This window comes from Tasmannia lanceolata, unplaced genomic scaffold (genome assembly GCF_043159265.1).
Source record: "Tasmannia lanceolata isolate RefF3 unplaced genomic scaffold, GAP_Taslan_0.1 ptg000002l, whole genome shotgun sequence".
NCBI classification, from domain to species: domain Eukaryota; kingdom Viridiplantae; phylum Streptophyta; class Magnoliopsida; order Canellales; family Winteraceae; genus Tasmannia; species Tasmannia lanceolata.
The window spans coordinates 37561161-37633249 of NW_027518679.1; the positions used below are offsets into that span (position 1 = coordinate 37561161).

At 40.1% G+C, this 72089-nt stretch overlaps 4 protein-coding genes across 7 annotated transcripts in view; 3 read left to right on the top strand and 1 right to left on the bottom strand.

Moving 5' to 3' along the window:
- The first annotated feature begins 8767 nt into the window (after positions 1–8767).
- LOC143884489 (pathogenesis-related genes transcriptional activator PTI6-like) lies at positions 8768–10195 on the top strand. Its single transcript, XM_077388110.1, has one exon. It carries the CDS (start codon positions 9196–9198, stop codon positions 10027–10029), a length of 834 nt encoding a protein of 277 aa, XP_077244225.1. The 5' UTR covers positions 8768–9195; the 3' UTR covers positions 10030–10195.
- A 4065-nt stretch (positions 10196–14260) lies between these two features.
- LOC143871737 (glucose-6-phosphate isomerase, cytosolic 1) lies at positions 14261–42558 on the top strand. 3 transcript variants are annotated; one of them, XM_077376695.1, is made up of 24 exons: positions 14261–14401; positions 18450–18506; positions 18603–18679; positions 18833–18914; positions 18991–19038; positions 19238–19393; positions 19474–19570; positions 19749–19791; positions 20748–20815; positions 20911–20995; positions 21090–21138; positions 26629–26701; positions 26820–26880; positions 28137–28203; positions 28287–28343; positions 28465–28518; positions 28609–28737; positions 29860–29923; positions 30043–30116; positions 30242–30295; positions 30380–30448; positions 40275–40364; positions 40640–40747; positions 42267–42558. In XM_077376695.1, the coding sequence occupies exons 2-24, from the start codon at positions 18456–18458 to the stop codon at positions 42315–42317; spliced, it is 1707 nt and encodes a 568-aa protein (XP_077232810.1). In that variant the 5' UTR covers positions 14261–14401; positions 18450–18455; the 3' UTR covers positions 42318–42558. The 3 variants fall into 3 exon arrangements, with proteins under 3 accessions (XP_077232810.1, XP_077232809.1, XP_077232811.1); XM_077376694.1 differs by lacking the exon at positions 14261–14401 and adding an exon at positions 17419–17554; XM_077376696.1 differs by lacking the exons at positions 14261–14401; positions 18450–18506 and having other exon boundaries at positions 18624–18679; positions 18977–19038.
- Positions 42559–52828: 10270 nt separating this feature from the next.
- LOC143871773 (thioredoxin H4-1-like) lies at positions 52829–67255 on the top strand. Its single transcript, XM_077376697.1, has 5 exons — positions 52829–52988; positions 55415–55484; positions 56201–56317; positions 65341–65463; positions 66851–67255. Exons 2-5 carry the CDS (start codon positions 55464–55466, stop codon positions 67001–67003), a joined length of 414 nt encoding a protein of 137 aa, XP_077232812.1. The 5' UTR covers positions 52829–52988; positions 55415–55463; the 3' UTR covers positions 67004–67255.
- A 4650-nt stretch (positions 67256–71905) lies between these two features.
- Positions 71906–72089, bottom strand: part of LOC143871789 (receptor-like protein kinase FERONIA) — a 3946-nt gene continuing 3762 nt past the window's right edge. Inside the window, exon 2 of one of the 2 annotated variants that reach the window (XM_077376699.1) lies at positions 71906–72089. This exon is cut by the window's right edge and continues 224 nt beyond it. The gene's annotated coding sequence lies outside the window, so the exon portion shown is untranslated. The other variant, XM_077376698.1, reaches the window with a different exon arrangement.

Genomic DNA, 72089 nt, shown 5'->3' on the forward strand with positions numbered 1-72089 from the left:
GCGGTCCTTCAATATTACGGGCTGGCTCCGGCTCAGGTCGCGCCGAACTCATGGAGGACGCTGATCAGGTTTATATACCTTGTCCAGGGCCGGCTACAAAAAAGTTTGTCTGTGCTGTTGTTCCGCATGTGTGCGCACCTGAAGAGGCATAAGGACGGGGGTTGGATTTACATTAACCAGGGCCCTGAGGTGAAAATGATCACTGGTATTCCATCCTCCATACATCTATGGAAGAACAGGTTCTTCTATGTCGAGGACAGGGAGCCCACTGAGCCCTGGCCGGTTCCTCTAAAATGGGACACCCCAGATACACTTGCGCTGAGCCGCAAGCCGCTCCTTGAGGGCGAGGATATGGGAACATTCGCCCTAGTCTGTGAGGAGCTGCACCGGGAGGGCCTCATTCATTGTGCGGAATTCTCTGGGGAAGAGGTTCTGGTCGAGCTTGGCATTAGTACTACGACGCCGGCACGTATGTTGCTAGTCTTGCTTTTAAACTCTTTTTCCTCCTTTTTGCTCCTGACCGGTTTTGTTCATCCATGTTGACTTTCAGAGATGCAAACGCAGTCCAAGCTGGAGAAGGTGAGGCAATGAGCTTTTGTCAGGGCCCAGCAGGGCGAAAAAAGGAAAGCCCCAGAGATCTCGAGTCCTGCTCCGACCCAGGACGCACCGCCCCCCAGGGGCAAGCCTTCAGTGAAGCTGATCGGTACTTATGGCCGAGGAGCAGGGTCTTATAAGTCGGGGGGAGCATCCACCGGAGTCCACCCCCCAGGCGAAGTCTGGGGATAATGTTTTTCGGCCCAACTGGGCCGTTCAGAAGAGCGACACCGGCCTGGGTGAGAGCCGGGTAGCCATGGAGATCGTCACCAAGGGTCTCCTGAATAGGGACAAGCTCCAGGTTCTAAACGAACCTCCAGCTGCGGCCGACGAGGCCATCTTCTCTTCACTCTATCAGGTGTGTATATATATATATATATATATATATATATATATATATATATATATATTATTTTTTTTTTAACGCTCGGTGATCATTTATTTGCGCTCGCCTGCAGATCGGACTGTATTATAATGACTTTCGGGAGAAGAGCTTGAAGTTTTTTGAGGCAATCGCTAAGTTCGAGAAGGAGAGCGGCCAACTGATGCAGGAGGCAGCCGAGCTCCAAAGGTCCATCGGGGAGAGGGACGCGGAGGTACAGCGGTTCAAAGATGATATGGCCGCCTAGAAGCAGAAGGCCGCCGAAGCCCTTAATGCACAGAGGGAAAGAGCCCGGGAGAGGCAGACAGCGGCCGTCGAAGAGGCCGTGTAGAAGAAAGAGGACGAACTTATTAGTTTGTCCACTGAATCCTACAAGCTGGGATTCATGGATTGCCTTGAGCAGGTCAAGGGATCCAACCCGGCTGTCACCTTGACGAGCCTTGTCCTCCCTGATCCGCTGGTGGTTGGCGACGACGAGCAGGGCACTACCGCTGCTGTAGAGGTCCCGGGGGCACATCCATCACGGGGTCCAGGTCACTGGGTGTCTTGAGCACCCCATTTTCCCTTTTGGGCATGGCTTCCTAATTCTTTTTGTAATGGCCCTTGGAGGCCCTACTTTTTGTAATGGCCATTCGAGGCCCTACTTTTTCATGAATAGAAGTTACATTTCGCTGTCCACTGTCCACTTATGTCTGCCTCTGGCTAATACTGCTTGATTCTAACACTGTAGGCCAAAAGTACTCCGGGCAAACATTTAAGTTTTAATTGACCCGGGTCTTCGTAGAGGCGAACCGAGGTGAACTAAGCAGTTATTACCCAAGTTTTAGGGAACTGGGTTTCCGGGTAGATTTGGTTTTTTCTGCCCGGGCCCGTTCCTGACCAGAAGTGCGCTCCCGGTCTTTGCGGAGACGAGCCGAGGCGAACCAAGCAACGAGTACCCAAGTTTTAGTGAACTGGGTTTCCAAGTAGGTTTGGTTTTTCTGTCCGGGCCCGTTCCTGACCAGGAGTGCGCTCCCGGTCTTCGTGGAGGCGGCCTGAGGCGAACCAAGCAGCGAGTACCGGAGTTTTAGTGAACTGGGTTTCCAAGTAGGTTTGGTTTTCTGTCCAGGCCCATTCCTGACCAGGAGTGCGCTCCCGGTCTTTGTGGAGACGAGCCGAGGCGAACCAAGCAGCGAGTACCCAAGTTTTAGTGAACTGGGTTTCCAAGTAGGTTTGGTTTTTCTGTCCGGGCCCGTTCCTGACCAGGAGTGCGCTCCCGGTCTTCGTGGAGGCGGGCTGGGGCGAACCAAGCAGCGAGTACCCAAGTTTTAGTGAACTGGGTTTCCAAGTAGGTTTGGTTTTTTTGTCCTGGCCCGTTCCTGACCAAGAGTGTGCTTCCGGTCTTCGTGGAGGCGGGCTGGGTCGAACCAAGCAGCGAGTACCCAAGTTTTAGTGAACTGGGTTTCCAAGATGGTTTGCTCGGAGATTTACAAAGAAACAATATCCTCTTTATCATTCATATTCGAGCGCTTACAACGGCATTCGCTTTTGTGCCAAGTGGCCGTCTATTGATAGTATTTTCGGAGGTTCTTTGAATTCCAAGCATGGGGTAGTAGGTGCTCCTCAAGAGTTTCCAGCTTATAACTCCCCAGGCGAATCACCTCTCTCACTCGGTACGGCCCCTCCCAGGTCGGGGAGAGTTTTCCGACCTTCTTCGGTTGGGAGATAGTAGCTTTCCTGAGGACTAGATCCCCTGGTCGGAATTCTCTGGGGCGTATCTTCAAATCATGATAGTTGGACACCTTCTGCTTGTAGGCGGTGACCCTGATTCAGGATTCTTCCCGGGCTTCTTCCAGTAAGTCGAGATTTGCGCGGAGCCCATCTCCATTGAGCTGTTCATTGAAGTTGGTGACCCTGGGAGACGGGGCGCCCACATCGACGAGTATTACGGCCTCCGTTCCAAAGGACAAGTTGAATGGTGATTCCCCCGTTGATGTGCGCGGGGTGGTACGATACGCCCATAGGACATGATAAAGTTCATCTGCCCATCGGCCAGCCTTTTCGTCCAGCCTCTTTTTGATCCCCTAAAGCAGGATTTTGTTCGTTACTTCTGTCTGCCCATTCGTCTAAGGGTGCGCCACTGAAGTAAATCTCTGTTCGATCTTTAAGTTAGAGCAGAATTTTCAAAAGTTTCGGCAGTCGAACTGTCTGTCGTTGTCCGTTATCAAGACGCGGGGTATCCCGAATCTGCAAACGATCGACTTCCAGAAGAAGGTCTGTACATTTTGCTCTGTGATCTGAGCTAGAGGTTCGGCCTCCACCCACTTGGTAAAATAGTCAATGGCCACTACGACGAACTCGCATCTTCCGGAGGCTGGTGGAAAGGGGCCTAAGATGTCCATCCCCCATACTGCGAAGGGGAGTGGGCTGATGATCGGGGCCATAGATACAGCAGGTTGGTGGATGGTGGGAGAGAACTTTTGGCATCTCTCGCACTTCTTGACCAAGTCCAGAGCGTCTTGCCTTAAGGTTGGCCAGTACAGGCCTTTCAGCAGCACTTTGATTGCCAGGGCCTTGCCCCCTAGGTGTTCCCCATAAATCCCTTCGTGCGTCTCTTGTAGGGCGTATGCGGCGTTGCCTGGCCGGAGGCACTTTAGGTATGGGAGGGTGTATGACCTTTTGTACAGGCTCTCACCATCGAGGGAAAATCGGGCTGCTCTCTGTACCACTTTGCGGGCTTCCTTCTTTACCTCGGGAAGCTTCCCGCTACGTAGGTACTCGATGATTTCGTCCATCCAGCACGGCTCGCGCTCGACCTGCATTACCTCGACGACCTCATTCTCAATACTAGATTTCTGCAGAAATTCCATACATATACTTCCGAGAGTGGTGTAACCGGATGCTGCCAGCTTAGATAGCACATCCGCCTTTTCATTTTCCATTCTAGGGATCCTGACGACCTCGAAGTCTTACTAGCCAACTGGCGAACCTTGGAGAGATATTTAATCATGCACTCGTCGCGGGCTTCATAGATTCCTTGGATCTGGTTCGCAACCAGCTGGGAGTCACAGTACTCCTTCAATCTTTGGGCACTGGTCTGGACTGCTAGGTTCATTCCGGCGAGGAGGGCCTCATATTTTGCCTCATTGTTGGACGCACGGAATCCGAACCTTAGGGCGTAATCCAGAGCGAAGTTGTCAGGCCCGGTGAGAATCAAACCGGCTCCACAGCCACCCTTGTTCGAAGATCCATCCACGTACACTTCCCAGAGCGGTTCGATGGTCGACGGATCCTGTTCTGCCGGTATGGGGACAATTTCTGTTCTCACTGGTTCAGTCTCGGCTTCTGTTCGTTCCCTAGTTGTAGTTACCTTCTCCACAACCGGGGTTTGGACAGTTTCGGATTTGGTGCTCTGCTGGGGATGGTGCATTCAGCCACGAAGTCTGCCAGCACTTGAGCTTTTATGGCTGGCCTAGGCAGGTACTGGATATCAAATTCGCTCAGCTCCATGGCCCAGTTTACAAGACGCCCAGGGGTGTCGGGTCTGTTGAGAACTTGCCTGAGCGGTTGATCGGTCAGGACCTTTATTATGTGGGCTTGAAAATATGGCCTCAGTTTTCTGGCCGCCATGATCAGGGCGTATGCTAGTTTCTCAACCCGTTGTTACCTGGTCTCCGCATCGTGCAGGACCTTGCTGACATAGTAGATCGATTTCTGTTGGTTGTGCTCTTCTCGAACTAGTACGACTGCCAATGCCATGGGGCTTACGGACAGGTACAGGAGCAGCTCCTCCCCCGGCTCTGGCTTTGTCAACAGTGGTGGGGAGGACAAGTACTGCTTCAACTCATCGAACGCGATCTGGCACTCCTCTGTCCAAGGTGTTGCCTTGATCCCTTTGACGGCGTTGAAGAAAGGCAGGCATCTCTCTGCAGACTTTGAGATGAAGCGCCCCAGCGCGGCCACCATCCCGGTTAGCCGTTGTACTTCTCTGATGGTTTTCGGTGGAGTGAGCTCCACCATGGCCTTGATCTTCTCTGGATTGGCCTCTATCCCTCTTTGGCTTACCATAAACCCCAAGAACTTTCCCGAGCTGACGCCGAAAGTGCACTTGGTGGGGTTGAGCTTCATGTTATGCTCTCTTAGGACTTGGAATGTTTCTCTCAGGTCGGAGACATGATCTTGCGCACTTCGGCTTTTGACCAGCATATCATCCACATAGACTTCCATGTTACGGCCGATCTGTTTCTGGAAGAGCTTATTGACGAGCCTTTGATAGGTGGCCCCGGCATTCTTTAGGCCGAAGGGCATGACGCGGTAACAGTATCTTTACTGATCTATTATGAAGGAGGTCTTTGGTATATCCGATTCATACATTCTGATTTGATTGTATCCGGAGAAGGCGTCCATAAAGCTTAGCAGTTCGTGACCTGCGGTGGCATCTATCAGCTGGTCGATTTTTGGGAGCGGGTGGTTGTCCTTGGGACAAGCTTTGTTCAAGTCGGTGAAATCAACGCAGGTCCTCCACTTCCCATTGGCTTTCTTTACCAAGACATCGTTCGCCAGCCAGTCAGGATATTGAATTTCTTGAATTAAGTCAGCTCTCAAGAGCTTCTCCACTTCTTTTATCGCCTGCCGCCTTTCCAGGGCAAAATGTCTTCTTTTCTGTTTTACCGGCCTGCAGGTCGGATCAACACCGAGTCTGTGCGTGCTGACCTCCGGGTCTATGCCTGGTATGTCTATGGGAGCCCATGCAAAGACGTCTGCATTGTCTTGAAGAAACTGGGTGAGGCTATGCCGGGTGCTACTGCTTAGAGAGGAGCCGATCTGAACGACCTTCTCATTATCGCCTTTGCACAGAGGGATGGAGATGAGGCCTTTGGCGGGCTGAGTCCCCTGGGCTTCGTCTCTCAGATCGAGTAGCTCAATCGGCAGCGATTCCAACGCATTTTTGCCCTTGAGTGCCATGGCATAGCACTCCCTGGACTGTGGTTGATCTCCCCTGACTTCTCCCACGCCGTTCGGCGTTATAAACTTCATTTTTTGGTGATACGCTGAAGCGACGGTGCGGATTAGATTCTGGCCGGGTCGTCCCAAGATAGCGTTATAGACCGAAGTGGCCTTCACTACCAGGAAGTTGACAATCACGAAGGCTTGACAGGGCGGCTCTCCGACGAGGATTGGGAGTTCAATCTGTCCTTCCACTTTAACGACCTCCCCTGAGAAACCGAGCAGATCAGAGTTCGCCGGCCTTAAGAGGTCGTCTCCGATCATCATTTTCTTGAAAGCATGATAGTACAGGATATCGGCCGAACTCCCGTTGTCGACAAGAATTTTCTTCAATTCTCGGTTCGCGACGAGCATTGTTATGACCAGGGCGTCGTCGTGATGCAGTATCAAGTTGTCGAGATCCGCATCTGAAAAGGAGATTTCATTCTTCGTCTTTCATCTTTTTGCTGCATGTGTGCACGGCATTGACTCGGCGTGCGTATGCTTTTCGAGCAGCAGATGATGTGCCCCCGGCTGCTGGCCTGCCCATAATTGTGTTGATGATCCCCTTGGGCTGGGATCGGTGCGCCTCTAGCTGTGGACTGGATGGCGGGGGAGATTGATTCCGCGCATGGGGTGGCTGTGACCGTCGGGGGCTCTGGCCCTGGAGACTCCTCTCCCTACGCTCTCTTCTGTGGCCGTCATCTTTGACATACTTTTTCAAGTATCCTCGACCAATCAGCAGCTCGATTTCTTCCTGAGCTGCCAGCACTCGTCTGTGTCGTGCCCGTGGTCCCTGTGGAACCGACAATACTTCGACTTGTCTCTCTTATTCCCCTTGGAGATCATTCTGGTCGGCCACCTTATGAATTCTTCTCCTCTGATTGCGGCCAGTATGTGTCTCCGGGAAGTGTTGAGAGGGGTAAAGTTTTCTTCCCTCCTCTGGGGGGACCTCTCTCTTCTGGGGGCCTTATCATCCCTACGCTGCTTGGTAGGGTTCTTTTCTTCAGAGGTTCTCCTCCGGTTTGAGTCTAAGGCCGCTAGAGTCTCCTCCACGGCTATATATTCCTCGGCCCCTGCCATCAGATCCGCCAGTGAGTCCTGGTTCTGGCGAGCAACTGATCGCGGAAATCGTTGGATTTGGCGCCTGTGGCGCATTCATGGCGGCTGATGGATCCAAATTTAGCACTTGAAGAGCCTCTCTGTTGAAACGGTTGACGAATGTTTTTAGAGGTTCATTATCCTCCTGACACAAGGCCATCAAGGATGCTGTTGTTTTCCTTGGCCTCCGGCTGCTCATAAAATGGCGGACCAGGTCGTCCCCAAAGTCCTCAAAGTTGCTAATGGAGTTCAGCTTGATCCTCGAGTACCAGTCCCGGGCTGCACCGGTCAGTGTGGTCGGGAATGCTCTACAGATGAATCCGTCAGATGCGCCGTGGAGGAGCATCATAGTCCTGAACGTTTCCAGGTGGTCCATAGGGTCGGTGGTTCCGTCGTATTGCGGAACCGTCGGCATTTTGAACCCTCTGAGCACTGCCGCGTTCATAACATTATCTGTGAACGGAGTTCTGCTTGAATACGTCTTCGCAGCGGGCTGGCCCTGATCTTTTGCCAGCTCTTCTATACGGTGATCTATTTCTTCTATTCTCTGTAGCATTGTGTCAGCCCTCCGGTCTGCTCGGTCCAACGACTTGTTTCTCTCCACCGATGGGCTCGCAGCAGAGCCAGACTGACTTTCCAGACTCCTTCCACGAGGCCGGGATTTTTCCTGCGGTGCGCGGTCTTCCTAGGCTCGGTGCTTTCGCGCGGAGCGGGACCGTGACCTCCGACGTTTGTGAGGCTCTGTATGGGCATGCCTGGATCTGGAGTGATGGACTCGCCTTGTGGAGTGATGGGTCCGGTCTCCACTGGGGCGCGCTGGCTCTCCCCTGTGGACATTCTACCTTTCCTGTACAGGTCATGGAGCTTCTGGAGGATGTTGGGGAGGCTCTTGGATCAGGTGTTGGTATTGACCGACAAGAGCCGTCATCTGTTGAAAGAGAGCTTAGACTTGATCCGGAGTGGGCGTGGGGTTGAGGTGTTCCGAATGAGCTGGGCTCTGCTTTGCTGTAGCAGAGGGAGCCACCACCTGCGAGGCGATTTGCTCGCTTCGGGTCCTGCGGGGTATTACGGCTCGGGTAGTTCGTGAGTTGGTACCCGAGCACTCTTCCGCCCTGCCATTTTGTATAGGGGATTCGAACAGCTTTTAGTACGGGGTCCCACGGATGGCGCCAATCTGTTAGGCCTAAAATCGGTAACAGATACGGCAGTGACGTAAGAGCTGAGCTGGAGAACCCGAGGAACCGAAGTGAAGGAGATGAGTCATGCACAAGAGCACACGAGGTCAGAAGACCAACCCGGAGTCATTGCTCCGGACGGGCCCTTCGACACTCAAGTCAGTATGAGCAGGAGTGCAGAGCCAATAATTTAGGATTGGTAGCTTAGAAGTTATTACCCTTTACTCTGAGCCTTGAGAGGCCTTTTATAGAGGGAGACCTGGGGTGGTTGGATTACCTACCCCAGGACAGGTGTCGGCTCTTTTGTGGGTTTAGGTTTACCTACTCTTAGGTAATTACCGGATTGCCTCTGGGCCGATGCTGGATTTGTGGGGGGCCCTTCTGGGGCCACGTGTCGAAAGGTAATTAGTTGTTGTTTTTCATACCCCATCATTTAACAATCTTAATCTATTTTTTAACAAGGTCGTGCTAATATCAGTAACGTGAAGCTTTTTACCCGTGCACTATAAATACCCAACCTTCATTTGTCACTCTGTTTCTGTCTCTGAAATTTCTTTGAACATCCCTCTCAGCTTTCCTCATCTTCTCTTCTACCCTTAAAAACTTCAACAAAACCCTAGATCTGATCTTTGCAAGGTCTCTTTTTTCCTCTCTGAAAATTGATATTCGCACGTCTTATCCCTCTGTTCTAGTTCTTGAAGGATCTTTAGAAATAGGAAATCTTTAGCTTCGGAAGACAGTGATTCGCATCAGCCTTCATAATCGATTACTCCAAAAATCTTAAATCCTCTGTTTTGTTTTGCTTCTTCTATAATCGGAATTTCTTTTAAAAGCTCGAATCTTCACTAAAATCTATCCTCTTATATTTCTCTCTACAGATTTTCTCTTCTTATTTATTACTTTCTCTCACTCGCTATATTATCCATCAATGAGCGTTTTGATGCTTCGAACCAGATTCGTTTCCCGCCGTTCGATGCCATGAATCCAACGGTCGGTAGCAATCCGATCCTTCTCGAAAACAGATCCACCGGCACGTGCGTGAAGTTCTCCCAGCACGTGCTCACCACGAGAAAATGGATCTCCGTTGAGAATACCGCCAGTAATTCTCTCCGATCCGAAGACTCGCCGGGAATCGTTCGGCGAAAGGTCGTGCGGATCATCTTCACTGACTCGGATGCCACCGACTCGGACGCCACAGACGACGAGTCGTCCGAGTTCGCCCGTCACGTGAAGCGTCACGTGCACGAAATCAACATCGAGCCATTCGCTAACGTGCGCCGTGAGGGAGTTATGCACGGAATAGACATTGCGCCATCCGCTAACGTGCGCCGGGAGGGAGTTATGAAGAAGAGGCGGAAATTGCATTCGCCGGAATCCGACGAACGTCGCCGGAAAAGGTTCGTTGGAGTCCGGCAACGGCCGTGGGGCCGATGGGCTGCGGAGATCCGAGATCCGACCCGGAGGAAACGACTTTGGCTTGGAACGTATGATACTCCTGAAGAAGCGGCTACCGTTTATGATAACGCTGCCGTTAGGCTTAAAGGACCTAACGCTGTTAGGAATTTCCCCGCCGTTAAAACGGACAGTGACGGAGACTTACGGAATGTCTCGTCTCCGACATCGGTACTCGAGTATGGTGATTTAACGACGTTAGATTGTTTCGGTTTTGGAGACTTACTCGGTTTTGACGGCGTTGAGCTGCCGTTAAGTTTGCCTGATTTTAAGTGGACTAAAAAGTATGGGTGGGGAGAGGAAGAAGAGTTGGGCGAGTTTGACTCGGACGATTTTTCTCTTGGAATCGGTACTCTCTAGTGAGACGAAGTTACGGAAATGCCCTTTTGGGAACTTTTATTAGCAATAAAAACAAGAATCGGATTTTTGTTTTATAAGCTTGTGAGAGATTTTCTGTTTTTTTATTTAATTATATATATTTTTTCTCATCGTGATAAGTCTAATAAAATATTAGTTTTTATTTTTATTTTTTGGGGCTTCCTGACTTTTTTTAACTGATTCAGTGAGTGATCCACACGTGGCAGTTTTCTGAAGCGGGTCCCGCTTGCGTCAGGTGACGAGGTTGAGAATGACTGGGGAGCTAATTCGAGCATTGTATCCTGGTGTGGCGGCCAACTGAAGTAGATAAGGCTCTCTTTTCCCGCGCGTGTTTAATAGTTAGTATAGACTATAGAGGCTGTGCTATAGGTTGTGAATTGACTACAACACCCTCGGAGTGAAAATAGAATAAGGAGATGACCTATGTCTTTAATTATTTAATAACTAGGGAATTTGCTAGGGTCCATCGCAAAAGGCAGCTCGCGGCCGCGTCATAGGATGATCTAAACCGTCCAAGTCACTGTAAGTAGGTCACCCATCAAAAGTAATTTCCATAGGATGATCCTAGCCCTCCGATCTATGGTGGTTTCCATAAATAATAATATGCAATTCCTCCATAGATTAGAAGGCTAGGATCATCCTATGGAAATGATTTTTTGGGCACAACCTATTTACATGTTGGACGATTTGCATCATCCTATTATAGTGTGGTAAAAAAAACAGGTGAACTGCGGGTCCACCCGGCCTATATGGGTGGGAATACCACTCTTGACATTTGATCCAACAGCAGCTAATCAAAAAGTGAGCTGCTGTTGGATCAAATATCAAGGGCTGTACCCCTACCGTATTGTTGTAAGCCCTTGCACCATATAAAATCTCTATTTTGTAAAGGACAATATTCTAAACTCATTTTCTTCTGTTTCCGGTTTTTTTTTTTTAATACGTTTTTTCTGGATCAGTACCATATTGAACTTGAATTTTTGCCGTCCCGTTTTTTTGCCGAATCACGTTTGCTAACTATAGTTGATAGACAGAGTACGACCAAGATTGAACGGCTGAGATGGTTCTGCCAATACACGTGTCGAAAAAAATCTAATTCTCTGATATGCCGTATCAGGTGGCTCCCAGTTCCATAACTAATAAAGACATGTTAACAGCAGAACGAAATGTTCCTATTTTATGGAATGATATATTCGCACTCTTATGGGCTATGGCTACAATTTTACACAAGAGGGGCTGTCCTAAGTAAGAAAAAGAGTCAAATATGTCGAGAAAATCCGCACGACAAATCAATCAGATCGTGCACAAATTAAATGAAAAAGTAATATAAACAAACAAGCCACAAGCTGAACACCAAGATTTTACGTGGTTCGGCCAAGCCTACTCCACAGGCAACAAACATGATCTTCCACTATGAGAAAAACAAAATACAAGGATTATAATGGATTAATATCAAACCCACAAACCCGCAACCATTTCCTTGCTTCTCAACCAAGGCCGTACACAAGAGGTAACCCAAGATTCTTCCGTAGCTTTGGGACATATGCCACACCACCCAAAGTACGAACCACTCCATCGAATATCTTGATCTTCACCGTCCCAACTCTTGTGACGTCACAAGTAGACTCGTCACCCAATGACACTACACCCGCCCTTATCTCCTGAAACGTATCAAAATATTCTCTCCTGGAGCATACATGAACAGAGCACCCTGAATCTAAAATCCATTCATCATGAGGAGAAGTGTGATTACATGAGAAGACTGTGAGAACTTCTCCAAACACTTCGCTCTGTTCATCCGTTACCGCCGCCACAGTATTCATAGCACCATTGTCCGCTTGGTCAGCTCGCTTTGGACAATCCCGTTTAATGTGGCCATATTACTTGCAATGGTAATATCGCACACCCTTTCCGCCGACCCTGGATCTTGACCTGCCTTTTTCTGATCCCCTGTCAGACGACCTTCCTCTTTGGTTCCATCATGAACAACCAACCCATGCTCTTCACTTCCACATTTCTTCCGCATCTCATTCGATAAGAGCGACACCGTGACTTCTTCCAACTTTATCGTATCCTTACCATACAATAAAGTCGTCACCAGGTTGTCATACGAATCAGGAAGCGAAGTAAGAAGCAAAAGGGCATTGTCTTCTTCCTTCAACTTTTCATCAACCTTGTGGAGCTAATCCACAAGCCGTTGAACATCGTGATGTGTTCCAGAAGTTCTCTACCTTCCTGCATCTTCAGCCCGTACAATTGCCGCTTCAGATACAGCCGGTTGGCCAAACTTTTTGACATATAAAGCTTTTCCAACTTCTTCCATAATTTAGGCGCATCTTCTTCTTTCATAACGTTAAACATAATGCTATCTGCCAGACTTAGTCGAATCGTGCTGACCGCATTCGACTCAATATCTTCCCACTCGGCACCCGTCATCTTCTCAGGCTTCCCATCATTTCCCTTCAATGCCTTAGCCAAGCCCTGATGAACTAGGATGTCCTTCACCCTCTTCTGCTATAGGGTGAAATTGCCTTTTCCAACAAATCTGCCGATGTTGAACTGAGTAGAACTGGATTTTACAAATCTGCACTTCTCGGTGTAGTGCTCCACCTCGAACACGAATTTTTCTTGGACAATCTTTCTACCCCAAAAATCGCTCTAACCGCGATCCAACCACAACAACCACGATCACTCAACCCGGCTTCGACGATCACCTCAACCACAGCTCTGATACCACTTGTTGAGAAAATCCACCGGACAAATCAATCCGATCGTGCACAAATTAAATAGAAAAAGCAAAATAAACAAACAAGCCACAAGATGAAAACCCATATTTTACGTGGTTCGGCCAAGCCTACTCCACGGGCAAGAAACATTATCTTCCACTATGAGAAAAACAAAATACAAGGATTACAATAGATTAATCGCAAACCCACAAACCCGCAACCCTTTTCTTGCTTCTCAACCAAGACCGTACACAAGCGATAAGCTGAAAAGAGACCCGAGAAAAACCCAAGAGGATACCCGAGAGAACCTCGAGGAAGAAGCCCAAGAAGAAACTTACTTTCTCTCTCTTTCTATTTCTTTCTTTCTCCCTCTTTCTCCTTATCTCGAGGCAGCCACACAACGCAAGAACTCTTGTCGCAAGCCCAAAGAGAACCGTTTCTCTCTCTTTATTTTTTACACAACGCAAGAACTCTTGTCGCAAGCCCAAAGAGAACCGATTCTCTCTCTTTATTTTTTTATACATAGGTCTATTTCTAAAACCTAATAAAAATAAATAAAAAGACTTTCTATTTTCTTTTCTGACCTTCCCACTAGAGAGGTGGGAAACAAGGCAACATTCCCAACAAAAAATACCATTTCCTTTATTTTAATGACCTCTTTTATACCCCTCGATAAAGATGGTGCAGACAATCGAATCAAGGCCACAAACCTAAGTCCAATGCAGCCGAATTTGAACAAATAGATGGGACCCACCAATTGTCTGCACATAAAGACAACTGATTGATGGGCGATGATATTTTCACCAAGCAAAACTCTTTAAGCCATTCCGGCTTTTATGCGACCACAGTGATATTATGGCTAACATTATAAGAGTAAGTACCACACCTAAGGTTAAAAAATACACAGCATGAGTTATATAGCTCTAGTTTCATATAGTTTAAAAATTGCTCACAACTTGAAAGGAAGACTGAGCAATCTTATTCGGGCATTGTTGTTGCAAGTTATTTGTGGTGGATAAAATTTGGGGTCAAGCAGATTAATTCAACAAAACAAGTGATATACCATGTAATTGAAATGTAAAGTACATAATTACCGGGTTGATCTTGTAAATAAACCACTAATACGTAAGCACGAATCAGACTAAATATGTAAGATATTGAAAGAAGGATGAGTTGTAGAGGCACGTTATGGATTAACGCTACCCTTAAGATATATTATCGCCCCACACCACCACAAGCGGTATGAAAACTTTTACAAGAATCGGATTTTTGTTTTGTAAGCGAGTGACCGACACGTGGCAGTTTTCTGAGGAGGGTCACGCTTGTGTCAAGTGATGAGGTTGAGAATGACTGGGGAGCTAATTCGAGCATTGTATTGTATCCTGGTCTGAAGTGGGGCCCGCAGGAGATAAGGCTCTCTTTTTTACGCGCGTGTTTAATACGTAGTATAGACTATAGAGGCTGTGCTCAGGCTTAACTGCCTATAGCTTTTCTCGCCAAAACCAAAACAAATCACTTTTCTTTCTTTCGCAAGAAAAGCCATCGCCCTCCTCTCCTCTCCTCTCCTCTCCTCGCAACTCCAAACCCAAAACCCTACGCTTCCTCACTTGATCATCTTCTCTTTTCCAGTGGGTCTTCTTTCATTTTTTTTTTAATCTTCTGATTTGTTTGTTTAATTACTGTTTCAGTTATGCTCTTCTCTCAAGTTGCTTAACAATTTCAATTTTTTAATTATTTCATCCCATCTTTTCAAATAATATGGCTGCTGGTAAGATTTTCCTTCTTGCTCATGAAATTGCCACACTGGGACTGTTGGATTCTGTGTAAGATTAGGGGTTTTATTTCTTAAATTGTGTTATATCCTCTACTTCTTTTGCCTGTTCTGCTTTCAGTGAAGAAGATTTCTTAATCAAAAAATTGATTGTATTATCTGAGGTTTCTCTTGATTAAGTTGACATGTTATTTCTATGTGCAGCATATTTGGGTTCAATTTAGGTGGATTTATTCTTATAATCCTATGCATCTTCATATTGTCTTTTGTTTCAAAATGTACAAGTTGATCGGTTATGTTTATTGCTATGTTTATCATTTTTAAGTCAACCCATGAGTGTGATGTTGATTGTTTACTGGACTTTGGTGGTTGGGTGTTGATGATATAATGCCTTATTTTGTCAACCTATGCATCTTTTTTTGCTGCAAGTGAACAGTCGCATGATTCCTTTTCGTCCATCGCGGAAGGCATTTTGCAAATGGCCTCTTGCATGTGAAACTCAGCAGCTACATCATGAATGAAGACAAAATCTGCTGAAAAGTGAGCCTTCTGCGATGGACCGCTAGCAAATCCCTTATTATATTATTTTACAAAAATACTCTATAATCTTTTTATACCTTTAAGCGTTATTTTAGTGGTATTATAGTAAAATTAAGCTACGGCATTGTGACCATGTATTATAGAGGACGAGCCTTGGGGCAACAGTAAGGTTGCTCCATTGTGACCTGGTGGTCATGGGTTCGAGTCAGGGAAACAGCCTCTCTGCAAAGCAGGGGTAAGACCACATACATCTAGCCCTCTCCAGACCCCGCAATGGCGGGAGCCTCATGCACTGGGCCGCCTTTATAGTAAAAATAAGCTACGGCATTATTTGAACTATTCCTACTTTTAGTATTTTCACATTCATATCCCTAAATTTTCGTCACCCTCTTATCTTCCTTCTCGAACCACAAATCCTAAGTCGCTACCCCATTATTTACACCCATCTTGGAATTCTTCAAGAGATTTACGGCTGTGATCATTTCCACACACGATGACTTTTTAAAAGGGAGGTTGCGGTAGTTGTTTTTTCAAAATGAAGTGGCTCTTGGAAGTTGCACGTAGTGTTGTGAAGGTTGCAAGTATATTTCTCCCTGGCGGAGAACGATCGCTCATTATAGAGAATCAATATCTCTTCCTTTCCCGCGTTCTAATGAAACGGTGGTATCCTCTCTCTCTCTCATTCTAATTTGTGATGGATTTTTTTCCTCTACTATCTGAATTTATTTCCACAGTTGGATCTTTTAGCATGATAAGATAGCAAGTACGAATGATACATTGTTAAAAATAATGAGCTCTAAGTGCTATACATCGATATTTTCTTTTTCGTCAAGATTCATCGGAGATTCCAGTTCGAATTTTCAAAATTTTTTGAATGGCCGTAAGTAGGAACTTCCAGGTTTGCGGATGTAGTTTTTTCTACTTTCCATGCCTAAATCACCTTTTTTGTTATGGTTTGAGTTAAATAGCTGTAATTAGAAGCCGATCGAAGCTTTTCGGTCTTTGTATATTAACACGTAGTGTCAGAGTTGGGAGACAGGAAAAGGGAATTTCTACAGCATGATTCGATTTAGTATACTATTTTTGTGGAGTGATAGATGCAAGGGCGCCCTTGCATAAAGAGACGGAAATTGACCCTTGATAGGATCCACATCATTGTGCAACCGAATTTACTTTCTCAACCGATTTCAAAAGGTTTCCGAAAATGACGTGGAGCCAATCAAGAGCCATTTTCATGCTCTTTTTGCAAGGGCGCCCCTGCATCTATCATTCCTCTTACAAAAATATCTTCTATTTTTTTATATAAATTTAAGCATGATTTTGTTGGTATTATAGTAAAAATCAGCAACTTGCATTATTCCATCGATTCCTATTTTAATACTTTTTCCAAGGCATCCAGAGTGGGAATCGAAAGCGGGAATCAAAGGCTCCCGGGATGGTCGGAAGCGGGAATCGTGAAGTCGCAGGAGAGTCACCGGAGAGTCGCCGGGGAATTGTTGGGGAATCACTGGGTAGTTGGGCATCGCTCGGGAATCTCCCGGGAATCACTGCTTAGTTGGGCATCGCCCTTGAATCTCCCGGGAATCGCCGGGTAGTTAGGCATCGCCAGGGAATCTCCGGGGAATAGCCGGAAAATCGCGTTTTACATAACCTTAAACCGCGGTTTCCAAAAGTAGGAATCGGGTTTCCGGGGAATCATAAACCGCGATTCCCAAAAGTGGGAATCGGGTTTCCGGAGAATCCGAACCGGGATTCCCAATTTTTGGGGATTCGAGAAGATTCCCGTTTCGGATTCGAGAACCCGGGAGTCGAGGTTCCCCACTCCCAGGGAAGAATCTTGCTTCCTTGCTTCTTTCATCAGTCTCTCTAAAGTCTTGAGTCACCCTCTTCTCATCCTGCTCTAACTACTCTAACCACTGGCCTTAAGTCCGTAGCCCGCTTAGTTGGTCTCTCCTCACCCACTTGAGAATTTTAATTATTTAAAATGTAAGTAGGACGTGCTAGCCGACCCCAACTAGTTTGGGACAAAGGCTTAGTTGAGTTGAGTTGAGTTGAGTTGAGTAGGACCTACTAGGATACTCGGATGGACTGTTCGATTCGAAATGGATCATGACTAAGACACATGAAGTGGATCCGAAGAACACTCCGAATCCAATCCAACCCGTTAAAGATTTGAATGGATCGTGACCAAGACGTGATCCTATCCGAATAGGATCTGATAACACCCCATGGCCCGGTGACCATAGCTCTCAGACCTGACAAATGAGAAATTCGTTTCCACCACTTAGCCTCGCCCTTTATTCGATCCGGTGGGACACGTGTCCGCATCTCAACGGTCTACACTCTGCCGCTGAGATCATCACGAACGAAGCTTAAAAGATAAATAAGCAGGAAAAAAAATTGGCTGTGAACGATCGCTCATTTCAAAGAATCAAAATCCCTTCCATTCTAGAGTACTAGAGAAACAGAGGTACTCTCTCTCTCTCTCTCTCTGAATATCGATCTTTGTTTTACGTTGAGATTCATCGGAGATTCCTATGTAGGAATTCTCACAAGTTATTAGTTGTAAATTTTCTACTTTCCACGCCCAAATCACCCCTATTTTTGCTACGTTTGAGTTAAATCGCTGTAATTAGAAGTTGATCAAAGCTTTTAGATCTTAAATCAGTGTATTTGTATATATGCCGGAAGTGTCAGTGTAGGGAAATTGTTATTGATGATTGTGTATATACTTTAAAGCTTTTTCCAAATCATTATTGAAGGAATTTGTGATCAGTTTCTCCATTTAATGCTTAAATGCTTTATATTTTACACAAGGAGACTTTCTTTTGGAAGAAGTAGAAAAATATGCATAAGATTCAAATTGATCCTGATGGTCTTCTAGAAAATTATACCACATGATCTACAATAGAATATCTAGGGCTTACAAACTTGCCTCCCACGAAACATAACTAAATGAAATCTCCTGTCTTGTATGGTTTCTAAGCTCTCTATATAGTCTACTAGCATCCAAGAGTCAGATGTCTAGCGTTTTCTAGTGTGTAATTGATACCCTTACAAGTTTGAGTAGAAAATTTTGTCAATATTGAGTTCATCGTACAGTAGTTTTAAAATAGTCTTCCAAGGAAGAGGGGAACTCCCAAGGTCTTACTTCTAGCTCCATGCCACACGGGGACTAGCCGATTGCTCTGATGTTATATGATTTGAGAGAAGTTCAAGTAAAATCAAGACATTGTAATAAGTGTCTTATGTCCAACATGTTAACTTGCACTTTATCTTCTTCAAGGTTTATAAAGCGATTATCAATGCACTACTTGATGAGTAAAAGCGGACGTGTTTATGAAAATTTCTTGTTATCATTTCAGACTTTGATGGCTTCTCCCACACTAATCAGTGACACTGAGCCATGGAAAGATTTAAAGGTATGCTTGTAATTTTATTATTACGTTATTGCATAATACATCCATAAACACGTTTTTTAATCTTTGAATCCACAACGATGCTGTTCTGTTTTGCAGTGCCATGTTGATGATATCAATAAGACACATTTGCGTGATTTAATGAAGGACACTGAACGGTGCAAGTCAATGATGGTGTATGCAACTTTGTGGATACTTACAAGCTATTTCATTTTAACTTTTACTTATATGTAGAAAAAATATCTATTATATGATGGAATTTTGGAATTAACTTTGAAAATTCTCTTGTATCATTGATCTTTTATGTTGCCGTGGATGGTTTTTTACAGTGAATTTGATGGGTTACTGCTGGACTACTCGCGGCAGCGCATCCGTCAGGACACTATAGAGAAATTATTCAAACTGGCAGAGGTGAGATCAGCTCTGCCTGTTTTTACGTTATACATTGATTTACTCTTCTAATTATTTTTCAGGTGTTTCAATGCAGGCAGCACATCTTAAACAGAAGATAAATAGCATGTACACTGGAGAATATGTATGTAAAATTTCCTTATAATTCTCCAGCTTTCATATGATAACAACATAGAATGGTCTATTATATGACAACTGATCTTCAAATTTTCTCTAAGTATTTTATGTTTTCATTATATTCTTTGGATTTGGGAAGTCTATTCAGCTACACTGTTGTGTTAAATGAAATTCTTTTCTTCATAATTTTTGGGTTGTATTTTCAGATAAACATCACTGAGAATAGATCCGTACTTCATGTAGCTCTGAGAGCTTCAAAGGATGCAGTTATCTATAGTGATGGGAAGAATGTGGTCTCAGATGTTTGGAAAGTTTTGGATAAAATCAGTGAGTTTACAGAAAGGGTTCGCAGTGGCTCCTGGGTAAGGCATCAATTTGCATAATTTCCAGATTCATTTCTGCCATGTCATGCATAAGAGTCTTTAATAGGATTTTTAGGCAGGTTGGAGCAACAGGAAAGGCATTAAAGGATGTTGTGGCTGTTGGTATTGGTGGCAGCTTTTTGGGTCCTCTATTTGTGCATGCTGCTCTTCAAACTGGTTGGATTTATGGATTTATGCAGTTCGTAATTAAATATGTAGCATTAGCAATGCAAGCCAGCCAATTTTATTTCTTCTATCTCAGGATTAGTCATAATGCTGTCTTATTTTCTATAAAATCATTTGAAATTATTTTGTATCAAGGAGCTGATTATGCTCAAATCTGGGAATCTTACAGATCCAGAGGCTGCAGAATCTGCAAAAGGACGTCAACTACGATTGTAAGTAAGCATATTTTGTTGCTTGCAGGTGTAGATATTCTTAGGCCGCTCAGCATTCATTAGAATTTCAATGAACTTCCAATGAATGCCAATTCCATGTTTGGTTGCCGATACTGCATTGAAACTCCATTTGACTCCCAGACGTGTTTGGGACATCATCATTGCTTTTTTTCCTACGTGGCACCCATGTGGCACTAATGTTCCCTCCTCTCATCTTCCAACCAAATCTTACCAAAATTGTGTTTTTGGGTAGAAGAAGAGTGGAAAAGGTCTTGTCTTATTCTCTTTCTCTCACTTCCATATCTCTCTCTACCAAACTCTATATTGGAAATGACATCCCTACTTTTTCCACTACTCTCTGAGAGGATTGCCGCGCAACCAAACACTACTTACCACTCTTCCACTATTCTCCAAGTGGAAATTCTAGACATCTTCCTTGCTTGTCTACTCCCTTTTGACTTCTTATTCCACTACTCTCCAAGCCATCCCTGAGCAACCAAGTGCATGTTATCATTTATTAATTGAAAGTTGGAACCATTTACTGGTGTCGTGAAAACATGTACCACAACAAGACCTCAGGGACCACAATATTCAACTTGTTCTTATTTTAAACCAAAAAGAGCTAGTGTTGGAGTTGTTTATGGCTGAAAATATGCTATGCCATTTTTTCTTTCTTCTGAACCCACTATTGGGTAGAACATTTCTAATATCTTGCTTACATTGGAAACAATGGCCTTGATTCTGTTTAGATCTGCTTGCATCACTTCAGATATGTTTATGTGCATGCTAGCTGATACTTGGAAGTTTATTCCATTTTAAAATTCTATCTCCCAGAAAGTTTATTGTTTTTGTTTTTGTCCCATTCAAAAAAAAAAAAGGTTGATTGTTTTTGTTATGCAGAGTTCCAGATAATAACTTCCATCTTGCATTCTAATGACATGGACATTTCCCTGCAGCCTTGCAAATGTTGATCCCATTGATGTTGCTCGGAGTATCACGGGATTGAATCCTGAAACTACACTGGGTAGATATCACTTCTCATCTTTTAACAATATGAGGTCATTTATTTCTTGGCCTTTATATCCTTACCGTTGACACTTTCTCTTGTGATAAATGCAGTCGTGGTGGTCTCCAAGACTTTTACAACTGCTGAAACTATGTTGAATGCTCGAACATTGAGGGAATGGATTGCAGCTTCTCTTGGGTTAGTGGAGCAATATAATGCAGTTTTTTTTAGAGTTCAGGTCCTTACCTTTTACATATCTTTTCCCTTTGGAGTAACACAATTTTTTTTTCAGACCTCAGGCAGTTGCGAAGCATATGGTGGCCGTTAGTACGAACCTTACGGTATCTTCATATTTCAATCTTTGCCTAGAATATTTTTAGCTATCATTGGCACTGGTTCAGTGACTTTCTATTTATTTTATTTTTCTTGTAATTACATTATAAACTATTTCCCTCATTTCAAAATGCTTGCTTTTAATCTCATATCCGGGTTCTCATTTTTTGTTCCTTTTCTTAGACTTTAAGCATCAAAGGTTTGAATTATATTTTGGATTTCACTAGACTAGGTGGTACCTGGCTGAGTGGTAATGGCCAAGTGAGATTCAGAAGACAGACATTACGAGTGTTCTTGGTAGTGCAATTCAGAGATTTTGAAAGTAAAGTGCATTTGCATCTTCTTGGACAAAATTGGTGAGAAAGTGCTGACATTTAATAGAATTATGATGCATAAAACAGTGGGTGGAAAGCTCCCATAATTCACAGGTTCCATTATGCTCATCAAAGTGGTTTTCTCTTCTGTTTATTGACTATTTGAGCTCTTCACATCCGAAGGAGTTGGCAAAGCTTAACTTTTATGGTTGCAGTAAGAGAAACCCAGGCCTATGAGGCATTGGTTACTTTTATTTGCAGAATACCTCTTGAGGCTATTGAATGCGAAGTTCATTCTTCAATGTTGTATGTGTATTTAGATTTTAGTATAAGACACCTTGAAGGCTGTCATGCCAGTTTTCCGAGCTTTAAATTTTTTGGGACATTGGTTGTGCTATAGGGATCAGCAGTAGTCCATCATGAGGTAAGAGATTCATTGACTTGATGGTTCGATTAGGAGTAATTATCTTCTTGTATATTCCTTAATTTTACTGATGAGCACATGACACTCCATTATCTAGTGAAGGTAAACTTTTTCTTTCTATGGGCTTACGACGAATTATAAGCATCTCAAATGCTTCACAGGATTGGTCACGATTATCTTTTCAATGATTTTTTCTCCAAATTTGGTATCAACCTATCTCTATGAACGCTTTCACCAGCTAAGAGATTGATGCCTTCTCGACACTGAGAAAGATTGACTTTAAATGCATAAATATGTGCTCTCACAAGCCATTGCATGAATTTCTTTTAGGTTTTCACGTCGGAGAAGTAAAAATATGGCCACATTGGTCCACTCAACCCACCAAGTGCTTAGGTTTACACACTATTGAAAGTCCATGGAAACACTAACCACTAATTGTTTATCTAAGTCACTGAATGTGGTATTGTGCCACTGGTTGATTGCATATTCGATTGCATCGAAATGAAACAAGTTATGGAAGCATGCCAAATATCTTGTACAGCATATGCTGATATAGAAGTGTTAAAAGTGGATCATTCACGTAGGAGTACTTTGGTCATTTGACCAGCATATCTTTAAACAAAACAATGTGCTCTATTTTTTTATTGAGTTGAATGAACCGAGTTAAGGCTCCCTAAGCATATCTGTATCTTTTCTCCCATCTATCCCGCTACTTTGGTCATTTGCCAGCATATCTTTAAACAAAACAATGTGCATTATTTTTTTGTTGAGTTGAATGAACCGAGTTAAGTCTCCCTAAGCATATCTGTCTATCTTTTCTCTTATCTATCCCACATACGAAGTAGATTATAGCTACATTTTACGTGGTATCGGAGTGGGGTAATCAAGATTGACAAGTTCCGCTCCTCTCTTCCACCCCAACCAGGTATTTATCTGTCTTTATATTTGATCTCCTCATCACTGTACTTTATTTATATATTTTCATTCATCGCTTTTATTCGGTAGCTTTCCCTTTCTAATCAATATTTTTCCTTTCTTCTCCATGCCTTTTCATCATATTTCATTCCTCCTCACCTAGATCTTCAAAACCCATCATCACTAGGGTTTTGGTGTGCTCCCATTGAATCCCCCCCGGGCTAAAGTAAGCCGAACTTAAGTGAGGTGCACATTGACTTTCTTTTTTAAAACAAGGGCTCACCTCTCCTTTCACTTAAAAATAGGTGCACATTAGTATCCACTTAACTACTTAAGTAAACAGTGTACATTGGGTTTTTTTTTTTTCCGAAAATTTCTTCCCCAAAATCCCAAGAAAATCCAAAACTCAAATTCTCTCCCAAGCACTAGATCCCCCATTTCCCTGCGCGCACTGGATTCATTTTCTCTCATCATCCTCTTTATTTTGATCTCTCTTTTTTTTTATCATCTCTCTTTCCTACTTTTCATACTTCACATTTGTCTATCCTCTATCATGTCTTCCTTTCTCCCATGCCTTTTTTTTTTTTCTCCTCTTCATTCTTCATGAATATCTTTTCCATTATTGCCAATATCAAGTTATCACATGGTGACGTTCTTTTATAGAAAGAACAAATAAACTCTCTCATTCGTGCACACACTCCTTGATCACCTTGTTAAGATATCTCTTTACGTTAAAAATCACGATTATGAAAACCAGATTGCCCGGGATCAACTTCTTCTGACATGGATTGTGAGGATCGTTCTCAGATTTTGTATTGTATTTGTGATCAGGACAACCTAGAGGGGGAGAGGGACTGGTGAAGCAAAGGGAATGCGATTAATCTAAGGATTAGATCTAGGGTTCAAAAGTCTTTAGGAATCACTACCAAGAGTGTTATAGAATGATTGAAATTGATCCAAAAGTAGGGTTTCTAGTTCAACCCTACGAATTCATGTTGGTGGAAAATTGTGGTTTCAGAAGAGCAGTAGAAGAAAAAGAGAATATAAAGGGAGGATTATAAAGAGAGACGCATGGTCTTACTTAGGATAAGGATACATGCTAGGGCATCACACCACAGTTCCTAAGGAATCTCTCCAAGGTTGAATCTCGGGCATCATGCCCACAATCAAGAAGGGAGGAAATTACTTTCACTTTCACCTGCACAAGTCTTCAATTCTTTTATTGATTCTATCATTCATTGCCAAAATAATGTATAAAGAACTATCTTTTAAGAGAAGATGAAAGATGGATATAAGTACCTGGGTGACACAAGGCAAGAGAAGAGGAGAGATGCGTATAACTACTTGGATGACACATGGAAAGAGAATAGGAGAGATGGGTATAACTACCTAGGTGACACATTGCAAGAGAAGAAGGATTTTATGGAGGATGGTGTTGCTAACCACTATGGGGCTCCTATGGAAGGAGAGAAATGCCTGCACATTTAGGATTGTCCCACAGGTTTTTTTTAGTTGTCGGATCATATCGGAAATAAGTACGGATCCTATGATAGGGATCCAAAATGTGTTCATGGGTCCTAGTAATGTGTCTAGATCCTGTTCATTTAATTTTGAATTCGGATGGCCCTCCGACCATCTGGGTCCATTGACAACCCTAATCGTTTGCATGTGCTTCCATATGTTTCCATAATTTTACAATATTTCCACCAAAATTTCCATTCTAAACTAACATGTTTCCATTTCCATCATGGCCTAAGTACTTACCGAAATCGAAACCTAAAACCTTGCCGAAGATTTAACTTGAGCTTAAGGGTGAGAGTAGCTCATCTTGAAATGCATCACCCAACATGTCATCTAGCGTTGTACAGAGACTATCCAACATGCCATCTTGTGCCATATAAAGTGATAAAGTCCTCACGCGTGCGCACATACACATCTTGTCTAACCATTTGCTAAATATTTTGTCCATCAGCACAGGCAGAAGCATGCTTTAGTCACTCAGATATTCGTTCCTTTTAATTTTCAAAAACAAAAGTCACTCAGATATTCAAAACCATTGATAGACATGAAGAATGTTTTTCTTCACCAGTCACTAAAGGAAGAGATATACATGGAGCCGCTAGAAGGGTTTAAAATTGCAGATAGGGGTAAATTTGTCATTAGACTTGAGAAAGTGATCTATGGACTCTAGCAGGCACCTAGACCATGGTTTGATAAGCTGTACCAATCACTCAGGAACAGTTGCTGCAGGAGAAGCAAGTTGGATAGCTCTCTTTTTTTCCTTCACACTCGGATAGGGATGGTGTGATTTTGTTTTATGTGGATGATATTATCATCACAAGGAGTGACAATTATCAGATAGAAATCTTAAAAAACAACCACGAAGGGGTGTTTGATATGAAGGACCAAGGGGACTTTGATATTTCCTAGGCGTGGAGATTGAGAGAAATAGAGAAGGAATGAAGTTGTCACAGAAAAAATATGCTAGTGATTTACTCAACAGATTTTGCATGATGTCCTGCGAACCTGTTAACACACCAACAATGTACAACAAGTAGGATAGTGCAGAAGAGGGAAAAATGTTAAGTATCCTATAATTTATCAAAGCATGGCAGGAGCACTTTTGTACCTGACCCTTACCAGGTCAGACATCACCTATGCGGTGAATCAAGTATGCCTGTACTATAGAGGAGCATTGTTTAAGCAACAGAGTGTATCATTAGATATTTGAGAGGTACTCTTCATTACGGGCTATACTATAGAGCACCATCTAACGGGTCTTTTGAGGTGTCTGGGTACTCTTTCACAAATTGGGAAAAAGATCTATACAAGCATAGGCCGTGACTGGATATTGTGTCTTTATAAGTGGTGGCTTAATCTCGTGGACCAGTAAAAAGCAGAAAACTGTGGCTGGGCCCAAATGCAAAAGCTAGCTATAGTGCTATGACGTCTACTATGGCTGGGCTGACGTGGCTAAGATATCTATTCCAGGAGCTCCATCTAAGATCGCACACATACCCTATACTCCTCCAATCAGAGTGTCATTTAATTGTCACAGAACCCCATCTTCCATGCTATGACTAAGCATATTGATGCATTTTTTGATATGTTTATCCGTGCTATGTTACTAGTTGAGAGCAAGGCACAAATCTTTTCACTAAAGGACTTAAGGATGAGCATCACCGCAGCTTGATAAACAAGCTGAACATTTCATAAAAGGAAATTTGTAAACTTGAGGGGGAGCGTTATAACATTTGACTAGCATTATTTAAGCAAAACAATGTGTTGTATTTTTCATAAAGTTCAATGAAGGGACTTAGAGTTAAGACTCCTTAAACCTATCTTTCTATCTTCTCTTCACTATCTTACATACGAATTGGATTATAGCTACTTTTATAGATAGTGGATGACTATGGGCACTTTCCAAACGTGGAGTTGTTGTTTTAGCTGCTATATATGACGCATGCAGTTTGTTGAAGCTAGGCTATGTACATGGCTATTAATTTCCAAGATTCCAAATCCTTATATATCTGTATTGCCTACCAACTATCCCGTTGTCTTATATTGCATCCGAGTTGAACACTTTTTGTTGCCCCTTTCCATATCGATTTCTTTTCTTGCTATTATATTTATAAATGTTTATTAGTAGCTAATAGTGGCTCTGACTTTCCATTCTTTTGAATAATCTTATTTTCTTAACAATTTTTATTTTCATTTCATGTTATTTTGGTATGTGGAATGTGGGCATTGGATTCTGGAGCAATGCTTATTTGTTTCAACCTCAGCATTTTCTTCTTATCTTCCTGTTTATTTGCTTAATACCTGTATTTTTGTTTCTGACGCAGCTTGTGGAGAAGTTTGGAATAGACCCTAAAAATTCTTTCGCATTTTGGGACTGGGTTGGAGGTCGCTATAGTGGTAAAAAAACCATTACCTCTTTTTAGGATCATATGGTTAATTTACGTTCAATTTTATCCTCTCTGGAGTTTCTGGCCTATTTCACAACCTCCTATTGATACTAAGAATCTTATTGCAGTTTGTAGTGCTGTTGGTGTGTTGCCTTTATCTCTACAGTATGGATTCTCTGTTGTTCAGAAGTACGATAATTCACACTTCAATGGAATCTTCTTATTTATCATTCTAAAGCCTTAGTTGATAGTTTATCTTTGTTAGTACAACTTTTGGTGGGAATTTAGGGGATAGACACTAAAATTCAGGAAATAACAGATGTCATTTGCACCACTGACTGCCCTGTTTTTTTCTGTTCTCTGTTGTTCCTTCCCTGATGTTGGATACTTGGATAATCGATCTTTTGTCTTGTCCTTATATTCTTTCCTGCCATTTATTTGAGCACCAATGGCACTTATTTCTTTCTCTGGGAAAATGGTTCGCTGAGACGGAGTTGCTCATATCATTGGAGGGAAATTTGAAACAAGGAGTGTCATAATGCAGAAACAGATAATCATGCTAAGGCACCCATTCTAGACACACCAAAAAAAGAAAAAAAATTCTAGTCCTGAACAATTGATGAAAAATGGTGTCTGAATAACCTGAATGAGGCAAGAGTCATGATCTTGAATTGTTGATTTCTAACGGGTCAGGATCCACCCTTTGTTCGAGCTCGAAAGACAATTTTCTTCTACAAAGAATTGGTGACCTAAGATGGAACCTTCCATGCAAGTTGGAACGTGGGAAAGCAGAAGAGTTACAGAATTTAAAAACAGATAACCATGCTATCTGAGAGCAATAAAAAATATCTAGTCCTGAACCATGCCAGACAGAAAAAATGATGAACCAGAAATTGTCTGAATGCAGCAGAATTTTCAATCTCTGATTTGGATGTCCCCATCTCCTTTAGCTATGTTGGAAGAACTTGGCAATGAGTGCCACAATCATGCCAAATGCTTGTGGCAGAAATAAATACACAAATGCTAAAATAGTCTTTTCAAGTAGTTAAAAAAGAATATTAAATGTGTGTACTCTAATCATTTGTGAGGCACCTTTCATGCAATTCTCAATTTCTTGATTCATTATCCATGTGACATGGGGCTATGGAAAGGTGCATAGCTATTAGGAATGGATGCTTCCTCTTTTCGCTCTATTCTGATCTGGTTGTTTCTGGCAAGGAGTAGGGACTATGGTCCATTGAAAGTATTTTCTCTCTTTTGTCTAAATACAAGCACAACCTTACACTTAAATAAGTCCCCAGTCTTTTGGCATCATTATATTCAATCCATTCTTTGTTTCTTATTACCTCTGCATAACATTTCCCGATATATATTAACAGTTTAACACTGTATACTTCTCATATTTTGCATATGCTTGCATAAGATGTTCTGATTTTCCACTGAAGGTTTCTGGAGGGAGCTTCAAGCATTGACCAACATTTCTATTCAGCACCATTTGAGAATAACATACCTGTAAGTTGACCGATATTATTTTCACAGGATACTAAGTCCATTAAACATGCTATGACACATCTGCATTGACTGTCTGCAAGCAGGTGCTTTTAGGCTTGTTGAGTGTATGGAATGTTTCCTTTCTTGGCTATCCTGCCAGAGTAAGTATTTAGATCTGCTAGGAAATTTGATTTTAATTCTGTCCATTTGTCTTTCTATTTCATTTGAGTCCATCATCTAATTATTGGTGTGACTAAAAAAAAACTGCTCATTTCTTTCCAGGCCATCTTACCATACTCTCAGGCACTGGAGAAATTTGCGCCCCATATTCAACAGGCATATACTATTGCTTTCTGCCTTTGCTTGTAACTCAAGGATTTGTCCTGCACAATTTTGGTCACACTCTGATTTGTTTTTTTGGTATAGGTCAGCATGGAGAGTAATGGGAAAGGTGTATCCATTGATGGTGTCAAACTCCCCTATGAGTGTGGTGAAATAGATTTTGGTGAACCAGGCACAAATGGTCAGCATAGTTTTTACCAGCTAATCCACCAGGTAATTTGGTTGCCTGTGTACGATATGTGCATGTACTTCAGTGCCTATGAATATAGATTACAAGTTAGAGCACATTTGACTAAATTTAGAGTCAATTGTAGTTTAACGAGTTTTACTATTGTCACCATGGATCAAAATATTTTTTTCTTGAAGATACCATGGATCAAAATATAAATGGATATAATTTTGAAGAGAATAGTTGGCTCACTAAATATATCCCTGTCCAGGTGTTAATAACACACAATCTTACTGAAGAGGATAGTCAGTTCACTAAATATAGCCCCATCCAGGTGTTAATAACATGCTCCATCACTAGCAAATAATAGGTAGCAGGGATTTGGACCTTCACTTTTAGCATGAGTGTCATTAGTGTTGGTAAGCGTTTTTTTGTTTTATTCAGGTAGGAAGGTACATTAGTCCTTTTTTCCCCTCTGTGGTGCTATATTTACGAGGCTATTGTAGCGAATTCCTTTTGCATTCTTCCTATATGTACTTACCTCATCGTGTTTAAGGAATGATTTTAACTTTTTGCTCTCAAAACCTCAAAAAAAAAAATCTTGTTTTGTGATCCTTTTCACCCTTTTGTTTCCTTTTGCCTTTTTTCCTATTTTTTAATTTTCAAAAGAGGGAATCTCTTGTCAGTCTGTATAATTTGAAATGTGCTTTTTAACTTTTGCAATTTTCTGAAGCATGAGGAAACTTTAAGCTTTGATGACTTCTGATTTACTATGTTCCAAGGAAAAGCTTGCTGAAATTCTCCCGTCTCCTGTTTAAAAAAAAAGCAATTAAAGCATCCTAGCCAGTCTCATCCAGCTCCTTTTTGGATAAATTCTTGCCTCTGAAATCCAGAGGCAATTTTTTGGAGAACATGGATCTCAGTATTCAGGTTACTGGTAATATTAGTTCTATTATGGGGCATGCTAGCTTGAACTAATAACTCATGTTCTCTTGGATATGTATTATCAACACTCCAGTACCGGAGTGTTATTCATTAAATGTTGGTTTTGTGACATTGTTTGTTTAAAGACATCAGTGCTATCTGCCATTCAAAAAAAAAAGACAGCAGTGCTATCATTTATCAATCTAAATGGCTAATTGGAAATTTTTTTTTTCAACCTTCAGGGGCGTGTTATTCCTTGTGATTTTATCGGTGTTGTGAAGAGTCAACAACCTGTGTACTTGAAAGGTATCAGAACAGTAGAACACGAATTTTGGCAGGAAAAGTTCTAACAACAATGGCTTAGATGGTTTCAGGATTTTGCTTCCCTCCAATTTGTTCATTCATATTCTTGATCTATTTTGCAGGTGAAATGGTGAGTAACCACGATGAGCTCATGTCAAACTTTTTTGCTCAGCCAGATGCTCTTGCTTATGGGAAGGTAGGATCATAGGAAACTCTGTTTTTTTTTTTTTGAAAGATATAGGAAACTATGTTTTGATATGCTTGTAATGCTTAATGTGATTAAATTATTTGGGTATCATGTTAAAATTGGATAATTCTCAGACACCAGAAGAGCTGTTAAGTGAGAAAGTCCCTAACCATCTTATTACTCACAAGGTGATTTTCTTTTCTCTTATGTTCCAATTTCGCAGTCTACCATTAGATATTTGATTTTTTTAAGTCCTGGATCATCTTTTGCAGACTTTTTCTGGGAATCGGCCATCCCTCAGCCTTTTACTTCCCTCCCTTAGTGCTTATAATATTGGACAGGTTTGTGCAGGATTTCTGATACCTTTTAGTATGTTGAAGTATCTTTAGCTTTTGACTCTTCATAGTCTCCTACCTGATAGTTGGTAACATGAGAATTATTGTGGATGTTTGAATTTTTCTTCATTTGATTCTAGGGAAAATGCATTTGTTTAATTGAAAGTTGTCGCTAGATGCTGCCAAATGGCCCATGGAGGATGAGTACCCATCCAAGAGTCAGAAGTAGCATCTTAATATTTATGGGAGGACATTTATTGTATTTCATGTTCGGTTCAGACATATGATCCTCTAGATATACTGACCGTGGGAAACTGTTGAAATTACCAAGTTAGATAGGGCCTATCACACATACTACATGCTTTTACATAATACATTCGTTAAAGTTAATTAATTTGCATTTATTTTTTAGGGCCCATCATTTGGATGGCCTTAATGGCATCCTTGTAATAATGTTAAGTGAAGGCCCACATTTTGGGCTGATCCTAAGCATTCATTTGGAAGGCCCCATCATGGATGGGGTGTGTACTAAATATCAGCTCCATTGGATCATCTTAGGGTGTCCATTTGTGGAGAGAAAAATAGACAGATACTGTTTGTCTACAAATCTGCCCATTTTCTCCCTCCACAAATGGGATGGTTAGGATGATCCAATGGAGCTGATATTTGGTACACACTCAATCCATGATGGGGCCTTCCAAATGAATGCTTAAGATCACCCCCAAAATGTGGCCCCCCCTATGGTTTGTGAGCTCTGCTCAGATAAGCTTATCTGAGCAGCTGCTCACAAACCATTTCCTCATATATATATATATATATATATATATATATATATATAGAGGAAAGTGTCTCTAGTCTCTCCCCTAGATAAGCTTATCTACTCCTCCCTTTAAAAAAAAACAGTGGGCCCACGCTGTTTGGATGATCCAAAGCATTCATTTGATAGGTCCTAACATAGATAGGGTGTGCCCAAAAAATCAGCACCAAAGGGTCATCCTAGAACTTCGTTTTGTGGTGCCTTGTGGTACCCAGAATGGACACATATAAACGTCCACGTTTATATGCGTCCATTTTGGACATGGTGTGCCCCACAAAACGAAGTTCTAGGATGACCCTTTGGTGCTGATTTTTTGGGCACACCCTATCTATGTTAGGACCTATCAAATGAATGTTTTGGATCATCCAAACAGCGTGGGCCCACTGTGTTTTTTTAAAGGGAGGAGTAGATAAGCTTATCTAGGGGAGAGACTAGAGACACTTTCCTCATATATATATATATATATATATATATATATATATATATATATATATATATATATATATATAGAGAGAGAGAGAGAGAGAGAGAGAGAGAACGGTTCCTACACATATGTGTAGAGAGTTCTCTACACATTAGCTTAAAATACAATGGGGGCCCACATTGTTTGGGTGATCCCAGCCATCCATTTTAAAGGCCCTCACATAGATAGGGTGTCTACAAAAAATCAGATCCATAGGATCATCCCAACCCTACGATTTGTGGAGGTAAAATGGATGTCTTTAAACCTTCACAAATTAGTCCATTTTTTGCCTCCACAGTTCGAATGGTTAGGATGATCCTATGGATCTGATTTTTTGTGGACACTCTATCTATGTGAGGGCCTTAAAAATGAATGGTTTGGATCACCCAAATAATGTGGCCCCCACTGTATTTTAAGCTAGTGTGTAGATAACTTATCTACACATATGTGTAGGAACCGTTTTCTCACACACACACACACACACACACATATATATATATATATATATATATGAGGAAAATGATTGTGAGCTTGAAGCTCATATAGCTTGAGGGCCAAATACATGTGGGCCCACATTGTTATGATGATCCAAAGCATTCATTTGACAGGCCCTTACATAGATAGGGTGTGTACAAAAAATCAGCTCCATTGGATCATCCTAACCCATCCAAAAGTGGATGGCAAAATGGACAGACACCGTTTGCCACAAATCTGCCCATTTTTGCCCTCCGCTTTTTGAGGGGTTAGGATGATCCAATGGAGCTGACTTTTGGTACACACCCTATCTATGATGGGGCCTTGTAAATGAATGGTTTGGATCACCACAGAAAATGTGGGACCCATGTGTTTGGGCCCTCAAGCTCATATAAGCTATATGAGCTTCAAGCTCACAATCATTTTCCTCATATATATATATATATATATATATATATATATATATATATATATGAGGAAAGTGTTGGTGAGCTTAAGCTCACCAAACTTATGGTGAGCTTAAGCTCCCCAATCACATGGGTCCCACATTTTCTGTGGTGATCCAAACCATTCATTTGCAAGGCCCTATCATAGATAGGGTGTGTACCAAAAATCAGCTCCATAGGATCATCCTAACCCCTCAATTTGTGGAGGACAAAAATGGGCAGATTTGTGGACAAATAATGTCTGTCCTTTTTTACCTCCACAAATGGATGGGTTAGGATGATCCTATGGAGCTGATTTTTGGTACACACCCTATCTATGTAAGGGCCTTTCAAATGAATGCTTTGGATCATCCTAACAAAGTAGGCCCCGATGTGATATGGCGCTTAAGCTCACCAACACTTTCCTCTCTCTCTCTCTCTCTCTCTCTATATATATATATATATATATATATATATATATATATATATGAGAAAACGGTTCCTACACATGTGTAGATAACTTATCTACACACTAGCTTAAAATACAGTGGGGTCCACATTATTTGGGTGATCCAAACCATTCATTTTTAAGGCCCTCACATAGATAGGGTGTCCACAAAAAATCAGATCCATACGATCATCCTAACCATTCGAACTGTGGAGGCAAAAAATGGACTAATTTGTAAAGGTTTAAATACATCCATTTTACCTCCACAAATCGTAGGGTTGGGATGATCCTATGGATCTGATTTTTTGTAGACACCCTATCTATGTGAGGGCCTTTAAAATGGATGGCTTGGATCACCCAAACAATGTGGGCCCCCACTATATTTTAAGCTAGTGTGTAGAGAACTCTCTACACATATGTGTAGGAACCGTTTTCTCTCTCTCTCTCTCTCTCTACATATATATATATATATATATATATATATGAGTTTTTATATGATGCCCGATCGGGCATGAAAAAAAGCGCCACCCTTGATATTTGATCTAACAACAGCCCCCTTTTTCATCTTTTTAAGGGGCTGCTGTTGGATCAAACATCAAGAGTGGCGCTTTTTTCAAGGTCATGCCTGATCGGGCATCATATAATTTCTCCATATATATATATATATATATATATATATATATATATATATATATATAGCGAGAGAGAGAGAGAGAGAGACACTAGTAAAAAACCCCGTGCGATGCATGGGCAGACAAAGAACTGTACGGACCACATCATAGGTTGATCCAAACCGTCCATGTGATGGAACACGACATCAATAGGTTATGCCCGTAAAATCATTTCCACAGGCTGATCCTAGCCCTCCAATCTATAGAGGTTTTCATAATTTAAAAAAGCATAAAGGAGGGGGGTAGGATTGAAATTGTGTGGCTTTAATGGGTGCCTTTGCTAAATACCATAAAGGAGGGGGTAGGATTGAAAATATGTGGGTTGAATGGGTGCCTTTGTTAAAAAAAAGTAAAAAAAAAGTGATGTGTAATTCTCATAGAATTTTGGGAGAAATTCAAATAATTCTCTCATTTTCTCTTCTGCTATATCTATCTACTACTATAAGCTGGGAGGAAAAGAAGTGAATTTTTTGATTTTTTTTTAAATTATATGAGAATTACACATCACTTTTTTTGACTTTTTTTAACAAATGAACCCATTCAACTCACATATTTTCAATCCTACCCCCTCCTTTATGCTTTTAACAAAGGCACCCATTAAAGCCATATAATTTCAATCTTAACCCCCTCCTTTATGATTTTTTAATAAAAAATCTATAGGGTGATCTTAACCATTCGATTTCGGAGGAATTATGGAAACATCTATAGATTGGAGGGCTAGGATCAGCCTATGGAAATGATTTTTGGGGCACAACCTATTTATGTTGTGTTCCATCACATGGACGGTTTGGATCAACCTATGACGTGGTCCGTACAGTTCTTTGTTTTTTACGAGTATACTATATAGCAGAAGAGAAAAGAAGAGAATTTTTTGAAAATTCTATGAGAATTACACATCACTTTTTTTTATTTTTTTAACAAATGCACCAATTCAACTCACATATTTTCAATCCTACCCCCTCCTTTATGCTTTTTAACAAAGGCACCCATTAAAGCCACATAATTTCAATCTTATCCCCCTCCGTTATGGTTTTTTAATAAAAAATCTATAGGGTGATCTTAACCATCCGATTTAAGAGGAATTATGGAAACCTCTATAGATTGGAGGGCTAGGATCAGCCTATGGAAATGATTTTTGGGGCACAACCTATTTATGTTGTGTTCCATCACATGGACGGTTTGGATCAATCTATGATGTCGTCCGTACAGTTCTTTGTCGGCCCGTGCATCGCACGGGTTTTTTTACTAGTATACTATATAGCATAAGAGAAAATGAGAGAATTATTTGAATTTTTCCCAAAATTCTATGAGAATTACACATCACTTTTTTTGACTTTTTTTAACAAAGGTACCCATTCAACCCACATATTTTCAATCCTACCCCCTCCTTTATGCTTTTTAACAAAGGCACCCATTAAAGCCACATAATTTCAATCCTATCCCCCTCCTTTATGCTTTTTTAATTATGGAAATCTCTATAGATTGGAGGGCTAGGATCAGCGTATGGAAATGATTTTACGGGCACAACCTATTTCTATTGTGTTCCATCACATGGACGGTTTGGATCAACCGATGATGTGGTTCGTACAGTTCTTTGTCGGCCTTTTTTACTAGTGTGTGTGTGTGTGTGTGTGAGAGAGAGAGAGAGAGAGAGAGAGAGAGAGAGAGAGAGAGTAGTGTTCCTGCGCAGCTGCTCAGATAGCTTATCTGAGCAGCTGCTTCAAAAACTCATGTGGCCCACATTTTTTGGGTGATCCAAAGCATTCATTTGGAAGGCCCTTCCATGGATAGGGTGTGTACAAAAAATCAGCCCTATAGGATCATCCTAACCCAATCAAAGATGGAGGTATCTGAGCAGCTGCGCAGGAACACTTTTCTCATATATATATATATATATATATATATATATATGAGCATGCATTTGCTGCGCTCGAGCATAGAAACAGGGTGGGGCCTCATTTTGGGTAGGATCCAAAGCATTCATTTGATGGGCCCTTTCATGAGTAGGGTGTCCACCAAAAATCAGCTCCATTGGGTCACCTTAGGGTGTCCATTTGTGGGGCAAAAAATGGACAGATTTGTGGACAAACAGTATCTGTCAATTTTTGGCTCCACCAATGGAGCTGATTTTTGGTAGGTCCCCCATCCATGATGGGGCCTTCCAAATGAATGCTTAGAATCACCCCCCCCCCCAATGGCCCCACGCCCCTGTTTCTGTGCTCGAGTGCAGCAACCCTTCTCTCTCTCTCTCTCTCTCTTATATATATATATATATATATAGTAGAAGAGAAAAGAAGAGAATTTTTTGATTTTTTGAAAATTCTATGAGAATTGCACATCACTTTTTTTGACTTTTTTTAACAAATGCACCCATTCAACCCACATATTTTCAATCCTACCCCCTCCTTTATGCTTTTTAACAAAGGTACCCACTAAAGCCACAAAATTTCAATCTTACCCCCTCGTTTATGCTTTTTTAATAAAAAATCTATAGGGTGATCTTAACCATCCGATTGAAGAGGAATTATGGAAACCTCTATAGATTGGAGGGCTAGGATCAGCCTATGGAAATGATTTTTGGGGCACAATCTATTTATGTTGTGTTCCATCACATGGACGGTTTAGATCAACCTATGATGTGGTCTATACAATTCTTTGACGGCCCGTGCATCGCACGGGGTTTTTTGCTAGTATATATATATATATATATATATATAGAGAGAGAGAGAGAGAGAGGAAATGGTTTCTGCGCTCGAGCACAGAAACAGCGTGGGGCCGCATTTTGGGTGGGATCCAAAGCTTTCATTTGATGGGCCTTTCATGGGTAGGGTGTCCACCAAAAATCAGCTCCATTGGATCACCTTAGGGTGTCCATTTGTGGGGCCAAAAATGGACAGATTTGTGGACAAACAGTATCTGTCCATTTTTGGCCCCACAAATGGACACCCATTGGTGATCCAATGGAGCTGATTTTTGGTAGGCCCCCCATCCATGATAGGGCCTTCCAAATGAATGGTTAGGATCAACCCCCCCCCCCCTGTTTCTGTGCTCGAGCCTAGATAAGCCTATCTGCGAGTGCTGAAACCCTTTTCTCATATATATATATATATATATATATATATATATATAAAGAGGGAAGGGGGTTTCACTATTCATGACGACGTGTCGGCATCCCCTTCCTCCTCAGCTTTATTTTTCACATTTCATAATTTCCCAAAATCTAGGAAAATAAAGCATAAAAAGGAGAAATCTCGAAAAAAAGATAAAAAGGAAAAAAAAAAAGCAGCTAAACTCTCCAACCTCTCGCGATACGCAAAAAAACCTCCCAGCATCTCTCGATAAGCACAAAATATCGCCCAGTGGTGGCGAGATTTATTTTCTTATGTTTGGGGAATTTCTCCCATCTCGCAAAATCTCGATCGCCATACCCTTCCCAAATTTCCCCCCTTTTCCTCTCTCTACCAACTCACAACTCACATCTTTCCCTGGCGTATCTCTCACTCTGGAAACTTCCTTTTCTCTCGATCTGTCGCTCTCTCACGCCATGGCCAGTAGCTATTCCAAGAGGACGGACGAGTTAGTGTGTGTGTGTGTGTATATATATATATATATATATATATATATATATATATATATATATATATATATATATAGAGAGAGAGAGAGAGAGAGAGAGAGAGAGAGAGAGGAAATGAAGTATGCGCAGTTGCACAGATAAGCTATCTGTGCATGGCTGCACAAACCATAGTGGGGGCCACATTTTTGGGGGGATCCAAAGCATTCATTTGGAATGCCCTTCCATGGATAGGGTGTGTACAAAAAATCAGCCCTTTAGGATCAACCTAACCCTGGCATTTGTGGAGGGAAAAAATGGGCAGAAACAGTGTCTGTCCATTTCCCCTCCAACTTTGATTGGGTAAGGATGATCCTGTAGGGCTGATTTTTGGTACACACCCTATCCATGGAAGGGTCTTCCAAATGAATGCTTTGGATCCCCCCCAAAAATGTGGTCCCCACTATGGTTTGTGAGCCATGCACAGATAGCTTATCTGTTCAGCTGCTTATACTTCATTTCCTCATGTGTGTGTGTGTGTGTGTGTGTGTGTGTGTGTGTGTGTGCACACTAGTCTAGATAAGTTACCTACACACTAGCTTAAAATACAGTAGGGGCCACATTGTTTGGGTGATCCAAAGCATTCATTTGATTGGCCCTCGCATAGATAGGGTGTGCCCAAACAATCAGCTCCTTAGGATCATTCCAACCCTACGAACCGTGGAGGTAAAATGGATATATATATATATATATATATAGCTGCTCAGATAACCTTATTTGAGCAGAGCTCACATAGGGGGGCCACATTGTTTTGATGATCCACAACATTCATTTGATAAGCCCTCATATAGATAGGGTGTGCCCAAAAAATCAGCTCCATAGGATCATCCCAAACCTACGATTTGTGGAGTTAAAAATGGACGTGTATAGACCTTCACGAATTTGTCCATATTTTGCCTCCATGGTTTGAAGGGTTAGGATGATCCCATGGAGCTGATTTTTTAGGCGCGCACACACACACACACACACACACACACACACACACATATATATATATATATATATATATATATCCATTTTACCTCCACGGTTCGTAGGGTTGGAATGATCCTAAGGAGCTCCGAAGGTGTCACCTCACATAGCTTATATGAGGTGGCGCTCACAAAACATAAGGGGCCCACATTTTTGGGGTGATCGAAACCACTCATTTGAAAGGCCCCTAGATGGATATGGTGCCTACAAAAAATCAGCTTCATAGGATCATCCTAACCCTTCCATTTATGGAGGTTAAAAATGGGCAGATTTATGGAGGTTTATACCCCATCCATTTCAACCTCCACAAATGGAAGGGTTAGGATGATCCTATGAAGTTGATTTTTTGGGCACACCCTATCTATGTGAGGGCCTATCAAATGAATGCTTTAGATCATCCAAACAAAGTGGGCCCCTTATGTTTTTAAGCGCCACCTCATATAAGCTATATGAGGTGACACCTTAGGAACTCTATTCTCATATATATATATATATATATAATAAGCCGGGATGAAAAGAGAGTTTTTTCAATTTTTTTGAAAAATCCGTGAGAATTACACCTCACATTTTTTGACTTTTTTGAACAAATGCCCCCATTCAACTCATATAATTGCAATCCTACCCCCCCCTCCTTTATGCTTTTAACAAAGGCACCCATTAGATCATATAATTTCAATCCTACCCCTCCTTTATGCTTTTAACAAATGCACCCATTAGAGCCGTATAATTTCGATCTTACCCCCCTCCTTTATGGTTTTTTAATTAAAAAACTATAGGGTGATCTTGACCATCCGATTTAAGATAAGAGGAATTATGGAAACATCTATAGATTGGAGGGCTAGGATCGGCCTATGGAAATGATTTTTGGGGCACAACCTATTTATGTTGTGTTCCATCACATGGACGGTTTGGATCAACCTATCACGTGGTCCGTACCGTTCTTTGTCGGCCCGTGCATCGCACGGGTTTTTTACTAGTATATATATATAGGAGAAGAGAAAAGAAGAGAATTTTTTGAATTTTTGGAAAATTTTATGAGAATTACACATCACTTTTTTTGACTTTTTTTAACAAATGCACCCATTCAACTCACATATTTTCAATCCTACCCACTCCTTTATGCTTTTTAACAAATGCACCCATTAAAGCCACATAATTTCAATCTTACCCCCTTCCTTTATGGTTTTTTAATAAAAAATCTATAGGGTGATCTTAACCATCCGATTTAAGAGGAAATATGGAAACTTCTATAGATAGGACGGCTAGGATCAGCCTATGGAAATGATTTTTGGGGCACAACCTATTTATGTTGTGTTCCATCACATGGACGGTTTGGATCAACCTATGACGTGGTCCGTACAGTTCTTTGTCGGCCCATGCATCGCACGGGGTTTTTTACTAGTGTGTGTGTGTGTGTGTATATATATATAATGATGAATTTATGGGGTGGGAGTTTTTGCATGGATCCTTTCCCTATTTTCCCTCCTTCTCGTTTCTTCTTCCATCTCCACATCTTCCATCTCTTCGACATATAACATCTTAATTGAAGTGATGCTATATGTTGACGGAAACTTTTATTTCTTAGTTATGGCATGCTCAGAGATCGAGCGTGCACATGGAAGGAATACAGAAAATGCAGCATTCTAATTTGGAATTCGAAGATAATGCTAATAGAAATGCGGATATCTATAGGCATTTCATTTTCGTTTTCGTATTAAAGTATTCGGAATATACATAGAAAATACTTCCATACATGAACACTGCTATTGAACAAGGGCATTTGGGATTCTTTTTTAATTCCGTTGGGGCATCATTTTTTAGCTGTTCATGTGTCTATCCTTTTCTTTTGCCTTTGTAGCATAATAATCATTATCTTTCGTAATACACTTGTTGGTGAATTATGATATTTTGCTTGTCGTAACATAATAATCGAATGCTATGCTTTTCAGTTGTTAGCGATTTACGAGCATAGAATTGCAGTTGAAGGTTTCATATGGGGAATTAACTCTTTTGATCAATGGGGGGTGGAGTTAGGAAAGGTCTGTTTCTAAAACTCTCTTTGAAGCTCATGTTATATTTTTATGTAGTTGCATGAATCTTTTACTTAATCAGTGCTCATGCTTTGACATCTCACAATTTAAGATAATTTGCATCATAAAATAGCTTAATTTCTTATTTTACCATTAAAAAAAATAGCATAATTTCTACCATTAAAAAAAAATAAAAAAATAGAGTAATTTCTTCGATTCTGGCTTCCTATTCTTCTAGTGATTGTTCTCAAGAATGAAATATGAATTTACCCATGGCATTACAGTCGCTCGCTTCTCAAGTTAGAAAGCAACTAAACTTGTCTCGCACAAAAGGGGAGCCTGTGGAGGGTTTTAATTTCAGTACCACGACAATGTTAACAAAATATCTCGAGGTATGATCTGCATGAACACTTCATGGGTATATCATGCACTAACTAATATTTATGCAAGAATACTGGATAGCTCATGCATGTGACATACATACAAACTTCTCCATCTATCTCACATATAGTTCATTAAACCAACTTATTTGGATTTAATTTGGGTGTATTGCTTAATCAGTGCAGGGATCCTGTGATTGGTTTTTTTTATGTGATTGTGGTAAATGCATGTATGCATTTATTAATGTATAGAAGAAAATTCTAAGCGATACTTGGGTACATATAATGCACATTTGCCCATCTTCCCGAGACTTCTGATTGTACATTTTAACAAGTAACATGGTGCTCTGCCATCTGCGACATTAACTGGAAATGACCTTTATGCTTGTATGTTCTGGTGCACCCACATTTATGTGCATACACATCTATGAATGTAAGTATATTGTGAAACCCCATTTCAATCTTCCCCAAGGGGTTCTGAATTGTTCTCCGACTTTCGTATTGGAGCGCATGCATGGGATTTGTGACAAAAACAAGGGAGTGACCCCAGCTTAGAAGTTGGATTCTCCCGCTAACATGCATTCCTCCCTGGTTCACTCCTAACCCTGAACCCATTGACGACTAACTTATATTCTTGTCTTCTCCATGCCTGTTTGCTCTTGCCTTCCCTCTTGACTTGTAAGGGTTTCACATCCTGTAAGGCAGTCCAAAGGGTGCCCTCTCGTGGACTCGAGGTTTTAAATTTCAGTTTTGGTTTCGATTTCTGTCACCACGGAAACAAAAACATTTGGGTTATGGTTAGAAATGTTGGTGGAAATCCTGTAAAATCACGGAAACTTATGGAAACTATGCAAATGATACAATTTTTAGATGAAACTTCACGAAATGCTAGAAAGGGTACAGATACACACTCAGAATACATTACATAAGCATGATAGTCATCCATAATTATTTAATAACATGAAGGACCTAGTGACATATACGGTTGCCGATGTCTGATAATTCAACATGTAGCAAATTTCACATGTGATTCACATAAAAATTTATAGATACTACATACACAACATTTCACATGCAATTCATCTAAATAATATTATGTAATACATACTGATGTAGTATGTCACTAATACACTTACTATTTTAGTTTCGGTATGTGTTTCGGTTTAGATATCTTTTCGGTCGAGATGGAAACGAAAACATTTCGGTCATTTCGTGTTGGCTTCGGTGGAAATTTAAAAGAATTCATGTATTGAACTTTTACCTTCATGCACATAAGCACATTAATGTTTGCATATGGACAAACCCTAAGTCATGTTGTGCGTATAATGCACATTGTTCAATCTTTTGTCATGATGTTAAACCGTATAGCCTGGTTAGAAAATCCACATGGTGTGTACTCTCCTAGGTACTGTGTGATGTGGAGAGAGCTGAATGTATGCACTTACAATATGCGTGCAGATGCATATTACATGTGTCTCTCTATGAGTTCATATCTTCGTTACTATGCCCCTAATCTTTGTTCTTTTTTCAGGCAACATCTCATATTTCTTCGGATCCGGCTACTCGGCTACCGAAAATATAATGCACTTGGGTTGAGAAGTTACGGTTTCGAATCATATATAAGCACTACTTTGACCTTATAACCATTCAAGTCGCTGTTGCAAAGACTGAATTTCATTCTGGGGAATATGAGTCCGTGTAATTGTTTTAAGTTATCTCTGCATCATGACTGATGCAGATGCAGTCCATTTTGGCAAGAGTGATCTGATAATCGTACTTGCAGTTTACTAATAATAATTTGATTTGCAGTATTTTGGAACCAATCACGGAGTTGTGTTTACGATTTTTCTGTGTACAATTCTCGCAGAATCATTTTCAGGAATTGTCTCTGTTTCTTGGGCTTGTTCTATCAAAACAGAAATTAAAGAAGAAGAAAAGAGTAGGAGATATATGAAGAGAAAAATGAGTTAATTCGAGGAAACTCAGCCTCCAATTCGCAAGAGCGCACTAAACTTGATTATTGCTTGGCAATAGCCATACTGCATCTATATGCTATTTTATCCAAATCAGGGGAGGAAAATAGGAAACAAAACTCAGCAGAATAAGAAAATGAAAATACGGAAACTTAAATACAATATGGAAAAGAGTTTAATAAGGAAACAACCATAACAGGAACATGATTTTTTTGTATCTTGGCCAATATCTAACACTGTCCTCTAGGCTCTCTAAGTATATATTGGTGATAAAAACCAAAATAGCTGACAGGTAAAGGCTTTTAAGATGCCACAGATCTCTGACTATATTTTAAAACAAAATTATTACCCAGAAGAGTATTTTGGTTATTTTGTGGGAAGCTAGATTTGGCTAACTTTGATAATAACCAAGTCTGAGGAGAGATTTCCTATTCAATTTAACACTTTTAGATTCCAAGTCTTCTATTTGAGGACTTTGTAGCTGAAACCTCGAAGTTCCTCTCCAAGGAATGAAAAGATTCTATCAATTGGTCGTTGTATTTTGGAGTTCCTTGTTAGGTATCTGATCTTGACACTCATGTTCTGAACGGCAAAGCTCCTGTGGGAATAGGAACAACTATTATTTCAGTGGTAGAGCTTTGGTCTTAGGAAGTTGGATGATGGATATCACTATGGAAAAGCTTAAGTTCACTATCGGAATAGGTTAAAGAATCACCTTCTATGATTTGTAGACTGTTCATAGAATTTGCATACAGTGTCAATCCACAAAGAAGGGCTCTTACTTTCGCTTCGTTGGGGTCACAAACACCCCCATGGGGCCTAAAAAGGCAAGTGATGTTCTACGTCCAATACCTGCATGACTCGGATTACCTTTGGAACTTCAATAAAATTAAGAATGACCCATCTTTAGGCGGATGGTGTCGCCTTGAAGTTGCTCCTATCTCTCTACAATTTTCTTTAATAATAGTCCTACAATTTCTAAGTATGTCTCCCGCATTGCAATTGGATAAATTATTGTTGTTTCTTCACCATGGAATAAGATCAATTTCGATGTCTAGCATTATCCTTTTCAATCTCCTCTTTTTTCCTTAAAGATACAATTATTTCTCTCCTTCCGTGTATTCCAAATCATTACATAAGGTACCAAGCCTCAAAGTACTTGTCATGATTTACCAAATGGTCCACCACACCAGTGACAGATAATGCTCTTAATTGAACTTTAAAACACCCAATAGAGTGTGAAAGATTCTGATAATGGAACACAATAGCCAATGAGAAAAAGAACAATGTACCTTGAGATAATCTATGGACTCCTTGCATACAAGGCACCGAGGCCACATTTGGATACCTCATGTTTCTGTATTTGGATTTTTGGATAGAAAATACATCAATCATCCTCATGCTCATGTTCTTCTACAGCAAGGTCGAGGAGCAGCGAGGGTGAAGGTAATTGCTACAAATATTGATTTCCAAATAATATCTTGCAGAACAGAGTTAAAAATTGGATTTTTTTTTTTTCACTGTTGTAGCTGATTTGGAAATCTAAGGATCTGATCCATTTCCAAATCTCAACTGGAAATGTGAGAAATCCAAATCTAAATCTTGTGGGTGTCGGCCTTAGTGACAAATGAATTTTTCTTCGAGATGATCACATTTATTATTATTTTTGTCTCTGCTTTCCCAACAACCGTCGATGCCAATAGAGGAGCCACTTATTACCAGAGCCTTGTAAAGCTCTATGGTTATGAACATGAGGTGAAAAATAAAAAGAACTTAGGAGGCCTAGTAACAATGCTAAGACTTGTATTTTGTTAGCTTTAAAGGTGCCCCTAAGCCTAATGACCCAACCCGGTGTGGTGCTCTCCCATTGAATGAGGGGCACAAGCTCCTTCTCATAAATAAGAGTCACCACATAGTAACATCATGTGTGCATCATCTTACTGCGTAAGAGATCAGATTATAAGGTTGAAAGGACTGTGAATATTGATGAAAAAAGTTAACTTGAAGCACCAAAGTTGGAAGTTTCATTCATAGGAATGCTAAACTCAGGCCCTTGCAAAATCAAGGTGAAAGGGCGCTCCCTTTGGCTACACCTTACCAAAGTGCATGTATAATAGCTGCAAAGTCAATGAGTTATGGTGAGGTGCAGCTAATGGGGGTGGCCTTTCATCTTATTTTAGCAAGGGTGCCCTTGACTTTAGCATTCTTCTTGATGATGACATCCCTAAAGTTTATCATTTCCTTCTAAAATGTGGAAACAAAAAAAAATTCTTAAGAAAAGTTTTGCCTCAGAATATTTTTCCTGCAGTCCAAACAAAGGCATCAGATCCTCTTATGTTACTATCACTGACTGGACCACCTTACTTTTCCCACTCTAGATGGGTCCCACGAGTTCGACAAGTCAGATAGAGGAAATGATATATTTGCCCTTTTTTATTAATTGCGACAGCCCCACTCTAGTTAAAAATGCACCAGAGGGGGTTGTCGTAAGTAAAAAAAATAGGGGACCAAGCGAATATATCACTTTCCGAATTCCGGCAGTTAGAATTGAAAGAGGGGCCCACCTTATTTGGAACTCAATTGCGGGACCCACAGAAAAGCCACGTGGGGGCGAAAAAAATCTTCGGAATACCTTTCGCATTCCGACAGCTGGGTCCATGTGGTCCCGGCGGCTTATACCGTCAAACCCGTCTAAACCCCCTCCGATATCTTTTGTTTTCGGAGAAAACGAAATTTTGAAATTTTGTAATGTTTCGACTTCACCCGATTTCGATCTCGACCTGAATCCAAAATTTCGGATTTCGGTCGAAATTTAAAACCCTGCTCACAAGCATGGTTTTAAATTTCCACTTCTGTCAATACCGAAGCCGAAACGTTCAGAAACCGAAATCACCTAAATTTCGGCAATTTCAGCCGAAATTTCGACAAAATACTAGTGTTTCTTATTTCTTTACAGAATTTCAGCTGAAATAACGGAAATTTTGGTAATTTCTGCCGGAATTTCAGGACAAAAACAGACATTTAGAAATCCCGAAATTTCAGTTTCGGGGAACACCGAAATTATACCCAAAACTGAAATTTAAAACCATGCTCAGGAGTCAGGAGTCAGGAGACGACCGAAAAAATGAGCGGCAATGTACGATGACATGGTTAAATGATGGAAGACTTGTCAACAGCCTATGAAGGTATGCACGTAATTTTACGTATATCATTAGGGTAATTATGTTGGTACTACCTTATATTAATAATTGCACAAAGTCAGCTTGTCTTTTATTGTTTAAACAGCTGTCAGAGGTTATTAATGTCCCCAAAAAGCTCTCAAAAGTAAGGGTGCAACTCACCCTTTTTCCCAACCCGAACCTGACATGGCCTGATATCCAACCCGACTAAGTTCGACCCGAACTGAGGAACCCTTTTTTCCAAACTGAACCCTCCCTCTCATCCAAGTTCAGCCTGACCCAACTTGAGTTTTTAAGTTAAAAAAACAAATTTCATAAAAAAAAATGTCGGGTTTCACTCGAGTCAGGTTGCCAAACCCTCAACCTAAGCCCGACTCGAGCCGACCTTTTTTTTTTGGGTTGAACCCGACCCTAGTTACACTCCTACTCAAAAGCCATTTACAAAAGAAAAGACACGCTGAGTATGTGCAATTATTAAAACTTGGTAGTTTCAATAACGCTATCTTTTGTGCAATAAAGATGTAGGCTACTGATGTTAGCACTACCACGCTTTGATAATGAGCCTACCTCACCTTGTCTTTAATTATTTAACGAGCTGTCAAAAAACCATTACAATTGCCAAAAGCTCTTGTCGCCCATTAAAACATAAAGGACGAGTTGACATCGATTCATAATTAAATTAAAACGTTGTAGTGCAAATATCATAAACCTAAATGTTGTTTGGTAAATAATGGCTGAGATCGTTCTGCCAATTCCTGGTACAGAGCAGCACGTGTAGAAAAAAATCTAATTCTCTGATATGCATGGTTTTAAATTTCGGTTTCGGACCCACGGAAATATGGTGAAACAAGATAAACATTATTTTATTCCATACAAAATTTCGGTCGAAATTTCGATAAAATATTTAATTAATTAATGAAAAACAGTTTTTAGGTGAAATTTCGGAAATAAAACAAATTTCGACCGAAATTCCAAAATTTCAGACGAAATAAAATACCATTTCGGGTATATGTGATTTCGGTGTCGGTGTCGGTCATCCGAAATTTCGTCGAAATTTAAAACCATGCTGATATGCTGGATTTGGTGGGCCCCATTTCGATAACTAATAAAGACCTGTAACAGGAAAAAGAAATGCCCCTTTTTTGGGAATGATATATTCACCCTCTTATGGCTACAATTTTACACTAGAGGGGCTGTCCCAAGTAAGAAACAGGGTCAAATATATTATTTCCTTTATTTTAAGAGAAGAGTACGGAATGTGGGTAATGGTTTTGAGAAATTACGGATTTTTTGTACTTTTTAAAACAATCATCAAACACGGGTGATTCTTCAAAATAGGTGGAAAAAAGACCCCAATACTCTTATGACATTATTAGAACAAAGATGGAGTCCTCGTATGTTGGTCCTTCATGATTCACCTTTTCATCAATTTAGTATTTTCTTTATAGAGAAAATCCCCCAGTATTTAATGCATCTCACCCTATTTATGTTGGCGCATTGCACGAGGCTTCTTTTAGTTCGTCTGAATGTGTATTTGAACTGGCAAAACCTTGGGTTCATTTAGATCTTTGCCGTCGAAAATAACTAGAGACGGAAGGATGCTTGACACGTGTTAAAAAAACTTTTTTGAAACGTTGGCGCCTTTATTCACGGCTGGTTTGGTTTGGATTTGAAATTTCCCTTTGAACTCAGAGTCTCTTGGATTCGTTTAAATCTTGGTCGTCGCCAATATACATAGACCGTCGGATCCACAACACGTGGACATCAATATGGAATGGTGGCGTCTTCTAATAATATCGTCATCTCTCTGTATGGGATTCCGCTGCGTACCCACTATTTCTGCCGATATACCCCTGAATTCCGCCGCGGTACCCCTTGATATTCCCAACAGCGTTCTCGATATTCCGGCGGCTTACTCGATACATTTGGAACAAATGTTTGAACTCAAAAAATCTGGCAGCATACTCTATATTTCGGCGGCGTACTCTAGAATCCGGCGGCATACTTGATATCTTTGAACGATGGGGGTTTCTTGAATCCGACGTTGTTAGGCCTAAAATCGGTAACAGATACGGCAGTGACGTAAGAGCTGAGCTGGAGGACCTGAGCAGCTTAAGTGAAGGAGCTGAGTCATGCACAAGAGCGCACGAGGTCAGAAGACCAACCCGAAGTCGTTGCTCTGGACGGGCCCTTCGACACTAAAGTCAATATGAGCAGGAGTGCAGAGCAAAAAATTTAAGAGTGGTAGCTTAGAAGTTATTACCCTTTGCTTTGAGCCTTGAGAGGCTTTTTATAGGGGGAGGCCTGGGATGGTTGAATTACCTACCCCAGAACAGGTATCGGCCCTTCTGTGGGTTTAGGTTTACCTACTCTCAGGTAATTACCGGGTTACCCCTGGGCCAGTGCTGAATTCACGGTGGACCCCTTAAGGGCCACGTGTCGATAGCTAATTGGTCGTTGCTTTTCATACCCAATCAGGCAGCGTACTTGACATTCCCGGCAGTGTACTCTAGAATCCGACGGCGTTCTCAGCCAAAATAGGCGTGAGAAATAATAAAATATTCAATAACATCGCCGTTCTAAGCCAAAAGAGACATGACAAATAATAAAATATTCAATATCATCGTTGTTCTCAACCAAAAAAGATGTGTAAATAATAAAATATTCAATAACTTAGCCGTTCTCAACCAAAAGAGAAGTGATAAATAATAAAATATTACTTTAAAGATAATGATTGACGTTGGGTTGTGAATTTGTCAGGAAGGGCAACATACGAGGACTCTGATCATGTCAGAAGGGTATTAGGGTCTTTTTCCACCTGATTTTGAAGAACCACCCGTGTTTGATGATTGTTTTAAAAAGTACGCAAAATCCATAATTTCTTAAGACTACTGCCTCAATTACGTACTTTTCTCTTATTTTAATGACCTCTTTATAGCCTGAGTACTTGATTACTCCATAAAGATAGTGCAGACAATCAAATCAAGACCACAAACCTAAGTCCAATGTAGCTGAATTTGAACAAATAGATGGGACCCACTAATTTTGAATACCAATTGGTAGGTCCTACTGCACATTAAGAGTGGTAGCTTAGAAGTTATTACCCTCTGCTTTGAGCCTTGAGAGGCCTTTTATAGGGGGAGGCCTGGGGTGGTTGAATTACCTACCCCAGAACAGGTATCGGCCCTTCTGTGGGTTTAGGTTTACCTACTCTCAGGTAATTACTGGGTTACCCCTGGGCCAGTGCTGAATTCACGGTGGACCTCTTAAGGGCCACGTGTCGATAGCTAATTGGTCGTTGCTTTTCATACCCAATCAGGCAGCGTACTTGACATTCCGGCAGTGTACTCTAGAATCCGACGGCGTTCTCAGCCAAAAGAGGCGTGAGAAATAATAAAATATTCAATAACATCGCCGTTCTAAGCCAAAAGAGACGTGAGAAATAATGAAATATTCAATATCATAGTTGTTCTCAACCAAAAAAGATGTGTAAATAATAAAATATTCAATAACTTAGCCGTTCTCAACCAAAAGAGAAGTGATAAATAATAAAATATTACTTTAAAGATAATGATTGACGTTGGGTTGTGAATTTGTCAGGAAGGGCAACATACGAGGACTCTGATCATGTCAGAAGGGTATTAGGGTCTTTTTCCACCTGATTTTGAAGAACTACCCGTGTTTGATGATTGTTTTAAAAAGTACGCAAAATCCATAATTTCTTAAAACTACTGCCTCAATTAAGTACTTTTCTCTTATTTTAATGACCTCTTTATAGCCTGAGTACTTGATTACTCCATAAAGATAGTGCAGACAATCAAATCAAGACCACAAACCTAAGTCCAATGTAGCTGAATTTGAACAAATAGATGGGACCCACCAATTTTGAATACCAATTGGTGGGTCCTACTGCACATAAAGACACTTGATTGAATTATCCTAGATCATGGCCATCCAACCATCTGATCATGTGTTCTCAATCGTAAGATCCAAACCTTTACTTCCTTTATCATTTCCTTTCTTTTCAGTTTTAATTCTTACAAGTGGAGCAACTTGTTTATGGCTCAAACGTTTTATCTAGTGGGCCTTGTAGTGGACCATCTGAAAAAAAAAATACGGTTTATTTATATCAAAGTAGTCTAAAAAATTGGAGGCTCTGGGCTTTAGTGCATATCACAGCCTTGAGAAGTATGCTCAGTTTGGTTGCAGGTAATTAACTTGTAGATCGAGAGGGAGGAGACAAGCATTGGATTTACCTTAGACTTACCTTATAGTCAGAGACGGAGGAGACAAGCATTGGATTTGCCTCACACTTGACTTCAAGGGTAGTGGCATATAGTGTGTGGTTGTCAACCTCGTGGAGTAGTGGTAGAGAGTGTCATTACCTAGAGAGATGGAAGATAGAGAAGTGGAGAGAGAGGGCATCATTCAGCAAAAAATCACCTTTTGTGGTTTTTGGCTTGGATTTCTTTAGAATGAGACAAGGGTGACACATCAGGAGACAAGCAGATTAACGAAGAGACACTAACGGTAGTCTCGAGGGATTTTATAATGCTATATTGGCAACTAAACAAGGGTTTTATTTTTTTACGTGGGACCCAAATGCTAAGCAAAACTCTTTAAGCCATTCTGGCTTTTATACGACCACATTGATATTATGGCTACCACAGCTGAGGTAGCTCTTGTAGACTTTCTTTGGTATTCTAAGGAAGAAATTCACTATTGGATTTAATAAGGGAGAGATGAATAAGCCTCGAAATACAAAGCTTGCAAGCACTCTCAAAAATAAAAAACGTTAAAGCTCTCTCTCTCTCTCTCTCTCTCTCTCTGCAAAAGAATGTGAATGATACACTATGCTTTATTCACATAAAAATATTGCATATGTACATGAAAGAAGTAGACTTGACTTTGATAAGTACAGGCAAGTTAAAAAGATAAACAAAACGCTTATAATCTTATCTAAAAGAAGTCCTAAATAAGCGCACTCAACTAGACTACCAACCAAACTCTTCCATCTAATTTTTTTTTTTATATAGGGTGTGAGATCTCATTACTTTTTTATAGAATTCCATAAAACCCTAGACCTATAGTTAGGTCTGGTAATTTTCAATTTTGAGGGGTAAATTGGTAATCCTATCACCAGTATGTAATTACCAGCATAGCCATCATAAATTGATAATTTACCGAAAGCCATTATGGGCACAATACCCTCAAATAGTTCTCCAAATTAAAATATATATTAAATCGAGTTTAAATATGAAATTTTATCATTTTCCAATAAACCATTTATTTTCGGATTTTCTCACTTCAAAATGTTCCGCGAACTGATGAGTCAAAATATTATTGATCATTTAGCAAATTTAAATTATAATAGTAATTTTCTCCTAGAATATTTCCGTAATCAAAATTTTATTTTATTTTCCTAGTCGGCCGAGTATTATACCATTAAAAAAGAGTTGATTGACTATTATCAAGTTTTTTTTTTTTTTTTTTTGAAACTTAAGACTTATTATGATTTTGTGACTCTCATACAACTGATGAAACACATTCAAAAAAATCATATACAATTTACAGATTCGAGGAACAATTATTCGCACCATCCCTATTCGCGTAAAAGGTGTAGAAAAAATGAAGAAACTCTATCAAATCAAGAGTGGAAACATAGAAAGAACAGCATACCGCTCATTTCTATCAAAACTGGTAATTGGACTCAAATTTGAGATTGATTTTGAGTCCAATAACTAGTTTTGGACTCATAATTTGTTTTCAAAATCCAAAACAAACAGGGCCTAAATATTTGATCATGTTAAAGTATAAAAAATATTAAATAATGCCAGCTCCAAAGGTTAAGCTTTTAGAGTAATTGGTTGTTTCACATGCTATTAGAGCATATTGCTCGGGTTCAAAACTCCTTGATATTAAAAATCAACATGTAATGGCTGACCCAAAAGTGAAGCCACATGTGCCACTTGTAGGCTAACCCTAAAAAGAGGGGTCACAAATGAGCGGGGGTTTTAAAGTATAAAAGATTAAATAAAGCTAAGCTTATGGAGCAATTGGTTGTTTCCATGGTTTTAAATTTTGGGGTCGAAATTACCGAAATTTCCGATTAATTATATATATTTTTTAAAATTCAATCTCTTGAAATTTGGTGAAACCCAACCCGAACTTTTGGATTTCGCCAAATTTCGGTTTTGGTCTCAACTGAAATCCGGAATTTTGGTTTGAAATTGCTGAAATTTAAAACCACGGTTGTTTCACAGATCAATAGCCTAATGATTGACTGTCCACACTTAAGAAGACAACATTAGTTGCACCCAAGGTTTTAAATTTCGGTTTCAGAATGCGTTTCGGTCCCACCGAAACCGAAATTTCAGCTGAAATTTTGAGATTTCGGGTGAAATTAGATGAAATCCAATAAACAACTATTTTTTATCCCAACTTATTTCGATCGAAATCTCCCAAATTTCAGGCCGAAATATTCTGTAATTTCGGGATAATATCAAATAATTAAAAAAATCAGTTTTTTTGGAAATTTCGGAATTTAGGTCGAAATAAAGTAATGTTTCGACTTTACCGAATTTTGATTTCGTCATCGACCGAAACCCGAAATTTCAGATTTCAGTCCGAATTTAAAAACTTTGCTGCGCCATGGACCAGCCAAGGTGGGGCCAACACGTGGACGGTCCATATTGATCTGGTTGTCAAGATGTAGGGTGTGAGTTGCATGTTCAACTAAAGTACCCCGTTGGTAGGAGTGTCGTTTCTCTCCAACGCAAAACCTTCGGTTCTCTTCAGCCCACCTAATTATATTTCCAATTGACTGAAATAGCCCTGTATCTCGAGACCTAACAACGCATGATCTTTGGGCACAATCGTCATTTCACTATGTCCGCGTTGAATTAGTAGAAATGTGGGGCCCTTTTTTGGATATCGCCGTTATGTAAGAATGCGAGAAGAGAGAACAGAAAGATTCGTAAAAAGGCTGAAAAGGTGTGAAATTAGGTTGTTAGGGTTTTCTTTTGTCGTGTGTGATTTCATACGGAAATGAGAGATTGATGTTGGAAAAAACCCTAATCACACGAAAAAGCTCATTTGGAGGTAAATTGATTTTGTTATTGCTTGAAAATTATGCTGCTAATTCATCTTAGGGATCTGTTTATTTTAATTTTTGATGAATTTTTCTTTCTGGGTTCATCATATCTGTGTAAATTTCTTTGATTTCATTTTGTTTGAATGAAAATTCATGAGTCTTATTGGTAGATTAAGCTAAAAAGTGTTGGGTTTCCCTTCTCATATGAAGGTGGGTGCCCACTTGGTTTGGGAAAGATCATTTAGCTTTTTTCATATGTGGTTTTGGTGTTACCATTAAATGCCAACAAGTTTTTGTCTCATTTGCTCCTCTAAGACCCAAAAAAAATAAAAATTCTACGGTTTTTAAGGGTGAGAGTCTTTTGGCATTCAATTCATTTTTGTTTTTATGAAAATGAAGACCAAGAAAAGGATTTGTGGGATTTGTGGGTATCCTTTTTGTGGATGAAGAGGAGATGGGGGAGGGAGATGTTGAGAAATCATAAGAGCATATATGTCAACTCTAGACCTAGAGGGGTTGTGCTGTAGTTCAATGGTTGATGCTTTGTTTCTCAACCGTAAGGGTCGCAGGTTCGATCCCAGCTTACCAATTAAAAATAAATAAATTCTAGACCTAGTAAGAAGATCAGCATCACTACTAGTTGAGATCAAGATGTGATGGATCTCAATAGTGTGGTCATCCACCAATGTATCAAGAATTTCCTTGATAGCATCTGCTATCTTCTAAGGATAGCAGATCCCATCTCTCACCCACTTAACCACATTGAGGGAATCTCCCCAAGTAATGAGATTATCAAGCGGATTTGAATTTGTGATTTGTTCTTCATAATCATTATGTCGTCTTTTAACTTTTAGTTTTAACCACTGAAAGTTTTAAAATATGATGTGTTGTCCCTGTTTTGCTATTTGAAATTTTAGAGATAATGGATACTATTTAAAATACGCACTTTCCTTTTATTGATTATGAGCTTGTAAATGTCTGAATGTAAAAGTTTCCTTTAGTTTTTAATTTAAAATCGGGTACTATACAAGGAATTCCAGACCCATTTAATATCACCTTCTCGATCAGTATGGTCGAGGGACTTACATTGGCTTATATAAAGGAAGAAAGATGTGGATAGGTAAGCTGTGACTGGATTTGAGCTATGATATTTGCAATTGGTTAGTTTTTGGAGGAACCAAATAAGATTAGCTAAACCTAGGCGGATAATCCGGTTCATTGTTATTTGAGGGAATTCGAAGGGGAATATCGGCGTTACTATGAAAATTATGACAGCATACTTAGAAAAAGTGATAATGTAATTTTTGCTTCTCTAAGGGTTCGTTTGGATGCACCAAAATGTGGGAAGTAAAAGTACACTCTTTCCATTTCCGAGCTTTAGTTGGTGGCCATTTACTATTCATATTTCAGACATTGTCTGCTGTAACTTTTCCAAATAGAAGCCGTTTTGCGCTGTTTGATTTTCCTCTCAAATCGAAAGAAATGGGCAAGTAAAGAAATGGGAATATATATTTCTTCCCTTCTACTTCTATATTAAGTGCATCCAAACGGACCCTTGGAGAAAAAGTTCATTAGCTTGCAACCGGGGTTTTAACAATACAATGATGTTAAATTCTTAATAATGTGAACTGTAACTGCTCTAATTTTGTGCTTGGTATTCTGTAAAGTGTATCCATCACCCTTCTCAAATAATCTATTTTCCTCATGAGTTTAATTAGAAAATCATTATGTCTTTCTTGTTACCAAGTAAAGTTGGACTCGAATGTTGGTTTTCCAGTCTATATTTCATATTGGATTTCAAAGAGCAATAGAAACATAACTTTTTGTATGCTTATCTTACCATTAAAAAAATCAGTTGGATACTAATTTTCTGTCATAACAGCGGAGTTTTTGAACTCAATTATACCCTAGCTTTCTGGTTTTTTCAGTTCTAAACAAAAGTGCATATATTTTCATATGCTACGCTTATCTGCATATATTTGAAGCAGTATTATAAGTCTCTCTCTCTCTCTCTCTCTCTCTCTCTCTCTCTCTAATCTGCTGGCTTAGGTTAAATCATGGTATCAGTTCGGTTTAAAATCTTTCATGCTTTGAAAAGCAGAGTTCCCAGAATAACATCAATATAATGTATAGTTATTGTTTTTTCCACTTATAAACAGAAACTGTATACATTTATTATGTCTTTATTCAGGTATTGGTTGTTGTGGGTAAATATTTTTTGGGTCACTTAGGAAGTGGAAGTGTCCCTCGTATTTCTCTTATAAAGGTGTACTTGGAGTTAAATATTCATGAGTGATTGGATCTCCTTTAGTGCATAAATAGTGATGGCATGTAGGATACCATTTTTCCGTGATATTTTTCCCTTATGTGGATGAGCTCCTTTTTTAATTCCATGCGAATCATCTGATTTCGCTGATAGAGTTTTTACTTTCAGGGTGTACCAGTCAGTATTCTTATTGTCAGAATCAGTACTTTGAATTTTAATGGGTAATTGCGGAGCAAAGGTAAGCCTTGTTAGTTTTTAAACATGTTACTATTACTCACAGTAACAATCCATCTAGAATTATAAACCGTTACGAGATGTTTTATTCATTTATTTGCATTGACCATTCTTCGCTTGCCTATGTTGTCCTACTTTTTTTATGAACTGTTTTGTAATGACTCAATTTTCATCAATATGTAGCTTCTTATAACATTTCTATGTTTTAGTTCTTTTTTTGGGCCCATAAGTTCATATTTTTTTTGGATAAGGACTTGATCAGTGGAGATTTGAGTGAGTCTTACTGAACTTAATTACATTTCTTTTCTCTGAAGCTTACCTTTTAGAGAGGTTTTATACATTTTTTTAATCTTTTCATTGTCAATCAAATACATTTCTTCAGATTTCCAAGAAATGTTATCTCATTTTCTCTCGCATGAGGAAAGATCCTTTTTTCTAAATTTTAAATGGCCAGTTTCATGTCAAGCTTTAAATCTTGATAGTATACTTTTTCTTTTTTTCTCATAAATTATATCATGTAAAATCTTTTGTTGTCGGGTAAGGGTACAATTTTTTTTTGCCTGCACAATTGATTTAGTTTGTTTTACCATTTTGTTGTGCTCAAGAGTCAGGAATGTTAATGATAAAGTTTATTCTGATATCTTAATGTGGTTGCTTATGCTTTTTTCATATCTGTTAGAACATTAAATGAAAACTCACATCATCTTATCCTCCGGCAAGGCTTCTAGTGAAGATGAAGATGAGAAGATAAACTTCAATGGTGGAAATGTACATGTTATTACTAGCAAAGAAAGCTGGGATGAAAAGTTATCAGAAGCAAGCAAGAATGGCAAGATCGTAAGTTTTTATTTTTTAATGTTATTTTGTTTATTGAAGATATCCTTTCTGATAATTCTCCAAATAGATATACAAGTTTTAGTGTTTTCTTACAACATCAATTTTTCGGATATGACAGCTGTATATATTGATATTGGTTTATGTAAAGACATGCAGAGTGTTGCATACTTTGTCAAGATCCGGTTTTTCTAGTTTCTATTGGTAATGTGCTTCATACAGTTGCTACTTGCTAACCCAAAGAGATTGTTTTTTGTTCTTTGCATAAATATCATTTGATCAAGTAAAATGGTCTATTCTCACATGAGTTCTTATTTAGGTAAGGCCTTGGAACCCTTTGCATTAGAAACTGTCTGAAAAACACCAATTGTAGGACTCATTATTAAACCTAGACAGAAGTGTTCTTCTTAATCCTGAAGTAGGGAGGAGCTATTAAGCTCAAAGTTGGCAGTGGGAAGCGAGCTATGAAGCACGGGTGCGGGTGCGACACGACACGGGTACGTGGGTACGTGATTTTCCAAAAAACTTGGGTGCGGGCGGGTGCGTTGAATATAATAATATTTTTTATTAAAAAAAATTTTAAAAATAGGAAAACAATCAAATAACCATAACATCATCATTCACCAAAATGGAAAAAGGGCTTTTATAATTTAAACCCCCCCCCCCCCCCCCCCAAAAAAAAAATAAAAATGTTATTGGCAGCCCTCCTCTTTTTTTTTGTTTTTTGTTTTAAAACACTTAAAAACGTGTCGGGTGCGTCGGGGTGCGCACCCCAAGCGCACCCGACACGCACCCGACCGTCAAAATTTTAAAAAAAAGGGTTTTTGAATCGGGTGCGCACCCGACACGCACCCGAGCGCACCCGTGTCGGATACGCACCCGATACGGGTATGCGGGCCATTTTGAAGCACCCGTGCTTCATAGGAAGCGAGTGCGAGATGTGACGTGGGAAACAAAAGCAAGAAGCGAGGAGTTTAGAAAAGAGAAAATGTAGGAAGAGAAGAGCTCTAAAGAAAGTAAAGAGAAAGTGTCATTGAAAGTTGACATGAAGCATATAATTCACCTCATTGGGAGCAAACAAGAAGTATATAGAAAGAGGAGGTTAAATTATGGAGGAAGAGTTTGTGGTGGTGGTGTTTTTTTTTTTTGAGGGTGGGTGGGTGGGTGAGTACGACAGAGGTCTCAAAGAATTTTTCATGTTCAGGGAATCCCTCTCTCTCTCTCTCTCTCTCTCTCTCTCTCTCTCTCTCCTCTTGAAGTCTCTGCAGATTATCTTTCAACTTGTTCTTCCTTGCTAAAATAATGGATCTCTAAAAATGGGAGAAATTATAAGATGAAAGGCCTTATAAACATGTAAAGGTGGTACGACAGAGGTGCCACCCCTTGATATTTGATCCAACAGCAGCTCCTCAAACAGTGAACTGCAGTTGGATCAAATATCAAGGATGGGATGATGGGTACGTGTTCATACGGCCCTTCATCATATAATTTCTCCTAAAAATGGTTCAGGAATGCTGTTATTGCAATCTTTAGTGAGTATGCTCATATATAGATATTGGCACTGCCAATATCAGTAGCCTATAATATATTATAAAATGTTATAATTGAGCCTTTTTCAAGCCCTGGTCAGACTAGCTCACCTCTTCTGTGTCAGAAACTTCTACTTAGGGTGTCACTCCTACCTTTTCTTTTTCTTTTTCTTTTTTTGAATGGTGGTGTTACTCCTACTTTGGGTAACATCATTATGAAGCCGAGGTTTGCGCTCTCCAAAAAGGATTGTCTATCTATATTAACCAGATGGTGGGGAGATTGGAAGTGGAAAGCGACTCTTCAAATACAGTATTGTGGGATAAAGGGATTTGCGTCGGTACGTGGAGTCTCACCAATCTATTGGATGAGATAAAAGATCTTTGTGTATATGGTTCTATTTTTTCCCTCTTGTTACTAGAAGTGCCAATGATTTGGCTGACCGCCTGGCGAAATCAGGTGCTTTTAGTGGATCTTTGTATATGGGGTAATCTTTACCCCCCCTGAAGTGTACTTGCAATATATGCTTCATGTGTTCTTAGGGTCAGAAACTTCTACTTTGAGTGTCACTCCTACTTTGGGTAACTTCTTTTACTCTTTTGATGGTCCTATTGGAATCACTGATTCTACTGAAGCCGAGGTTTGTGCTCTCTAAAAAGGTTTGTCTATCTTTATTAACCAGATGGTGGGGAGGTTGGAAGTGCAAAGCAACTCTTCAAATATAATATTGTGGGCTAAATGATTTACATTGGCACATGACGTCTCACCAATCTATTGGATGAGATTAAAGCTCTGTGTACATGGTTCTATTTTTTTCTCTTGTAAATAGAAGTGCCAATGATTTGGCTGACCGCCTGGCCAAATCAAGGTGCGTCTAGTGGATCTTTGTATATGCGGCAATCTTTACCCCTTGAAGTGCACTTGCAATCCATTCTTATTGTTTTAATAAATTGTTACCTTTATATAAAAAAAGAAGAACTGGGCCTATTATAAGGTGAGCCTTATCTAATGAGTGGTTCCATCAGATCTTGATGGCGAATCTGCAGAGGATGTGAGCTTTCTTCCTACCTAAGTTTTCTGTGATGAATTTTATTTTTCTCGCCCCCCCCCCCCCCCCCTCTCTCTCTCTCTCTCTCTCTCCAGCTTGGTCATGTCGATATATCTTTCTATCTATTTTAAAGGGAACTAATATGAAGACATACTTTTGTTAAGGTTGTCTCAAACAACCCTGCTAACATTGCCATGTGTACCTAAATAGGAGTATGTGATACAGGATCATAAGGGAAGAAAACTGATTTTTGTAGCTCTGATACCAAATTGATGTATGATGATCTATAGGAGGAATTTGACAGAAAATTGTAGGAACTGGACTCTGAGATAAAAGGGAGCTCCGAAGGCAATTCGAGTCGGGCTGGATTGGCGGCATTCTTTGTGACTCGAGCTGGTTCAGCAGGAGTTTGTGATTCCAAGGAGGCGGAAGCAAAAACACTATCATGGGGATTAAGATGGTATACAAATGTTGGGCTTGGTCTCTTAATTATAGAAGGAGATTTAGCAAATGTATTAGCTTGCGCAAGTAACAAAGTAAATGGACCCTGGAAGATAGCTACCATCATTTCAGAATTCAGGGACCCCGTTCGCAAAATCAGGCCACAACTCCATCATAAGAGAAGATCAGTAAATGAACAAGCCGTTGAATAGGCTAAAGAGGGGGTGGAAAAGGAGGGTGTAGAGATTATTAGCTCAATCCAAGGTGAAGAGCGAGAGGAGAGGGGAGAGTCGGGAGATTAAGTGGGTGGGCGGCATCATAGCCTGTTGTTCAATCACTACAGGAACTGCCTTGGCTAGCAACACTTAGGGGCTCTTTGGATACAAGGATTTTAAAATCCTGGATTTCCTCAAAACCCTGGATGGGAAACGAGAGAAAGAGACCATCCGGTTTTTTCTGATTTCTCGCCCCTCTTTTCGTTGAGTGAGAGAGTAGGAGATCGTCTCGTGTTTCCAGGTTTTAGAAATCTCTCCTTTCCAGGTTTTAGAAATCTCTGGATTGGGAAGAGATTTCTAAAACCTGGATTTCTTACTTAAAATCCAAGAAAACAATTGATATCCAAGATTTTAAAGAAGGAGACCGTCCGTCATTTTCTGATTTCTCGCCCCTCTTTTACACTGCTTTCAAACTAAAACCTGGATTCTAAAATCAACGTATCCAAACAGCCCCTTAATGTCTACAGTTCAGGTTTTCCAGGTGGAGTGTAGAGATAGAGATCCTGTCTGGTGTGAATGCGGCTTCTCTGGATTCTACATTAGCTAGTTCAGACGGATGCGAGTAATGTTTCAGGTTCTATTGATAGGATTGTCACTCACTTTTATGCCGATCTGTCAGTCAAGAGTATGCTGCTTGGTGGAAATTACTGGGGATCGGTGGTGCTATTCATCATTTGACGGATTAATGGTGATGTGGACTGCCTAACCTGTGGCCAATTGGTTCTTTTCTAAAATTTTAGAACTCCAAGGGTTTGTGTAGGGATTAATATTAAGAAAGAAACATCAGATTCATGGTTTGATTTATTCAAAGCTTAGTTGTAAACTTAGTTTTGGTGGCCATTTCATTTTGGCCACCGGAACGAAATTTTTCGGTCATTTTGGTCAAATTTCGTTCAAAACTTTTCATTCCAGAAAAAATAGTAAAACATCCCCAAAAAATCAGAAATTGCTAAAAAATATATAAGAAACAACTAAATGAACCAAATATATAAAAGATCCAACATTTACTTAAAGGAAAATCACTATCAGTTAGTTGAAATGCTTGTGTTGACTGTTGACCAGTGCCTGACATGATGAAAAAATTTTGGAGACCAAATTATGAGATTTTTTATAGGACTTTTGGGATTTAATAACGTTTGGACATGATAGAATTTATGAATTTTAAGATTGCAAAAATACCCCATCGTTTGGAAGTTAAGATTTTGACCGGACCCATTTTTTCGAATTTTGTACTAGAACTGGAGAGTTGACTTTTTATCCCTTTAGATGTGGGTCTTGAAACTATTTTTAACAGATCCAAATGGGGGGGTATTCCGTTATTTACATGTAAATCTTAAGTAAATGGACAATAAAAATAGTAAAGACATTTACTTAAATAAATGATTTTAGACATTTACGTAATTATTTACATGTATTCCGTTATTGAACGAAACCGGAATGTTTCGGCCGAAACGAAACGAAATTTACAACTAGGGTTCACAGGGATGGAGATGAAAACTGAAACCCTGGGATGATTGCAAGATAAGAATAATGGAGATATGGAAGAACTTGAAAACAAGTGGACAACAACAAATAGAAAGAGCGATCTATGTAAGAAATCACAAACTAAAGAGTCGGACATGAAAGAGAAGAGCTAGAAACTAGAACTAGCATAACAATGAGATTTAAATACATTTGATAGAAGGGATAGTTGTTGGAGTCACATAGAGACTAAAGGCATCACCCCAATGGTTTTCCTAAGGCATCATTCCAAAGGATGTCAAGGCTTCAAACCAAGACAATGGACAGCTCATACACTTTTTTGCAGGAGTGCAAAAAATATCTGTTTTTTATTGTCATATTTTCGATGGCCGTAGGCCTTACAATATTTAGACTTGTCCCATAACTTCTAGGCTTCCAAACAACTTTAAACCAAGGTTTTAAATTTTGGTGGAAATCTTGTAAAATCATGGAAACGTATTGAAACATATGAAAATGATGAAATTTTTTAATCTTTTAAAAAACATACGCAAATTAATGAAATTTTAAGATGAAACTTTGGGAAATGCTAGAAAAAGAACAAATACATACTTAGAAACCATCACAAGCAACAAAACCATCCATAATGGCTTAATCACATCGAACAGCTAGTGACATGCATTGTCGTGCATGTCTAGAACAATAAGGTTGATAAAGAAGTAAAATGAAATAAAGTATAAGAAAGTACAATGACCAATCTTCCCTTAAGATCCCAATTCTATGTCTACCACGTAGAGTTACGAGTTATTATTATTCTCATGCCGATAGAAATCCCATGCATAAGATACGGTTACTTTGTCGTACAGTTCATATCAATTCTCTACATTAATGAAATGAAATGTAATTAATAATTTCTTTCCATTTTTTGTTGTTCCAACCATTTTGGTCGAATTTCAATAATTTCGATCAAAATTTCCTCCTTGGAGCTCGTCCATTCGTTGGGTGACCCCTTGCTCTCATGTTCGAGTGTTCGCTCGTCGTTTAGGCCGGTGAGTGAGATTTCTGCTCATTGCAATCACCTCTGGGGTTATAGACGGTCTCTCTTTATTCTTCGTGATATTGACCACATTTCTGATCCCTATTTGCATTTTAGTGGGTTGGTCCCTCCTCTGCCGGGGACTTCCACGAAATGAAAACAGGCGGCATCATGCTCGACATTTCTTGCCCTGGTGTATATCTCGGAGTACTCCAATGGCCGATCAATGAGGTGGGCCAAATAGAGAATGAAATGCAGAAATAGTGGAAGGGGGCTTACTTATGAGTGCCTTTTTTTTTGTTTTTAAAGGGCTGCTCGCCCTACTGAAGTACCAAAGGCTTTGTCAGGTGCGGAACGAAAGGGGTAGCGTTGTTAGGAACGGGCGGGTAGGTCAGGTTGTTAGCTGCTCATAAGAGGTTTTTTATTTGCTCGTCTGAGATACGGGTAACGGTCCCAGCTGGTAGACGGTTCCTTTTCCCCAGATCAATGAAGAAGGGAGAAGTCAGTTGATTCTTCCGAAGATCCGGAAGCGGGGGGGGGTGGTGAAATAAACTGCTCCGAAGAAAGAAATTAGGGACCCACGAGTGAGAAACCCCTTAACCACGTATATCTTTTGAGTGCACCCGAGAAAGAAAAGATCCAGTTCGGGGCCCCGGGGGAAGCGACTAACTGTATTGTAGTCGCCGTAGTGACGAAATCCCTTAAGATGTGGTACAAATGGTGGGGCCATAGTGGTCTCAAAGTCAAAGACGAGTGGCCAACCAAGAAAGAAAAACGCACAAGCAATGGGAGCGATTTACAGCCCAAATAATAGGTCAGCCTATTGAAATTACCAAGCTACCAGAGGGCCTCATCAAGCCTTTGGCTAAATTGGAGGTTTCTAGCGGTGAGGAGCTAAAAACCTGATATATTCCTCCTTCAGGAGACAATGAACGGGAATAGTATATAATATCTATAGGTCATTATCAAGGAAGAACTACATTGCTTTAAGTGAAGGGCGCAAAATAGTAACCCCGAACGACGAGCGATCCGTACAATCTGTTTTGAGAGCAGAAATGCTCCAATACAGTATTCCTTGGTTAAGCCAGCCCAGATGATGAGAATCATTTTGGAAAAGAATGACCTCATCACCTTAGAATCTTCCAAAATTCTATGCCACTTCAAGTGTTTTTTTTTTTTGAATAATCCGAACTGGAGGAGTTGTCCAGGATGGCTTGCTAAGCAAGCAGTTATGTAAGTACCAACTTCCAGTTCCTCCGAGAGGTGGGCGTTCTCATTCCAAAAGGCGAAAAATACTACACTCGAAAATCAGTTCGAGACCATTTGACTCTAAGGAGTTAGATGAGAGAAGACAATCACAATCTCGCTCAACAGAATGCGAGTATCCAGAACCTGAAAAGGCCACACTGGTAGTTGTAGAGCTCAGGATGTCAGCTGGGATTTTCCCTTCCCGCTCAAAAACAGCGAGAATCAAGCCACGAATGAGGTCAAAGCTACTGAATGAATGAATGAATGAGACAGTTCCTCGACAAAGTCAGTGATAGTCACGAACAAGATTTTGCAAGTCAGCGTCGATGTTCTTCTCTCCGTTTTATACGGTAGCAAACAAGAAAGGGTGCCAAGAAAGAAGATGTCAGCAACAAAGAAATAAGAACTGCTTGTTGTACAGTGGCTTTAGCACAAACAATATATATTTTTGATGCAGTAGCACACTTTGGGGCCACGTCCCTCGAATGAAGTATGCCCTACATTTAATATATATGGCCCGAACTCCACGCTTTAGATTCGTTTATTTCTATAAGGTAGGGCTTTGTTCACCTTTGGACATGAACACGGTTCTGTTCTCAACGGAAACCCTATTAGAGATTGAACGTCGACTTATCTTATTACCGTTCAATCCAAGACACCCAACGTTTAACTAATCAGATGGGGAATCACCACATGAAGACCAGAAGACTCATTCTAACGCTCTATAGAGCCCGAAAGACTTATTCCGGAGTTCAGGATCAGATCAGATTCGGAATCGGAATCGGAGAATAGGAACAAGAGGAACAAAGTAGCTTGCCTAAAGGAGAGGAACGACTAATTCATGGGCCCTTGTCTTTCGGCCGGGTTGATTAGCTAAGAAATAATGACGTGAACGGAAATCATGTAGATTTCGTTTCGGTGGGGATGGAAATGGAAAAATTTCAGTCATTTCGGGGAAATTTAAAACCATAACATGTTGGCTCTCTTAAACGAGTAAAAACAGCAACTATTGAAGTTTCTCACTTAAAACTTGCGTGAATGAAAACTAATATCAAAGCACTAATATGTCTGTGAATAGTGACATCAAATGGATTTTAAACCCTAATTAACACTATCTAATTAAAAACAAACTACTAACCAATCCCAATTGCATAAAAATAATATCCCAATGTGACCTATGTACTCATACAAAAACAAAGTCAATTATGTCCCTATGAACTAAAGAAAAACCCCAATGCACTTCTGATCGACTTCACCATCATGTTCAGCCTCCTTTTTTTGATTTTGTGAAGGATGGTCTCATTTGTATGTTTGTCATTTGATCAAGGGTGTAGGGATATTTTTTTTTCATTAAAAATTGCTCATTAATGTACAGTGGGGTAGTTTGCATAGTAGGGAGGGTTGATAGTGGGGTAAGTTGCATTGTAGGGAGGGTTGGTAGAAGCACCAGACACAGGCATATCTTTCTAGCAGCTCTCTTTTTGAAACAAAAGCTTTTGGTATTGTTCAATAAACGAAAAAAGAAAAGAGCATAAAATTTACCTTTCAAAAAAAAAGTTAGATCTAAATTGTAAATAGTCAGATTTGAGCAGCACTGATGGTAACAGATATGGTACATCCCACTGATAAACCTGAGTTATCTAGCTTTGTTGGGGCTCCATATCGGTATGTCACACTCCTCACCTCTCAACCCTGAAACAAATGGTTTTATCAGTACCTTTTTCAGGGAAATTTCACTTTAGGCAATCCAGGGCAGTTTAAGTGAATACATGAACAAATAAATCCATTTGCATCTTTACTGAAACTTTGAATGTTGTTAGCCAGCTCGGTGTCCTAGGGTTGGCTACTCTGTGCTTTAAACTGCTCTTTTATCTTTCCAGCTAGTTTTTTATATTTGAAATGAATATCCTGGACTTGTTCATCTTCACTGTTATCTTAATGATTTGAAAGTTTTGTATTAATTTCAGTATGCTCATGTTTTCACCTCCAACAGGTTGTGGTGAATTTCAGTGCATCATGGTGTGGTCCTTGTCGAATGATTACGCCTCTCTATAGTGATCTTTCGGAGAAGTATCCTGCCCTTATGTTTCTAACTGTAGACGTTGATGAATTATCAGTAAGTAACACATCTTTCCACTTGGTCTCCTTAGCTCTTTGTTTTTTTTTTTTTTGGGGGGGGGGGGTGTAGTACCTAAGCTCTTTTTTGTTGATGGTTTAACATATTTCACATTAAGGGCATGTTTGGCAACCATGAAAATAAAATTCATGGAATATCTGTTTACCCAAGGTGAAAGAGAGGAAAAGAGGGCTGAGATTTGAGAGGGCGGTGATTGTGGCGAGGATATGATTGGTTGGAGAACGGAGGAAAAAAAAATTCCTGTTTAAAGTAGGTTTTTGTTTTCCGGTTTTTCCTGTTTTCCAGCCCTAACTCCAGAACTACTGCTCTCCTCACTCACCACCGCCTTCTCTCCCACCTCTGTGCCTCTCTCTTACTCTAGTTAAATAAATGCCTCACGAAATATTTTTTCATGGTTGCCATGCCTTCAAAGTTCATCGGTGCCTTATTCTATTTGACTTTCAGGCTTCGTATTCAGTTGATTTAATCAGTTTAACTTGGAACTGGGCACCGCTTAGAGAGTCCCTGTAAACCGCCAGTTAAATTTTTTTACCATAAGTCTGTGGGCCATTGCTCAAATTTTCCCAAAGACTACTTTTCCAATACCCATTATATGGTGCTGACAAATTGCAGTCTCCCTTGCGAAATGGGTGGCCTTTCCTTTTTGTAGGGCATGGTGTATTTTGGCCTTTCCTGTTTGTGGGGCAATCTCCGCCCTCTCTTTAAGCTTTCTAGTTCTGTTCTGTTAATAAAGTCTCTTAACATTTCAGCATTAGGTACACCTATGTACACTAGTATGTCATGTTACACGGATTCTTTTGAATGGGCGAAGTACCCATGTACCACACATGTGGGATTCCAATATAGTAGTATTCTCTACAACACTTTGAGATCTTTTTTTATCTTTTTGGCTTCTGAATACTACTACCGCAACTTTATAATTACCGCATGTTTTGAGTTTATCCATCCTATTAGTGAGTTTTTATATGAAAATAAAACATTATATTTAATTAACATGTGAAAAAAATATTTGTTCTTCAACCCTGAGGCTGAGGTTCAATCCCAGCTTACCTGTTATAAAAATTTTAACAAATTTTTAATATATTACTATTTGTAACCTTATTACAAATTTTTAATATATTGCCATTCAAACAAAAAAAAACAAACAAACAAGTTTTTATATATTACTTCTTGTAACCTTATTATATCTAAAAATTAAAATTTAAAAGTTGATTAAAGTATTTTGGTGAATCAACTAATCTTTCTTTTTGGCATTTGCCAAATCTAACACTCGATACCCCATGTCGAGTATATAATACATTGCTTGATAATAAAAATAAGAGTAATGCATTTTTTTTAAAATGAAAAATAATGCATTTTAATGCAGGAATTCAGTTCTTCGTGGGATATCCGTGCCACTCCGACCTTCTTCTTCCTCAAAGATGGGCAGCAAGTGGATAAGCTCGTTGGCGCCAACAAACCAGAGCTAGAGAAGAAGGTCATTGCGATTGCTGACTCGACAACCAGATCCTCTGCTTGACCTTTCTGTCATGGCATCCTCAGGGCCTAATCTCTGGTTTCCCATCCTTATTAAGAGGAAAGAGTCTTTGGTTTGTACTGTGTGAGTGTTTTGTATTACTTGATCATGTGTTCCTGATGTAAACATTAAGAAGAAAAAAGTCTCTTGGTTTGTGAAATTTGTTGTTGATAATTTTGTCATCTCCCTGTTTGGATTGTAAGAGTTTTCTGGAATAGTTTGAAAAGGAAAATATATCTGAAATTTCCTACTTTATTTTACACGCAAGAAAAGACAACTCAATTCAACTATTACTTAGAAGACCTTTAAGGTATGATAATATCCCTCTAAATTAAGCTCAATCATGTCATTTCCCTCTAATTTTTGGAAAGAAAAAAAAATTCTGTTAGAAATGTTTTTCTTGCAATCCAAACTGAGTCATAGGCCCTGTCTGGATTTCAGGGAAAACATTTCTCGGGGAATTTTTTTTTTTTTCTTGGATTTTTTTGTTTCCACGAATTTAGATAGAACTGATAAATGAAAGGGTTTTCTAAATAAGAGTCCCTGTAAATAAAACTTCAACTGTGGTGATTCAAGATAATTAGGAGGCATCCAATCCCATGTTGTCTCCATCCATGGGTTCCAAGTTTAAAATATTCCTTGTGAGTCACCATATTTTAGAGGTAAATGATTAGTTATAGCTTAGAGGAATATCATCGAAAATTGAAAGTCTCTAGATAAAACTTCGACTGTTGTGATTCCACTTACATTTTCATTTGTAATCAAACAATGAAAATGTATGAAATTTTGGAGAAGTTGTTCTCCAAATTTTTCCAAAAAAAAATTCCTCCAATCGGCTTTAAGTAATCTACGGTTTTCATTATAGATAATTGACATTGCATAATTTCTCTGATCATGGAAATATATTATACTACGCTTTGTAAACAAACATCCTCAGAGACTTTATTACCATTCCAAAAAAAAAAAGTCTTGAGATTTTCGTTGGATTCTGGCTATTTGAATTTCGTGTGTGAAGTCCTTGTAGTTGTTCCTCATCTTTTCTTTTTCTTTTTTTTTTTAAAGATGACAAATTTTTATTGATACTGAGGTTACATTGGGGACCAGGAGTTCCATCCTGTATTACAAAGTATCAGAAAGACTGGTCAGGGCATACCCTGGACTAGGAAACCAAAAAGCAGAAGTTAAATACAATACCCAAAACCTGTTGATCTCCATTCTACCAAAAATGAGAAGAATACCAAGTGCGACCCATAGAATTTCCATGATACCATCCTCTTACACCATGCGGTTGTCCCCGCCACAACCTATCAAAGTTTCATCAACCCTATTGAAATATTCCTCCCAAGGCTTAATATAGCAGAGCGGGTAGATCTAGATGAAGGGCCACTCAAGGCGAAAGGCCATGGCCTTTCCACCCTTAATTATTTATAATGTAATTCATTTGGATACAAACCCAATAATACAACTACTCTTGTTTCTGCTAAATTCATGCTAAAAATTCCACGCAAATTTTGAAGTTAAATATCGGGAACTGAGGACTCCTAAAGGAACTACTTCTCCATCCTAAAATTCACCTGCCTTCCCAGCAATTCCTCTTACACGCAATCGATTCCAAGACACAACCTTTCTCAAGGGATTGCAATCTACCTATGCCTCAGCACCTAAGGTAGTCTCCTCTACAACAACAATACTTCTAGAACCCCAGAAATTCAAAAACCCAAGGATTGGAAAAAGGTTTACCGTACAAGGATACAGAAAGTGAAGCCTAATTTGAAACGACTTAAAGCGCCTGGATGAATCAAAGATGGGAACCCATTACTTACCAAAGACCCCCTCCCCAGACTTTTTTTCAGCCTATTTCTCTCTTTCTTTCTTTTTCTTCTAGATCTCTTGCAGCCATAGCCAGGAACATTTCTTCTGTGGTCCCCAAATCCTCCTCATATCCGATTCCGAGCACATCCCCAATTGATAGCAAATCATCAAATTCCTTCCGAGAAGTACCCTCGATCCTCAGATTTTCCTGAATTATCTTCCACCATTTTCCCTTTACCTTTAGTATCCACGTCTGGACCCACCATTTTTCCTTTCGAGAAGATAGCAAATTATCTTCCGAGAAGTACCCTCATCATTATTTTATGACGGGGATAGTAATCCCTAGAGAAGTTGTTCCTAGGATTGCCTATCCTGCCCGGATAAATTTGTCTGGAGACATCCCCGGCTTTTAACTACATTTTGTTCTAATAACACTCTAACCAAGGAAAGAGATTATGTGAACAGAGGATAGCAAGTCTATTATCCAAGGATAAAATAGACCATGGATTGCTATCTCGGGATCGCAAACAAGGTTATTTTTAATACTCGGATAGACTTCATATCCTCTTTGGATAAAATATTACAGAACAAAATTGGTGAACAACCAGATAAGATAATTTCTAGATGAACTTATTGATGGAACAAAAATTGGTATCACCCTAGGATTACGCCACGTGTCATCTACTTGTTAAGAAGATCATCACTTCCTTATCATCATCACCATACCTTTGCCTGCATATCCACCGTGCCGTACGCGTTACCGTGTTGACGGATTAGATAGTGTCCTTCTATGATCCAATGGGGGTTCATCAAATGTGCCTTCAAATCATGATTATAAAGAGGGCCCACTTATCCCAAGTTAATTCGGTCCACGTGGAGCATAATCTGGAATTCAATGCATGCAGCTAATATAAAAGGTATGAATTCCCATGAAGTGACTAATCGAGTTCTCTCTAAGCTTTCTCATTAAGAGGAAAACCTAGAGAGAACTCTGCACACTCCATACAAGCGTCACTATCCTACAACTTGGCCCTACTAATGGGAAAGAAGGATGGAGGTCTATTAAGACATCCTAAACCTCCTCTCTCTCTCTCTCTAGTCTACCACTCATTTTACCACTCAATACTCAGAAAAAGCCCTTTCATAAGCTTGGTAACCTGGTTATTGTCTTCATTGTCTTGTTGAGTTATTATCTGGTTGAGCCAAATTCTGACTTAAGTGTCGAAGTGGTCGTCTAGGACCATGACCGGGACCTTGACCTCATTCTGTGATTGTAGATACCAGCGGAGAGTCTCTACCAGCTGCACGATCACAAGTCTGGATTTTGGCATCATCACTTATCCAACCAGGATACCCAATCCCGGTAACAGCTTATCCAAGGATTTCTATTCCCATAGTGAACGGCCCCATTTGGATTTTTCCAGCTAACCTGTTGTTTGAATACCTTGACCTTGCAGCTGGGAGCCTGGGATCAATGGCCGGGATTTGATCTGCAACCAATGTGATGACCCATCAGATCAACGGTAGGTGACGTGTTTTTTTTTCAATGGGTTTTGAGGTTATATCTTAATCCATGTATTGCTAGTCAAAGTTTCTTGATTAATCACCATTTCCCATTCATAAATTATTTTTCTTCCGTATTTGTTAGCCACTCTCTTACTGGCTTCCAATTTGTCATCTCTATTTAATCAATCCTTTTTCATACTATGCAACCACTCTTATCTTCTTTATTTTTTTATCACCACATCAAAGATGACCAAAACCAAAATAGTCATATCTCATAGAAAATGATAAAAAAGATACACCTTATCTTATTGACAATAACCAAAATACAACTCATCTATACTGTTTGCCCTTGAGGATGGAAAAAATCCATCGGGGAAGATCTCGGCAACCCCTGTGTACCTTCTCGGATGGTGAAACTCCCTCAACCCCTGTGTACCTTCTCGGATGGTGAAACTCCCTCGGAGAAGATCTCGTAATTCCTACGTTACTTCCGAGTGGAAGGGGAGAGTGTTGGGGGTTCCCCATAAAAGCAAAAGATCCCACATCGGAAAAGTGATTCGATGTGGATGGGCTTAACAGGTAGCTTTTAAGGGTGAGTTCTACCTAGGGTCCTAACGAGTGGCATCAGAGCCGGGGCGTGGTAACCTTTGTGTACCCTTGAGGACGGTGAAAAAACCCTCGAGGAAGATCTCGATAACCCCGATATGCCTCCGAGGATGGAAAATCCCTCGGGGAAGATCTCGTTATTCCCACATTGCACCCGCACGGAAGGGCAAGATTGTTCACGTTGCTTCGGTGTGGAGGGGGAGATTGTTGGGGGTTCCATGCAAAAGCAAATATCACACATAGGAGAAATTAAAGGGATGTGGATGGGCTAATAAGGACTTGGGCACCCTCCCCTTAACGGCTAACTTTTAAGGTTGAGTTCTACCTGAGTCCCAACAAGTGGTAATAGAGCCGGGGCATGGTAACTCTTGTGTGCCCTTGAGGATGGAACAAAAATCCCTCAAGGAATATCTCAACAACCACAGTTTACAATCCCTCGGAGAAGATCTCGTAGTTCCCACGTCGCTCCTATGAGAAGGGACGAGAGTATCCACGTTGCTTCTACGTGTAGGGGGAGATTGTTATGGTTTCCACAGAAAAGCAAAGATACCACATCGGAAAGGTAAAGAGATTTGGATGGGCTTTTAAGGACTTGGCACCCTCCCCTTAATTTCTAGCTTTTAAGGGTGAGTTCTAACCGCGTCCCAACAAAATATTCCATGGAAAAAACTTTCATGGCCCTCCTTCCCTCCTTTTTCATAAAGCTACAGTCAAAGGACGCTGGCAGCCATTCAAAAAAAAGAGAGGATGCTGCCTGTATTCAGATTGGCATTTTTGGAGGCCATGTTCTTTTGTTTTGTTCCTAATCGTCACATTCAATCTATGAGGTTTGATAAAGCTAGAATAATCACCCCTCTATTTTTTTATTAAAAAAAACACCTAGAATATTCAACGACAGAATTAAATACATTCAAAGTAGGTATGATGTAGCAATATCCTCTCCTCACAATTCAAACACAAAAAGAAAAGAAAACCCAAGTCTTAAAGGTCTCAAACAGCATACAACATTATTACATTTTCTTGAGTCCTTGACACAACTGAAGAACACAATAAAACACAACAACTACATTCATCAAGAATATGAAAACAAAACAGAATGAAAATGGAAGACAAATTCCAACACTGAGATGAAGAATATTGAACAGAACGAAAATGGAAGACAAAT

Coding starts and splice junctions, on each gene's coding strand:
- LOC143884489 (XM_077388110.1), top strand. CDS start 9,196: ATGAATCCAACGGTCGGTAGCAATCCGATCCTTCTCGAAAACAGATCC.
- LOC143871737 (XM_077376695.1), top strand. CDS start 18,456: ATGGCTTCTCCCACACTAATCAGTGACACTGAGCCATGGAAAGATTTA. Junction 21,139..26,628: donor CCGTTAGTACGAACCTTACG/GTATCTTCATAT, acceptor TTTCTGACGCAG/CTTGTGGAGAAGTTTGGAAT. Junction 29,924..30,042: donor ACAACCTGTGTACTTGAAAG/GTATCAGAACAG, acceptor TCTATTTTGCAG/GTGAAATGGTGAGTAACCAC.
- LOC143871773 (XM_077376697.1), top strand. CDS start 55,464: ATGGGTAATTGCGGAGCAAAG. Junction 55,485..56,200: donor TGGGTAATTGCGGAGCAAAG/GTAAGCCTTGTT, acceptor TCCTCCGGCAAG/GCTTCTAGTGAAGATGAAGA. Junction 56,318..65,340: donor CAAGCAAGAATGGCAAGATC/GTAAGTTTTTAT, acceptor CACCTCCAACAG/GTTGTGGTGAATTTCAGTGC.